Source organism: Coloeus monedula (assembly GCF_965178545.1).
Source record: "Coloeus monedula genome assembly, chromosome: 37".
Classification (NCBI taxonomy): domain Eukaryota; kingdom Metazoa; phylum Chordata; class Aves; order Passeriformes; family Corvidae; genus Coloeus; species Coloeus monedula.
The window spans coordinates 1,744,026-1,804,973 of NC_138817.1; the positions used below are offsets into that span (position 1 = coordinate 1,744,026).

The 60,948-nt window shown below is 60.4% G+C and overlaps 2 protein-coding genes across 2 annotated transcripts; one reads left to right on the plus strand and one right to left on the minus strand.

Annotated features, from left to right (window-relative positions):
- Positions 1-14,178: 14,178 nt before the first annotated feature.
- Positions 14,179-45,130, minus strand: SPNS1 (SPNS lysolipid transporter 1, lysophospholipid). Its single transcript, XM_082300149.1, has 13 exons — positions 45,035-45,130; positions 43,023-43,234; positions 41,414-41,479; positions 38,161-38,297; positions 36,844-36,995; positions 36,220-36,286; positions 35,981-36,126; positions 32,884-33,039; positions 27,949-28,138; positions 26,517-26,582; positions 26,333-26,431; positions 18,904-19,078; positions 14,179-15,449 (listed from the first exon to the last, which is right to left on the minus strand). The coding sequence occupies exons 2-13, from the start codon at positions 43,213-43,215 to the stop codon at positions 15,331-15,333; spliced, it is 1,566 nt and encodes a 521-aa protein (XP_082156275.1). The 5' UTR covers positions 43,216-43,234; positions 45,035-45,130; the 3' UTR covers positions 14,179-15,330.
- Positions 45,131-49,341: 4,211 nt separating this feature from the next.
- On the plus strand, positions 49,342-60,499 carry LOC309584209 (myosin regulatory light chain 11). The gene is made up of 7 exons (XM_082300163.1): positions 49,342-49,409; positions 52,746-52,835; positions 53,992-54,067; positions 54,947-55,051; positions 56,062-56,140; positions 56,795-56,843; positions 60,253-60,499. The coding sequence occupies exons 1-7, from the start codon at positions 49,407-49,409 to the stop codon at positions 60,355-60,357; spliced, it is 507 nt and encodes a 168-aa protein (XP_082156289.1). The 5' UTR covers positions 49,342-49,406; the 3' UTR covers positions 60,358-60,499.
- Positions 60,500-60,948: the final 449 nt, after the last annotated feature.

Sequence of the window (60,948 nt, forward strand, 5' to 3'; positions counted from 1 at the left end):
ACCCACTGACCCCTCCCCCACCCCGCTGACCCCACTGACCCCTCCCCCACCCCGCTGACCCCTCCCCCACCCCACTGACCCCTCCCCCACCCCGCTGACCCCTCCCCCACCCCATTGACCCCTCCCCACCCCGCTGACCCCTCCCCCACCCACTGACCCCTCCCCCACCCCGCTGACCCCTCCCCCACCCCACTGACCCCTCCCCCCACCCCGCTGACCCCTCCCCCACCCACTGACCCCTCCCCCACCCCACTGACCCCACTGACCCCTCCCCCACCCCATTGACCCCTCCCCCACCCCGCTGACCCCACTGACCCCTCCCCCACCCACTGACCCCTCCCCCCACCCCACTGACCCCTCCCCCACCCCACTGACCCCTCCCCCACCCACTGACCCCTCCCCCACCCCACTGACCCCTCCCCCACCCACTGACCCCTCCCCCACCCCACTGACCCCTCCCCCACCCACTGACCCCTCCCCCACCCCGCTGACCCCTCCCCCACCCACTGACCCCTCCCCCACCCCATTGACCCCTCCCCCACCCCGCTGACCCCTCCCCCACCCCACTGACCCCTCCCCCACCCACTGACCCCTCCCCCACCCCGCTGACCCCTCCCCCACCCCACTGACCCCTCCCCCACCCCAATAAACCCCTCCCCCACAGGAGTGACCCCAGAGCGGCTTTATTGGGGTGGGGGAGGGGCAGGTTTGGGGTCACTTTGGGGTCACTTCGGGGTCACTTTGGGGTCACTCTTGGCTTTGGGGTCAGTTTGGGGTCGCTTCAGGGTCAGTTTGGGGTCACTTTTGGGGTCACTCTCGGGTTTGGGGTCACTTTTGGGGTTCCGGGGTCACTTCGGGGTCACTTTGGGGTTCCAGGGTCACTTCAGGGTCACTTCGGGGTCACTTTTGGGGTCACTTTGGGGTTCCAGGGTCACTTCAGGGTCACTTCGGGGTCACTTTGGGGTCACTCTCGGCTTTGGGGTCAGTTCGGGGTCCCAGGGTCACTTCGGGGTCACTTTGGGGTCACTTTTGGGGTCACTTTGGGGTCCTGGGGTCACTTTGGGGCCCTGGGGTCACTTTGGGGTTCCAGGGTCACTTTGGGGTCACTTTGGGGTCACTTTTGGGGTCACTCTCGGTTTTGGGGTCAGTTTGGGGTCAGTTTTGGGGTCACTTTGGGGCCCTGGGGTCACTTTGGGGTTCCAGGGTCACTTCGGGGTCACTTTGGGGTCACTCCGGGGTCACTTTGGGGTCACTTGGTGGCCCCAGGGTCAGTTTTGGGGTCATTTCTGGGGTCCCAGGGTCACTTTGGGGTCACTTTGGGGTCATTTTTGGGGTCACTTTGGGGTCATTTTTGGGGTCCTGGGGTCACTTTGGGGTCCCAGGGTCAGTTTTGGGTGTCCCGGGGTCACTTTGGGGTCACTCTCAGGGGTTTCGGGGTCACTTTGGGGCCCTGGGGTCACTTTGGGGTCAGTTCAGGGTTTAGGGTCACTCTCGGGGGTCACTTTGGGGTCACTGTGGTGGCTTTTGGGGTCACTTTGGGGTCATTTTTCAGGTCCTGGGGTCACTTTAGGGTCATTCTTGGGGATCCTGGGGTCACTTTGGGGTCACTCTCAGGGCTTTTGGGGTCAGTTTTGGGGTCACTCTGGGGTCAGTTTTGGGGTCACTTTGGGGTCAGTTTCAGGTCAGTTTCGGGGTCACTTTGGGGTCACTCTCAGGGCTTTCGGGGTCAGTTTTGGGGTCACTTCGGGGTCACTCTCAGGGCTTTTGGGGTCACTCTGGGGTCAGTTTTGGGGTCACTTTGGGGTCACTCTGGGGTCAGTTTCGGGGTCACTTTGGGGTCACCCTCAGGGCTTTCGGGGTCAGTTTTGGGGTCACTTCGGGGTCAGTTTTGGGGTCACTTCGGGGTCACTCTCAGGGCTTTTGGGGTCACTCTGGGGTCAGTTTTGGGGTCACTTTGGGGTCAGTTTCAGGTCAGTTTCGGGGTCACTTTGGGGTCACTTTGGGGTCACTCTCAGGGCTTTCGGGGTCAGTTTTGGGGTCAGTTTTGGGGTCAGTTTTGGGGTCACTTCGGGGTCACTCTCAGGGCTTTTGGGGTCACTCTGGGGTCAGTTTCGGGGTCACTTTGGGGTCACTCTCAGGGCTTTCGGGGTCAGTTTTGGGGTCACTTTGGGGTCAGTTTTGGGGTCAGTTTGGGGTCACTTCGGGGTCACTCTCAGGGCTTTTGGGGTCACCTTGGGGTCACTCTGGGGTCAATTTCAGGTCATTTTGGGGTCACTTCGGGGTCACTTTTGGGGTCACTTTGGAGTCAGTTTTGGGGTCAGTTTTTGGGGTCACTTCGGGGTCAGTTTGGGGTCAGTTTCAGGGTCACTTTGGGGTCACTTTGGGGTCAGTTTTGGGGTCACTTCAGGGTCACTCTCAGGGCTTTTGGGGTCACTTTGGGGTCAGTTTTGGGGTCAGTTTTTGGGTCAGTTTGGGGTCAGTTTCGGGGTCACTTCGGGGTCACTCTCAGGGCTTTTGGGGTCATTTAGGGTCAGTTTTGGGGTCAGTTTTTGGGGTCAGTTTCAGGTCAGTTTTGGGGTCAGTTTGGGGTCAGTTTGGGGTCAGTTTAGGGTCAGCTTTGGGGTCACTTCGGGGTCATCTCAGGGGTTCCGGGGCTTTCTCAGGCTCGTGGGGGGGGAGGGGCGGCTCCCGGGGGCTCCGGCCGGGTGGGGGAGGGGAATTCTCAGGAATTCTCAGGAATTCTCAGGCTCCAAATAAATACGGGGGGAGGGGCTGGAAGAGAAAGCGGAATTTGGGGTGAAAAACGGGGATTTGGGGGGTGAAAAACGGGGATTTGGGGAGTGAAAAATGGGGATTTTGGGGTGAATTTGGGGGATTTTGGGGTGGATTTGGGGATTTTGGGGTGAAAAAGGGGGATTTGGGGGTGAATTTGGGGGATTTGGGGGTGAATTTGGGGATTTTGGGGTGGATTTGGGGGATTTGGGGGGATTTTGTGGTGAAAAATGGGGAGTTTGGGGCAAAAAATGGGGATTTGGGGATTTTGGGGTCCAAAATGGGGATTTGGGGGGATTTTGGGGTGAATTTATGGGATTTCTGGACAAATTTGGGGATTTGGGGTGGATTTGGGGATTTTGGGGTGAATTTGGGGGATTTGGGGGTGAATTTGGGGGGGTTGGGGTGAATTTGGGGGATTTGGGGGTGAATTTGGGGATTTTGGGGTGGATTTGGGGGATTTGGGGGGATTTTGTGGTGAAAAATGGGGAGTTTGAGGCAAAAAAATGGGGATTTTGGGGTCCAAAATGGGGATTTGGGGGGATTTTGGGGTGAATTTATGGGATTTCTGGACAAATTTGGGCATTTGGGGTGGATTTGGGGATTTTGGGGTGAATTTGGGGGATTTTGGGGTCCAACATGGGGATTTGGGGGGATTTTGGGGTGTATTTGGGGATTTTGGGAGTGAATTTGGGGATTTTGGGGTGAAAAAGGCGGATTTGGGGTGAATTTGGGGGGTTTGGGGTGGATTTGGGGGGATTTTGTGGTGAAAAATGGGGAGTTTGGGGCGAAAAACGGGGAATTGGGGAGTTTGGGGTCCAAAATGGGGATTTGGGGGGATTTTGGGGCGAATTTGGGGATTTTTGGGGTGGATTTGGGGATTTTGGGGTGAATTTGGGGGATTTTGGGGGGTCCAACATGGGGATTTGGGGGCAAATTTGGGGATTTTGGGGTGAATTGGGGGGGATTTTGGGCTGAATTTGGGGATTTTGGGGTGGATTTGGGGGATTTTGGGGTGGAGTGGGGGGATTTTGGGGTCCAAAATGGGGATTTGGGGGGATTTGGGAACAAATTTGGGGATTTTGGGGTGAATTTGGGGGCAAATTTGGGGATTTGGGGGTGAATTTGGGGATTTTGGGGTGGATTTGGTGATTTTGGAGCAAATTGGGGATTTTTGGGGTGGATTTGGGGATTTTGGGGTGAATTTGGGGGATTTGGGGGGGTCCAACATGGGGATTTGGGGGCAAATTTGGGGATTTTGGGGTGAATTGGGGGGGATTTTGGGCTAAATTTGGGGATTTTGGGGTGGATTTGGGGGATTTTGGGGTGGAGTGGGGGGATTTTGGGGTCCAAAATGGGGATTTGGGGGGATTTGGGGGCGAATTTGGGGATTTTGGGGTGAATTTGGGGGATTTTGGGGTCCAACATGGGGATTTGGGGGGATTTTGGGGTGTATTTGGGGATTTTTGGAGGAATTTGGGGATTTTGGGGGGTCCAACATGGGGATTTGGGGGCAAATTTGGGGATTTTGGGAGTGAATTTGGGGATTTTGGGGTGAAAAAGGCGGATTTGGGGTGAATTTGGGGGGTTTGGGGTGGATTTGGGGGGATTTTGTGGTGAAAAATGGGGAGTTTGGGGCGAAAAACGGGGAATTGGGGATTTTGGGGTCCAAAATGGGGATTTGGGGGGATTTTGGGGCGAATTTGGGGATTTTGGGGTGAATTTGGGGGATTTTGGGGGGTCCAACATGGGGATTTGGGGGCAAATTTGGGGATTCTGGGAGTGAATTTGGGGATTTTGGGGTGAAAAAGGCAGATTTGGGGTGAACTGGGGGGGGTTGGGGTGGATTTGGGGGGATTTTGTGGTGAAAAATGGGGAGTTTGGGGCGAAAAACGGGGAATTGGGGATTTTGGGGTCCAAAATGGGGATTTGGGGGGATTTTGGGGCGAATTTGGGGATTTTGGGGTGAATTTGGGGGATTTTGGGGGGTCCAACATGGGGATTTGGGGGCAAATTTGGGATTTTGGGGTGGATTTGGGGATTTTGGGGTGGAGTGGGGGGATTTTGGGGTCCAAAATGGGGATTTGGGGGGATTTGGGAACAAATTTGGGGATTTTGGGGTGAATTTGGGGGCAAATTTGGGGATTTGGGGGTGAATTTGGGGATTTTGGGGTGGATTTGGTGATTTTGGAGCAAATTGGGGATTTTTGGGGTGGATTTGGGGATTTTGGGGTGAATTGGGGGGGATTTTGGGCTGAATTTGGGGATTTTGGGGTGGATTTGGGGGATTTCGGGGGGTCCAACATGGGGATTTGGGAACAAATTTGGGGATTTTGGGGTGAATTTGGGGGCAAATTTGGGGATTTGGGGGGATTTTGGGCTGAATTTGGGGATTTTGGGGTGGATTTGGGGATTTTGGAGCAAATATGGGATTTGGGGGGTGGATTTGGGGGGATTTTGGGGATTTTGGGGTGAATTTGGGGGGATTTGGGGGTGAATTTGGGGATTTTGGGGTGGATTTGGGGATTTTGGAGCAAATTTGGGATTTGGGGGGTGGATTTGAGGGGATTTTGGGCTGAATTTGGGGATTTTGGGGTGGATTTGGGGATTTTGGAGCAAATTTGGGATTTGGGGGGTGGATTTGGGGGGATTTTGGGGATTTTGGGGTGAATTTGGGGGGATTTGGGGGTGAATTTGGGGATTTTGGGGTGGATTTGGGGATTTTGGAGCAAATTTGGGATTTGGGGGGTGGATTTGAGGGGATTTTGGGCTGAATTTGGGGATTTTGGGGTGGATTTGGGGATTTTGGAGCAAATTTGGGATTTGGGGGGTGGATTTGGGGGGATTTTGGGGATTTTGGGGTGAATTTGGGGGGATTTGGGGGTGAATTTGGGGATTTTGGGGTGGATTTGGGGATTTTGGAGCAAATTTGGGATTTGGGGGGTGGATTTGGGGGGATTTTGGGGATTTTGGGGGTGGATTTGGGGGGATTTTGGGGGTGGATTTGGGGGGATTTTGGGCTGAATTTGGGGATTTTTGGGGGGGATTTTGGGCTGAATTTGGGCGTTTTCGGGTCCCACCTCAGAGGTTCTCGTAATCGGCGCCTTCGTCGCTCTCGCTCGCTGTGGGGGAGGGGCGGGGGGAGGGGTCAGGGGGGTCCCGGGGGGGGCTCGGGCTCGCCCCTCCCCCCCCGCCCCTCCCCCACTCACCGTCGGGGCCCGCGGGGACGTTGATGTACTCCAGGCTGGGCGCTGGGGGAGGGGCGCCGTCAGTTTGGGGCATTTTGGGGCATTTTGGGGCATTTTGGGACATTTTGGGTCAGGTTTGGGGTCAGTTTGGGGTCAGTTTGGGGGATTTTGGGTTGGGTTTGGGGGATTTTGGGGAGATTTTGGGGGATTTTGGGGTCAGTTTGGGATCAGTTTGGGGGATTTTGGGTTGGGTTTGGGGGAATTTGGGGGGATTTTGGGGATTTTGGGGCATTTCGGGGCATTTTGGGGTGAGTTTGGGGTCAGTTTGGGTTGGGTTTGGGGGATTTTGGGGAGATTTGGGTCGGGTTTGGGGGAATTTGGGGGATTTTGGGATCAGTTTGGGGGATTTTGGGGGGATTTTGGGGGATTTTGGGGTCAGTTTGGGATCCGTTTGGGGGATTTTGGGGGGATTTTGGGGAAATTTGGGGTAAATTTGGGGCATTTTGGGTTGGGTTTGGGGCATTTTGGGGGATTTTGGGGTGTTTTGGGTTGGGTTTGGGGCATTTTGGGTCGGGTTTGGGGGAATTTGGGGGATTTTGGGGCATTTTGGGGCATTTTGGGGTCAGTTTGGGATCAGTTTGGGGGATTTTGGGGAGCTTTGGGTCGGGTTTGGGGGAATTTGGGGGATTTTGGGATCAGTTTGGGGGATTTTGGGGCATTTTGGGTCGGGTTTGGGGGAATTTGGGGCATTTGGGGGGATTTTGGGGTCAATTTGGGGCATTTTGGGTCGGGTTTGGGGGATTTTGGGTTGGGTTTGGGGGATTTTGGGGGGATTTTGGGGAAATTTGGGTCGGGTTTGGGGGAATTTGGGGGATTTTGGGTCAGGTTTGGGTCAGGTTTGGGGGAGTTTGGGGGATTTTGGGGGATTTTGGAGCCAATTTGGGGGGATTTTGGGGGATTTTGGGGCAGTTTGGGGCAGATTTGGGGATTTTGGGCCAGGTTTGGGGCATTTGGGGGCATTTTGGGTCAGGTTTGGGTTGGGTTTGGGGCAGATTTGGGGATTTTGGGGGATTTTGGGGAGGATTTTGGGGGATTTTGGGGAGATTCTGGGGGAGATTTTGGGGAGATTTTGGGGGATTTTGGGGAAGATTTTGGGGGAGATTTGGGAGAGATTTTGGGGAGATTTTGGGGGATTTTGCGGCGATTTTGGGGTGATTCTGGGGGAATTTGGGGTCTCACCCCGGGAGCTGCCGTCGCCCTCGGGGACGTTCTCGTACGGCTCCTCCCCCTCCCCCTCCTCCGGCCCCTCCCCCTCCCCGCTGACGTCACCGGGGTCGCCGATGACATCACCGATGACGTCACCGGGAGGCTCCTGGGGGGTCGCGGGCGGGGTCGGGTCCGGCAGCACCGTCCTGGGGGGGGAGGGGCGGGGTCAGAGGTCACAGAGGGGTCACAGAGGGGTCACCCAGGGGTCACTCAGAGGTCACTCAGGGGTCACCCAGGGGTCACTCAGGGGTCACTCACACGTAGCCACTGGCAAAGGGCTCGTTGGAGTAATCGCCGTCCTCAGGGGGGTCTGGGGGGGGGGGGGTCAGAGGTCACCCAGGGGTCACTCGGGGGGGCGGTCAGAGGTCACCCAGGGGTCAAAGGTCACTCACCGGGCTCAGGCACGGCCGAGACGCGGCGGCTCGAGGGGGCCTGGGGGGGGCTGGGGGGGGGGAGGGGAGGGCTGGGGGAGGGGCCCTGGAGCCCCGCCCCCCCCTTGGGAAGCCCCTCCCCCACCCCACAGAGCCCCTCCCCCACCTCCCAGAGCCCCTCCCCCCACTTTTAGAAGCCCCTCCCCCATTAAGCCCCTCCCCCACCCTCTGAAGCCCCTCCCCCACCTCCCAGAGCCCCCCCCCCACTTTTAGAGGCCCCTTCCCCCACGGAGCCCCTCCCCCACCCTCTGAAGCCCCTCCCCCCCACGGAGCCCCTCCCCCACTTTTAGAGGCCCCTCCCCCACCCCACGGAGCCCCTCCCCCACCCTCTAAAGCCCCTCCCCCACCTCCCTGAGCCCCTCCCCACCCTCTAAAGCCCCTCCCCCACCCCACAGAGCCCCCTCCCCCCACTTTTAGAAGCCCCTCCCCCATTGAGCCCCTCCACCACCTCCCAGAGCCCCTCCCCCACCCACGGAGCCCCTCCCACAATTTTAGAAGCCCCTCCCCCACCTCCCTGAGCCCCTCCCCCACCCTCTAAAGCCCCTCCCCCACCCCACAGAGGCCCCCCCACAGAGCCCCTCCCCCCACCCCACAGAGCCCCTCCCCCCACGGAGCCCCTCCCCCAATTTTAGAAGCCCCTCCCCCATCCCATGGAGCCCCTCCCCCTCTCTGCCCCTCCCCCACCCACAGAGCGCCCCCCATTTTGGAAGCCCCTCCCCCCACAGAGCCCCTCCCCCCACTTTTAGAAGCCCCTCCCCCACCCCACAGAGCCCCTCCCCCCCATTTTCACTCCCCTCCCCCCTCCCCCCACCCCGCCCCTCCCCCACACCCACCCGAGGCTCCGAGGCTCCGCCGGGGCCCCCCAGGGCGGCTGCAGGGGGTGTGGGGGAGGGGCGCCTGTGGAGGGGGGGGGGAGGGGTCATCGGGGGGGTCCTGAGGGGGGGGGAGGGGCAAAAAGGGGGATTGGGGGGGAGGGGCCGGGGTGGGGTCAGTGGGGGAGGGGTCGGGGTCACAGAGGGGTCAGGGGTCAGTGGGGGAGGGGTCAGTGGGGTGGGGGAGGGGCCGGGGTAGGGGAGGGGTCCCAGGGGTCAGTGGGGGAGGGGTCAAGGGTCACAGAAGGGTCAGGGGTCCCTCAGGGGTCAGGGGTCAGTGGTGGGGGAGGGGTTGGGGGTCACTCAGGGGTCCCGGGGTCAGTGGGGGAGGGGTCAAGGGTCACTCAGGGGTCAGGGGTCACTCAGGGGTCACTCAGGGCTCAGTGGTCACTCAGGGGTCACTCAGGGGTCACTCAGCGGTCACTCAGGGGTCACTCAGGGGTCAGGGGTCACTCAGGGCTCAGTGGTCACTCAGGGGTCACTTAGGGGTCACTCAGGGGTCACTCAGGGGTCACTCAGTGGTCACTCAGCGGTCACTCAGGGGTCACTCAGGGGTCACTCAGGGGTCACCCAGCGGTCACTCAGGGTCACTCAGGGGTCACTCAGGGGTCACAGGGGAGGGGTCACAGGGGTCAGTGGGGGAGGGGTCAGGGGTCACTCAGGGGTCAGTGGGGGAGGGGTCAAGGGTCACTCAGGGGTCAGGGGTCACTCAGGGGGTCACTCGGGTCACTCAGGGGTCACTTAGCGGTCACTCAGGGGTCACCCAGCGGTCACTCAGGGGTCACTCAGGGGTCACTCAGGGGTCACTCAGGAGTCACTCAGGGGTCACTCAGGGGTCACTCAGGGGTCACTCAGGGGTCACTCAGCGGTCACTCGGGGTCACTCGGGTCACTCAGGGGTCACCCAGGGGTCACTCAGGGGTCACTCAGGGGTCACTCAGTGGTCACTCACGGGTCACCCAGGGGTCACTCAGGGGTCACTCAGGGGTCACTCGGGGTCACTCGGGTCACTCAGGGGTCACTCAGGGGTCACTCAGGGGTCACCCAGGGGTCACTTAGGGGTCACTCAGGGGTCACTCAGGGCTCAGTGGTCACTCAGGGGTCACTCAGGGGTCACTCAGGAGTCACTCGGGGTCACTCGGGTCACTCAGGGGTCACTCAGGGGTCACTCAGGGGTCACTCAGTGGTCACTCAGGGGTCACTCAGGGGTCACTCAGGGGTCACTCAGGGGTCACCCAGGGGTCACTCAGGGGTCACTCAGGGGGTCACTCGGGTCACTCAGGGGTCACTCCGGGGTCACTCAGGAGTCACTCACGGGTCACCCAGCGGTCACTCAGGGGTCACTCAGGGTTCACCCAGGGGTCACCCAGGGGTCACTCAGGAGTCACTCAGGGGGTCACTCGGTCACTCAGGGGTCACTCAGGGGTCACTCAGGGGTCACTCAGGGGTCACCCAGGGGTCACCCAGGGGTCACTCAGGGGTCACTCAGGGGTCACTCACAGCGCGGCGTCACCACCATGAACCGGGCTGGGGGAGGGGCGCTGAGGGGCGGCCTGGAGGGGGAGGGGGAGGGGCGAGGTCAAACCCCGCCCCCTTCGGCCCCTCCCCCACCCCTCCCCCCGCCCCTCCCCCACTCACTTGTAGTCGTAGTTGTCCTGCAGGGGGCGCTGCAGAGCTGGGGGGGGGGGGGGGGGAGGGGCTGAGTGACCCCTGAGTGACCCCTGAGTGACCCCTGAGTGACCCCAGTACCCCCCAAATCCCCCCCAAAATCCCCCAAATTCCCCCCAAATCCCCTCCAGGACCCCCCCCCCAAACCCCCCAAATTCCCTCCAGGATCCCCAAAATTCCCCCAAATCCCCCTAAAACCCCCCAAAATTCCCTCCGGGACCCCCCGAATTCAGCTCCGAAGAGGCCCCAGACCCTCAAGTTCCCTCCAGGATTCCCAAATCCCCCCCAAAATCCCCCAAATCCCCTCCGGGAACCCCCAAATCCTCCCCAAATCCTCCCCAAATCCCCCCAAATCCCCCCAAAATCCCCCCAAATCCCCCCAAAATCCCCCCAAATCCCCCCAAATTCAGCTCCCAAGAGCCTCTAGACCCCCCAAATCCCCCCCAAAATGCCCCAAATCCCCTCCAGGACGCCCCAAAATCCCCCCAAATCCCCCCAAATCCCCAAAATCCCCCCAAATCCCCCCAAATTCAGCTCCCAAGAGCCCCCAGACCCCCCAAATTCCCCCAAATCCCCCCCAAAATGCCCCAAATCCCCTCCAGGATCCCCCAGATCCCCCAAAATCCCCGAAATCCTCTCCAAATCCCCCAAAATCCCCCCAAATCCCCCCCAAAATCCCCCTCAAAATCCCCCAAATCCCCTCAAATTCAGCTCCCAAGAGCCTCCAGACCCCCCAAATCCCCCCCAAAATGCCCCAAATCCCCTCCAGGACCCCCCAGATCCCCCCAAAATCCCCGAAATCCTCTCCAAATCCCCCAAAATCCCCCCAAAATCCCCCCCAAAATCCCCCCAAATCCCCTCCAGGACCCCCAAAATCCCCCAAATCCCCCCCAGATCCCCCCAAATCCCCGAAATCCCCCCCAAATTCCCCCCAAATCCCCTCCAGGACCCCCAAAATCCCCCCCAAATCCCCCAAATCCCCCCCAAAATCCCCCCAAATCCCTCAAAATCCCCCAAATCCCCTCCAGGACCCCCCAGATCCCCCAAAATCCCCGAAATCCTCTCCAAATCCCCCAAAATCCCCCCAAATCCCCCCCAAAATCCCCCAAATCCCCTCCAGGATCCACCAAATCCCCCAAAATCCCCCCAAAATCCCCCCAAAAATCCCCCAAATCCCCTCCAGGACCCCCAAAATTCCTCCCAAATCCCCCCAAAATCCCCCAAAATCCCCTCCAGGACCCCCAAAATCCCCCCAAAATCCCCCCCAAAATCCCCCCCAAATCCCCCAAATCCCCTCCAGGACCCCCCAAATCCCCCCAAATTCAGCTCCCAAGAGCCTCCAGACCCCCCAAATCCCCCTCAAAATGCCCCAAATCCCCTCCAAGACCCCCAAAATTCCCCCCAAATCCCCCAAAATCCCCCCCAAATCCCCCAAAATTCCCCCCAAAATCCCCCCCAAATCCCCTCCGGGACCCCCCCCCCCAAAATCCCTCTCCAACGCCTCCCCCTCCCCCCCTCCCCCCAGCCCCCCGCCCCTCCCCCACTCACGGCGGGGGCGGCGGCAGCGCGCGCACAGCGAGGCCAGCAGGGGGGGGAGGGGCAGCAGCAGCAGCGCCCAGAGCGGCGCCTCCATGGGGGGGGCTGGGGGGGGGACCCCGACACTGGGAGAGGGGGGAGGGGCGGAGACCCCAAAACCCCCCCGAAACCTCCCCAAAATCCCCCCCCAAATCTCTTCAAAATCCCCCCCCCAAAATCTCCAAATCTCCTCCAAATCCCCCCAAAATTCCCCCAAAACCTCCCCCAAAATTCCCCCAAAACCTCCCCCAAAATTCCCTCAGAATCCCCCAAAATTCCCCCCCCCCAAAAATCCCAACCCCCCCCAAAACCTCCCCAAAAACCTCCCCGAAATCCTCCCAAAACCCTCCCCAAGCCCACCCCCAAAATCCTCCGAAATTCCCCCAAAACCTCCCTAAATTCCCCCAAAACCTCCCCCAAAACCCCCAAAATCTTCCCCAAACCCCCCAAAATCCACCAAAACCTCCCCAAAATCCCCCAAAATGCCCCCCAAAACCTCCCCAGAATCAGCCCCAAAACCTCCCCAACCCCCCCCAAAATCCCCCCAAAACCCCCCCCAAAATCTCCCCAAAATTCCCCCAAAACCCCCCAAAAAAACCCCAACCCCCCCAAATTCCTCCAAAACCTCCCCCAAACCCCCCAAAATCTTCCCAAAACCCCCCCAAAATCCCAACCTCCCCCAAAATCCCCCAAACCCCCCCCAAAATCTTCCCAAAACCCCCCCAAAATCCCCCAACCCCCCCCAAAACCCCCCCAAAATCCCCCAACCCCCCCCAAATCCCCCAAACGCCCCCAAAACCTCCCCAACCACCCCAAAATCCCCCAACCCCCCCTAAAATCCCCAAAAACCTCCCAAAATCCCCCCAAAACCTCCCCCAACCCCCCCCCCCCCAAAAAACCCCCGGAATTTGGGGTCCCCGGGGGGCGCAAAAATTGGGGGAGACCCCAAAGTTTGGGGAGGGGGCTCAGGGGTCTGGGGGGGCTCTGAAGGGGTCGGACCCATAAATTTGGGGGGTCCCACCCCAAAAATTTGGGGGCTCCACCCCAAAATTGGGGCTCCCAGACCCTCCTGACCCATAAATTTGGGGGGGTCCCGTCCCCAAAACCGAATTGGGGGAGGGGTTTCGGGGCTCCCCCCCCCCCCCCAAATTTGGGGGTCCCAGAGGGTCCTGCCCCTCCCCCCCAGGGTTGCGTCCATCACCGGTGTTCCCCCCCCTCCCCCACCCCCCAAAAAAGCCCCAAATCGCCCCAAAAATTAAAAAAATCCCCAAACCTGCGTCCGCCGCCGCCTCGGGCACCCCAAAATCCGGCGGGGCCCCTCCCCCACCCCCCCAGGAAGCTGCGGCCGCTGTGGGGCAGGAAATGGGGGGGGGGAGGGGCTGAGAGAGAGGCGGAGGCGAAAATTTGGGGGGTTCAGAGTTTATTTGGGGGGGGGTTGGGAGCCAAAATTTGGGGCTGGGAGCCAAAATTTGGGATTGGGAGCCCAAAATGGGGGGTTGGGAGCCCAAATGTGGGGCTGGGAGCCCAAAATTTGGGGCTGGGACTCAAAATTCGGGGCTCGGACCCCAAAATGGGGGGTTGGGAGCCCAAAATTTGGGGCTGGGACTCAAAATTCGGGGCTCGGACCTCAAAATGGGGGGTTGGGAGCCCAAAATTTGGGGCTGGGAGCCCAAAATTTGGGGCTGGGACTCAAAATTCGGGGCTCAGACCCCAAAATGGGGGGTTGGGACTCCAAAGTGGGGGGTTGGGACCCAAAATGTGGGGCTGGGAGCCCAAAATGTGGGGTTGGGACCCAAAATGTGGGGCTGGGACCCCAAAATGTGGGGCTGGGAGCCCAAAATTTGGGGCTGGGAGCCCAAAATGGGGGGTTGGGAGCCCAAAATTTGGGACTGGGACCCAAAATTTGGGGCTCAGACCCCAAAATGGGGGGTTGGGACCCAAAATGTGGGGCTGGGAGCCCAAAATGTGGGGTTGGGACCCAAAATGTGGGGCTGGGACCCCAAAATGTGGGGCTGGGAGCCCAAAATTTGGGGCTGGGAGCCCAAAATGTGGGGCTGGGAGCCCAAAATGGGGGGTTGGGACCCAAAATTTGGGGCTGGGACCCCAAAATGTGGGGCTGGGACCCAAATGTGGGGCTGGGACCCAAAATTTGGGGCTGGGAGCCCAAAATGGGGGGTTGGGACCCAAAATTCGGGGCTGGGACCCCAAAATGGGGGGTTGGGACCCAAAATGTGGGGCTGGGAGCCCAAATGTGGGGCTGGGAGCCCAAAATTTGGGGCTGGGACTCAAAATTCGGGGCTCAGACCCCAAAATGTGGGGCTGGGAGGCCAAAATGTGGGGTTGGGACCCAAAATGTGGGGCTGGGACCCCAAAATGTGGGGCTGGGAGCCCAAAATTTGGGGCTGGGACTCAAAATTCGGGGCTCGGACCCCAAAATGTGGGGCTGGGAGCCAAAATTTGGGGCTGGGAGCCCAAAATGTGGGGTTGGGACCCCAAATGTGGGGCTGGGAGCCAAAATTTGGGGCTGGGACTCAAAATTCGGGGTTGGGAGCCCAAAATGGGGGGTTGGGAGCCCAAAATGTGGGGCTGGGAGCCCAAAATGGGGGGTTGGGAGCCCAAAATTTGGGGCTGGGAGCCCAAAATGGGGGGTTGAGAGCCCAAAATTTGGGGCTGGGACCCCAAAATGTGGGGCTGGGAGCCCAAAATGTGGGGCTGGGACCCCAAAATGGGGGGTTGGGAGCCCAAAATTTGGGGCTGGGACTCAAAATTCGGGGCTCGGACCCCAAAATGGGGGGTTGGGAGCCCAAAATTTGGGGCTGGGAGCCCAAAATGTGGGGCTGGGACCCAAAATTTGGGGCTGGGAGCCCAAAATGTGGGGCTGGGACTCAAAATTCGGGGCTGGGACCCCAAAATGGGGGGTTGGGAGCCCAAAATTCGGGGCTGGGACCCCAAAATGGGGGGCTGGGAGCCCAAAATGTGGGGCTGGGAGCCCAAAATGGGGGATTGGGACCCAAAATGGGGGGCTGGGACCCCAAAATTTGGGGCTGGGACTCAAAATTCGGGGCTCGGACCCCAAAATGGGGGATTGGGACCCAAAATGTGGAGCCAGGAACCGTTAATGTGGGGCTGGGACCCCCAAATTGGGTCGGGACCCCCCAAATGTGGGGCTGGGAGCCCCTGGTGTAGTGGTCAGCGGCTCCTGGTGTGGTCAGTGACCACAGCTGTGGTCAGCGGCTCCGGCCAGCCCAGGCCAGTGTGGTCAGCAGTCAATGTGGTCAGCGCTGCGGCCAGCCCAGGTGTGGTCACTGGCTCCGGCCAGCCCGGGTGCGGTCAGCAGTCAGTGTGGTCAGCGTGGTCAGCGGCTCCGGCCAGCCCGTGTGGGTCAGTGACCACAGCTGTGGTCAGCAGCTCCGGGTGTGGTCAGTGACCCCTGCTGCACTCAGCAGCTCCGGCCAGCCCGGGTGCGGTCAGCGCGGTCAGTGGTCAGCGGCTCCGGCCAGCCCGGGTGTGGTCGGCGCTCCGGCCGGCCCAGGTGCGGTCAGTGGTCAGCGGTCAGCGCTCAGGCCAGCACGTGGCCCACGGGCACCTTGCGGGGCCGGCCGCCGGCCGCAGGGGGCACCACGATGGCCGCAGGGGCGGCGCCGTCGTCGTCGTCGCTGTCGCCGTCGGGGGGCAGCCCTGGGGGGGGGGAGGGCGGTTCTGGAACCTTCCGGGGAGCCCTAAGGGGTTCCAGAAGCTTCCGCGGGGTTCCAGAAGCTTCTACGGGGTTCTGTGGGGCTCTATGGGGTTCCAGAAGGTTCTATGGGGTCCCATTGGGTTCTATGGGGCTCTGTGGGGTTCCAGAAGGTTCTATGGGGTTCCATTGAGTTCTATGGGGCTCTGTGGGGTTCTAGAAGGTTCTACGGGGTCCCATTGGGTTCTATGGGGTTCCAGAAGGTTCTATGGGGTTCCAGAATGTTCTACAGGGTCCCATCGGGTTCTATGGGGTTCCAGAAGGTTCTATGGGGTCCCACTGGGTTCTATGGGGTTCTAGAAGGTTCTACGGGGTCCCATTGGGTTCTATGGGGTTCTAGAAGGTTCTATGGGCTCCCATTGGGTTCTATGGGGCTCTGTGGGGTTCCAGAAGGTTCTATGGGGCTCCATTGGGTTCTATGGGGTTCTAGAAGGTTCTGTGGAGCTCTATGGGGTTCTATGGAATTCCATTGGGTTCTATGGGGTTCCAGAAGGTTCTGTGGGGTCCCATTGGGTTCTATGGGGTTCCAGAAGGTTCTACAGGGTTCCATTGGGTTCTATGGGGCTCTGTGGGGTTCCAGAAGGTTCTGTGGAGCTCTACGGGGTTCTATGGAATTCCATTGGGTTCTATGAGTTTCCAGAAGGTTCTGTGGGGTCCCATTGGGTTCTATGGGTTTCCAGAAGGTTCTATGGGGTCCCATTGGGTTCTATGGGGTTCTAGAAGGTTCTATGGTGTCCCATTGGGTTCTATGGGGTTCCAGAAGGTTCTATGGGGTCCAATCGGGTTCTATGGGGTTCCAGAAGGTTCTATGGGGTCCCATTGGGTTCTAGAAGGTTCTACGGGGTCCCATTGGGTTCTATGGGGCTCTATGGGGTTCCAGAAGGTTCTATGGGGCTCCATTGGGTTCTGTGGGGCTCTGTGGGGTTCCAGAAGGTTCTGTGGAGTTCCATTGGGTTCTGTGGGGCTCTATAGGGTTCTAGAAGGTTCTACGGGGTCCCATTGGGTTCTATGGGGTTCCAGAAGGTTCTATGGGGTTCCATTGGGTTCTATGGGGCTCTATAGGGTTCTAGAATGCTCTATGGGGTTCCATTGGGTTCTGTGGGGCTCTGTGGGGTTCCAGAAGGTTCTACGGGGTCCCATTGGGTTCTATGGGGTTCCAGAAGGTTCTATGGGGTTCCATTGGGTTCTATGGGGCTCTGTGGGGTTCCAGAAGGTTCTGTGGGGTCCCATTGGGTCCTATGGGGTTCCAGAAGGTTCTACGGGGTTCCATTGGGTTCTATGGGGCTCTGTGGGGTTCCAGAAGGTTCTGTGGGGTCCCATTGGGTTCTATGGGGTTCCAGAAGGTTCTATGGGGTCCCATTGGGTTCTATGGGGCTCTATGGAGCTCTATGGGGTTCTATGGAATTCCATTGGGTTCTATGGGGTTCCAGAAGGTTCTGTGGGGTCCCATTGGGTTCTATGGGGCTCTATAGGGTTCTAGAACGTTCTACGGGGTCCCATTGGGTTCTATGGGGTTCCAGAAGGTTCTATGGGGTTCCATTGGGTTCTATGGGGCTCTGTGGGGTTCCAGAAGGTTCTACGGGGTTCCATTGGGTTCTATGGGGCTCTGTGGGGTTCTAGAAGGTTCTGCGGGGCTTCAGAAGGTTCTGTGGAGCTCTGTGGGGTTCTATGGGGTTCCATTGGGTTCTACGGGGTTCCAGAAGGTTCTGTGGGGTCCCACTGGGTTCTATGGGGCTCTATGGGGTTCCAGAAGGTTCTGTGGGGTCCCATTGGGTTCTATGGGGTTCCAGAAGGTTCTACAGGGTCCCATTGGGTTCTATGGGGCTCTATAGGGTTCTAGAAGGTTCTATGGGGTTCCATTGAGTTCTATGGGGTTCCATTGGGTTCTATGGGGTTCCATTGAGTTCTATGGGGTTCCATTGGGTTCTATGGGGTTCTATGGAGTTCCAGAAGGTTCTATGGGGTCCCACTGGGTTCTATGGGGCTCTGTGGGGTTCCAGAAGGTTCTATGGGGTTCCAGAAGGTTCTATGGGGTCCCATTGGGTTCTATGGGGTTCCAGAAGGTTCTACGGGGTCCCACTGGGTTCTATGGGGCTCTGTGGGGTTCCAGAAGGTTCTATGGGGTCCCATTGGGTTCTATGGGGCTCTAGAAGGTTCTATGGGGTTCCATTGGGTTCTATGGGGCTCTGTGGGGTTCCAGAAGGTTCTACGGGGTTCCATTGGGTTCTATGGGGCTCTATGGAGCTCTATGGGGTTCTATGGAATTCCATTGGGTTCTATGGGGTTCCAGAAGGTTCTGTGGGGTCCCATTGGGTTCTATGGGGTTCCAGAAGGTTCTGTGGGGTCCCATTGGGTTCTATGGGGCTCTATGGGGTTCCAGAAGGTTCTATGGGGCTCTATAGGGTTCTAGAACGTTCTACGGGGTCCCATTGGGTTCTATGGGGTTCCAGAAGGTTCTGTGGGGTTCCATTGGGTTCTATGGGGCTCTATGGGGTTCCAGAAGGTTCTATGGGGTTCCAGAAGGTTCTACGGGGTCCCATTGGGTTCTATGGGGTTGCAGAAGGTTCTATGGGGTTCCATTGGGTTCTATGGGGCTCTATGGGGTTCTAGAAGGTTCTGTGGGGTTCCAGAAGGTTCTGTGGGGTCCCACTGGGTTCTATGGGGTTCTAGAAGGTTCTACGGGGTCCCATTGGGTTCTATGGGGCTCTGTGGGGTTCTAGAAGGTTCTGCGGGGCTTCAGAAGGTTCTGTGGAGCTCTGTGGGGTTCTATGGAATTCCATTGGGTTCTACGGGGTTCTAGAAGGTTCTATGGGGTTCCACTGGGTTCTATGGGGCTCTGTGGGGTTCCAGAAGATTCTATGGGGTCCCATTGGGTTCTGTGGGGCTCTGTGGGGTTCCAGAAGGTTCTATGGGTTTCCAGAAGGTTCTACGGGGTCCCATCGGGTTCTATGGGGTTCCAGAAGGTTCTATGGGGTTTCATTGGTTTCTATGGGGCTCTATGGGGTTCTAGAAGGTTCTGTGGAGTCCCATTGGGTTCTGTGAGGCTCTAGAAGGTTCTATGGGGCACTGTGGGGCTCTAGAAGGTTCTCTGGGGTTCCATGGGATCCCATTGGGTTCCATGGGGCTCCAGAAGGTTCTGTGGGGCGCTGCGGGTTTTCTGTGGGGTCCCATTGGGTTCTACGGCGCTCCACAAAGTTTTACGAGGCTCTGTGGGGTGCCACGGGGCTCCGTGGGGGTTCTAGAAGGTTCTGCGGGGCTTCTAGAAGCTCCTACAGCGTTCTCTAGGGACACCCCCTCATCCCTCCTTGGCGGTCCTCCCATCCAGCAGGGGTCTCCCTCTCCCCTTCCCCCCCCTCCCCCGTGGTGGGTCCTCCAGGCCGCCAGGGGGCGCGCTCTCACCGCGGGCCTCCCGCCGGGCCCTGCGCCGGTCCCTGGGGAGGGCGTTGCCGGCGGCCAGGAAAGCAGCACCCCCGAGAGCGGCGGCGAACGGGAGCAGCAGCAACGCCCGGAGCAGGGCCCCGGCCCCACGCTGGAACGAGACGGCGGCGGCGCCGCCCCCCAGAGCATCGCTCAGCTGCGGGGAGAGGTCGGAGGGTCAGCGGAGAGTGGGGGCACGGTGATCCCCCAGGATGGGCTCCAGTGCCCTCCCAGTGCTCCCAGTATGGCCCCAGTGCTCCCAGTATGGCCCCAGTGCCCTCCCAGTGCTCCCAGTAAGGCCCCAGTGCTCCCCTCAGAGCAGCCATGGAGGCCCCGCCCCCCGCTCCCCTCAGGCGCTGAAGGGGCGGAGCCAAAGAAAAAGGCGGGAACGGCCTGAGGGGAGCGGGCCCAACCCCCCCCAGTGCTCCCAGTATGGCCCCAGTGCACTCCCAGTGCTCCCAGTATGACCCCAGTGCACTCCCAGTGCTCCCAGTAAGGCCCCAGTGCCCTCCCAGTGCTCCCAGTATGGCCCCAGTTCTCCCAGTATGGCCCAAGTGCCTTCCCAGTGCTCCCAGTATGGCCCCAGTGCTCCCCTCAGAGCAGCCATGGAGGCCCCGCCTCGGGCGCGTGAGGGGGCGGAGCCAAAGGAAAAGGCGGGAACTGCCTGAGGGGAATGGGCCCGACCCCCCCCAGTGCTCCCAGTATGGCCCCAGTGCCCTCCCAGTGCTCCCAGTAAGGTCCCAGTGCTCCCAGTATGGCCCAAGCGCCTCCCAGTGCTCCCAGTATGGCCCCAGTGCTCCCCTCAGAGCAGCCATGGAGGCCCCGCCCCCCGCTCCCCTCAGGCGCTGAAGGGGCGGAGCCAAAGAAAAAGGCGGGAACGGCCTGAGGGGAGCGGGCCCGACCCCCCCAGTGCTCCCAGTATGGCCCCAGTGCACTCCCAGTGCTCCCAGTATGGCCCCAGTGCACTCCCAGTGCTCCCAGTAAGGTCCCAGTGCCCTCCCAGTGCTCCCAGTAAGGTCCCAGTGCTCCCAGTAAGGCCCCAGTGCCCTCCCAGTGCTCCCAGTATGGCCCCAGTTCTCCCAGTATGGCCCAAGTGCCTTCCCAGTGCTCCCAGTATGGCCCCAGTGCTCCCCTCAGAGCAGCCATGGAGGCCCTGCCTCGGGCGCGTGAGGGGGCGGAGCCAAAGGAAAAGGCGGGAACGGCCTGAGGGGAGCGGGCCCGACCCCCCCCAGTGCTCCCAGTATGGCCCCAGTGCCCTCCCAGTGCTCCCAGTATGGCCCAAGTGCCTTCCCAGTGCTCCCAGTATGGCCCCAGTGCCCTCCCAGTGCTCCCAGTATGGCCCCAGTGCTCCCAGTATGGCCCCAGTGCCCTCCCAGTGCTCCCAGTATGGCCCCAGTTCTCCCAGTATGGCCCCAGTGCACTCCCAGTGCTCCCAGTATGGCCCCAGTGCCCTCCCAGTGCTCCCAGTATGGCCCCAGTGCCTTCCCAGTAAGGTCCCAGTGCCCTCCCAGTTCTCCCAGTAAGGCCCCAGTGCCCTCCCAGTGCTCCCAGTAAGACCCCAGTGCCCTCCCAGTGCTCCCAGTATGGCCCCAGTGCCCTCCCAGTGCTCCCAGTAAGGCCCCAGTGCCTTCCCAGTAAGGTCCCAGTGCCCTCCCAGTTCTCCCAGTAAGGCCCCAGTGCCCTCCCAGTGCTCCCAGTATGGCCCCAGTGCCCTCCCAGTGCTCCCAGTATGGCCCCAGTGCCCTCCCAGTGCTCCCAGTATGACCCCAGTGCCCTCCCAGTGCTCCCAGTATGGCCCCAGTGCCCTCCCAGTGCTCCCAGTATGGCCCCAGTGGCCTCCCAGTGCTCCCAGTATGGCCCCAGTTCTCCCAGTATGGCCCAAGTGCCTTCCCAGTGCTCCCAGTAAGGCCCCAGTGCTCCCCTCAGAGCAGCCATGGAGGCCCCGCCCCCCGCTCCCCTCAGGTGCTGAAGGGGCGGAGCCAAAGGAAAAGGCGGGAACGGCCTGAGGGGAGCGGGCCCGACCCCCCCCAGTGCTCCCAGTATGGCCCCAGTGCACTCCCAGTGCTCCCAGTATGGCCCCAGTGCCCTCCCAGTGCTCCCAGTAAGGTCCCAGTGCTCCCAGTATGGCCCAAGCGCCTCCCAGTGCTCCCAGTATGGCCCCAGTGCTCCCCTCAGAGCAGCCATGGAGGCCCCGCCCCCCGCTCCCCTCAGGCGCTGAAGGGGCGGCGCCAAAGGAAAAGGCGGGAACGGCCTGAGGGGAGCGGGCCCAACCCCCCCCAGTGCTCCCAGTATGGCCCCAGTGCACTCCCAGTGCTCCCAGTATGACCCCAGTGCACTCCCAGTGCTCCCAGTAAGGCCCCAGTGCCCTCCCAGTGCTCCCAGTATGGCCCCAGTTCTCCCAGTATGGCCCAAGTGCCTTCCCAGTGCTCCCAGTATGGCCCCAGTGCTCCCCTCAGAGCAGCCATGGAGGCCCCGCCTCGGGCGCGTGAGGGGGCGGAGCCAAAGGAAAAGGCGGGAACTGCCTGAGGGGAATGGGCCCGACCCCCCCCAGTGCTCCCAGTATGGCCCCAGTGCCCTCCCAGTGCTCCCAGTAAGGTCCCAGTGCTCCCAGTATGGCCCAAGCGCCTCCCAGTGCTCCCAGTATGGCCCCAGTGCTCCCCTCAGAGCAGCCATGGAGGCCCCGCCCCCCGCTCCCCTCAGGCGCTGAAGGGGCGGAGCCAAAGAAAAAGGCGGGAACGGCCTGAGGGGAGCGGGCCCGACCCCCCCAGTGCTCCCAGTATGGCCCCAGTGCACTCCCAGTGCTCCCAGTATGGCCCCAGTGCACTCCCAGTGCTCCCAGTAAGGTCCCAGTGCCCTCCCAGTGCTCCCAGTAAGGTCCCAGTGCTCCCAGTAAGGCCCCAGTGCCCTCCCAGTGCTCCCAGTATGGCCCCAGTTCTCCCAGTATGGCCCAAGTGCCTTCCCAGTGCTCCCAGTATGGCCCCAGTGCTCCCCTCAGAGCAGCCATGGAGGCCCTGCCTCGGGCGCGTGAGGGGGCGGAGCCAAAGGAAAAGGCGGGAACGGCCTGAGGGGAGCGGGCCCGACCCCCCCCAGTGCTCCCAGTATGGCCCCAGTGCCCTCCCAGTGCTCCCAGTATGGCCCAAGTGCCTTCCCAGTGCTCCCAGTATGGCCCCAGTGCCCTCCCAGTGCTCCCAGTATGGCCCCAGTGCTCCCAGTATGGCCCCAGTGCCCTCCCAGTGCTCCCAGTATGGCCCCAGTTCTCCCAGTATGGCCCCAGTGCACTCCCAGTGCTCCCAGTATGGCCCCAGTGCCCTCCCAGTGCTCCCAGTATGGCCCCAGTGCCTTCCCAGTAAGGTCCCAGTGCCCTCCCAGTTCTCCCAGTAAGGCCCCAGTGCCCTCCCAGTGCTCCCAGTAAGACCCCAGTGCCCTCCCAGTGCTCCCAGTATGGCCCCAGTGCCCTCCCAGTGCTCCCAGTAAGGCCCCAGTGCCTTCCCAGTAAGGTCCCAGTGCCCTCCCAGTTCTCCCAGTAAGGCCCCAGTGCCCTCCCAGTGCTCCCAGTATGGCCCCAGTGCCCTCCCAGTGCTCCCAGTATGGCCCCAGTGCCCTCCCAGTGCTCCCAGTATGACCCCAGTGCCCTCCCAGTGCTCCCAGTATGGCCCCAGTGCCCTCCCAGTGCTCCCAGTATGGCCCCAGTGGCCTCCCAGTGCTCCCAGTATGGCCCCAGTTCTCCCAGTATGGCCCAAGTGCCTTCCCAGTGCTCCCAGTAAGGCCCCAGTGCTCCCCTCAGAGCAGCCATGGAGGCCCCGCCCCCCGCTCCCCTCAGGTGCTGAAGGGGCGGAGCCAAAGGAAAAGGCGGGAACGGCCTGAGGGGAGCGGGCCCGACCCCCCCCAGTGCTCCCAGTATGGCCCCAGTGCACTCCCAGTGCTCCCAGTATGGCCCCAGTGCCCTCCCAGTGCTCCCAGTAAGGTCCCAGTGCTCCCAGTATGGCCCAAGCGCCTCCCAGTGCTCCCAGTATGGCCCCAGTGCTCCCCTCAGAGCAGCCATGGAGGCCCCGCCCCCCGCTCCCCTCAGGCGCTGAAGGGGCGGAGCCAAAGGAAAAGGCGGGAACGGCCTGAGGGGAGCGGGCCCGACCCCCCCCAGTGCTCCCAGTATGACCCCAGTGCCCTCCCAGTGCTCCCAGTATGGCCCAAGTGCACTCCCAGTGCTCCCAGTATGGCCCCAGTGCCCTCCCAGTGCTCCCAGTATGGCCCCAGTTCTCCCAGTATGGCCCCAGTGCCCTCCCAGTGCTCCCAGTATGACCCCAGTTCCCTCCCAGTGCTCCCAGTATGGCCCCAGTGCCCTCCCAGTGCTCCCAGTATGGCCCCAGTGCCCTCCCAGTGCTCCCAGTACGGCCCCAGTGCCCTCCCAGTGCTCCCAATATGGCCCCAGTGCTCCCAGTATGGCCCCAGTGCCCTCCCAGTATGGCCCCAGTGCACTCCCAGTGCTCCCAGTATGGCCCCAGTGCTCCCCCAGTGCCCTCCCAGTAAGGCCCCAGTGCCCTCCCAGTGCTCCCAGTATGGCCCCAGTGCTCCCCTCAGAGCAGCCATGGAGGCCCCGCCCCCCGCTCCCCTCAGGCGCTGAAGGGGCGGAGCCAAAGAAAAAGGCGGGAACGGCCTGAGGGGAGCGGGCCCGACCCCCCCCAGTGCTCCCAGTATGGCCCCAGTGCACTCCCAGTGCTCCCAGTATGGCCCAAGTGCCTTCCCAGTGCTCCCAGTATGGCCCCAGTGCCCTCCCAGTGCTCCCAGTATGGCCCCAGTGCCCTCCCAGTGCTCCCAGTATGGCCCAAGTGCCCTCCCAGTGCTCCCAGTATGACCCCAGTGCCCTCCCAGTGCTCCCAGTATGGCCCCAGTGCTCCCCTCAGAGCAGCCATGGAGGCCCCGCCTCGGGCGCGTGAGGGGGCGGAGCCAAAGGAAAAGGCGGGAACGGCCTGAGGGGAGTGGGCCCGACCCCCCCCAGTGCTCCCAGTATGGCCCCAGTGCCCTCCCAGTGCTCCCAGTATGACCCCAGTGCCCTCCCAGTGCTCCCAGTAAGGCCCCAGTGCCCTCCCAGTGCTCCCAGTATGGCCCCAGTGCCCTCCCAGTGCTCCCAGTATGACCCCAGTGCCCTCCCAGTGCTCCCAGTAAGGCCCCAGTGCCCTCCCAGTGCTCCCAGTATGGCCCCAGTGCCCTCCCAGTGCTCCCAGTATGGCCCCAGTTCTCCCAGTATGGCCCAATTGCCTTCCCAGTGCTCCCAGTATGGCCCCAGTGCCCTCCCAGTGCTCCCAGTATGGCCCCAGTGCCTTCCCAGTGCTCCCAGTATGGCCCCAGTGCTCCCCTCAGAGCAGCCATGGAGGCCCCGCCCCCCGCTCCCCTCAGGCGCTGAAGGGGCGGAGCCAAAGAAAAAGGCGGGAACGGCCTGAGGGGAGCGGGCCCGACCCCCCCCAGTGCTCCCAGTATGGCCCCAGTGCACTCCCAGTGCTCCCAGTATGACCCCAGTGCACTCCCAGTGCTCCCAGTAAGGCCCCAGTTCTCCCAGTATGGCCCAAGCGCCTCCCAGTGCTCCCAGTATGGCCCCAGTGCTCCCCTCAGAGCAGCCATGGAGGCCCCGCCCCCCGCTCCCCTCAGGCGCTGAAGGGGCGGAGCCAAAGAAAAAGGCGGGAACGGCCTGAGGGGAGTGGGCCCAACCCCCCCCAGTGCTCCCAGTATGGCCCCAGTGCCCTCCCAGTGCTCCCAGTATGGCCCCAGTGCCCTCCCAGTGCTCCCAGTATGGCCCCAGTGCCCTCCCAGTGCTCCCAGTATGGCCCCAGTTCTCCCAGTATGGCCCCAGTGCCCTCCCAGTGCTCCCAGTAAGGCCCCAGTGCCCTCCCAGTGCTCCCAGTATGGCCCCAGTGCTCTCCCAGTGCTCCCAGTATGACCCCAGTTCCCTCCCAGTGCTCCCAGTATGGCCCCAGTGCCCTCCCAGTGCTCCCAGTATGGCCCCAGTGCCCTCCCAGTGCTCCCAGTACGGCCCCAGTGCCCTCCCAGTGCTCCCAATATGGCCCCAGTGCTCCCAGTATGGCCCCAGTGCCCTCCCAGTATGGCCCCAGTGCCCTCCCAGTGCTCCCAGTATGGCCCCAGTGCTCCCCCAGTGCCCTCCCAGTAAGGCCCCAGTGCCCTCCCAGTGCTCCCAGTATGGCCCCAGTGCTCCCCTCAGAGCAGCCATGGAGGCCCCGCCCCCCGCTCCCCTCAGGCGCTGAAGGGGCGGAGCCAAAGAAAAAGGCGGGAACGGCCTGAGGGGAGTGGGCCCGACCCCCCCAGTGCTCCCAGTATGGCCCAAGTGCCTTCCCAGTGCTCCCAGTATGGCCCCAGTGCCCTCCCAGTGCTCCCAGTATGACCCCAGTGCCCTCCCAGTGCTCCCAGTATGGCCCAAGCGCCTCCCAGTGCTCCCAGTATGGCCCCAGTGCTCCCCTCAGAGCAGCCATGGAGGCCCCGCCCCCCGCTCCCCTCAGGCGCTGAAGGGGCGGCGCCAAAGGAAAAGGCGGGAACGGCCTGAGGGGAGCGGGCCCGACCCCCCCCAGTGCTCCCAGTATGGCCCCAGTGCACTCCCAGTGCTCCCAGTATGGCCCCAGTGCTCCCAGTATGGCCCCAGTGCCCTCCCAGTGCTCCCAGTAAGGTCCCAGTGCTCCCAGTATGGCCCCAGTGCCCTCCCAGTGCTCCCAGTATGGCCCCAGTGCCCTCCCAGTGCTCCCAGTATGGCCCCAGTGCTCCCAGTATGGCCCCAGTGCCCTCCCAGTGTTCCCAGTATGGCCCCAGTGCCCTCCCAGTGCTCCCAGTATGGCCCCAGTGCTCCCAGTATGGCCCCAGTGCCCTCCCAGTGCTCCCAGTAAGGCCCCAGTGCCCTCCCAGTGCTCCCAGTATGGCCCCAGTGCTCCCAGTATGGCCCCAGTGCCCTCCCAGTGCTCCCAGTAAGGCCCCAGTGCCCTCCCAGTGCTCCCAGTATGGCCCCAGTTCTCCCAGTATGGCCCCAGTGCCCTCCCAGTGCTCCCAGTATGGCCCCAGTGCCCTCCCAGTGCTCCCAGGATGGCCCCAGTGCTCCCAGTATGGCCCCAGTGCCCTCCCAGTGCTCCCAGTATGGCCCAAGTGCCCTCCCAGTTCTCCCAGTATGGCCCAAGTGCCTTCCCAGTGCTCCCAGTAAGGCCCCGGCGCTCCCAGTACGGGCCTAGAGCCCCTCCCAGTGCTCCCAGTATGGGCCCAGTGCCCTCCCAGTCCCTCCCAGCTCATCCCAGTGACCCCCAGTCCCCTCCCAGTCCCCTCCCAGTCCCTCCCAATCCCCTCCCAGTCCATTCCCAGTCCCTCCCAGTGCCCCTAATCCCCTCCCAGTGCCTCCCAGTCCCTCCCAGTCCCCTCCCAGTCTCACCAGTCCCACCAGGTAGGGGCTCCCAGCGTCTCCCAGTAGGTGCGAGGCCACGATCTGCAGCGCCTCGGCCGTGGAGCGCCGGGGGGGGGGCACCACGTACTGGGAGGGGGCACTGGCGTTACTGGGAGCAACTGGGACGGGCCCGGCGCCCCCCCCAGCGGCTCCCAGTTGCTCCCAGTCTCACCAGTAAGATGTCGGCCACGATGGCCCAGTTCAGGGACAGGAGGGTCTCACCCACGAAGATGAAAACCTGGGGGGGGGGGGGAGGGGCTCCCAGTTCATCCCAGTTCATCCCAGTGATCCCCCCCAGTTCGTTCCAGTTCGTCCCAGTGACCATCCCAGTGCCTTCCCAGTTCGTCCCAGTGACCATCCCAGTGCCTTCCCAGTTCGTCCCAGTCCCTCCCAGTTCATCCCAGTCCATCCCAGTCCCCCACAACTCCCCCCAATCCCCTCCCACTCCATTCCAATCCCCTCCCAGTCCCTCCCAGTCCCTCCCAGTCCCTCCCAGTTCCCCCCCAGTCCATCCCAGTTGCCCCCAATCCCCTCCCAGTCCCCCCCCAGTCCCTCCCAGTCCCCCTCAATCCCCTCCCAGTCCCTCCCAGTCCCCCCCAATCCCCTCCCAGTCCCTCCCAATCCCCTCCCAGTTCCCCCCCAGTCCCTCCCAGTCCCCCCAAATCCCCCCCCAGTCCCCCCCAACTCCCCCCCAGTCCCTCCCAGTCCCCCCCAATCCCCTCCCAGTCCCTTCCAGTTCCCCCCAAATCCCCTCCCAGTCCCTCCCAGTCCCTCCCAGTCTCCCCCAATCCCCTCCCAGTCCCCTCCAACTCCCCCCAATCCCCTCCCAGTCCCTCCCAGTCCCCCCCAATCCCCTCCCAGTCCATCCCAGTCCCTCCCAGTCTCCCCCAGTCCCTCCCAGTCCCTCCCAATCCCTTCCCAGTCCCCCCCAGTCCCTCCCAATCCCCTCCCAGTCCCCCCCAGTCCCCCCAAATCCCCTCCCAGTCCCCTCCAACTCCCCCAAATCCCCTCCCAGTCCATCCCAGTCCCCCCAATCCCCTCCCAGTCCATCCCAGTTCCCCCCAATCCCCTCCCAGTCCCTCCCAGTTCCCCCAAATCCCCTCCCAGTCCCTCCCAGTCCCCCCCAATCCCCTCCCAGTCCCCCCAAATCCCCCCCCAGTCCCTCCCAGTCCATCCCAGTCCCCCCCAATCCCCTCCCAGTCCCTCCCAGTCCCCCCCAATCCCCTCCCAGTCCCTCCCAGTCCCTCCCCCCAATCCCTTCCCAGTCCCCCCCAGTCTCCCCCAATCCCCTCCCAGTCCCCCCCACTCCCCCCCAGTCCCTCCCAGTCCCCTCCCAGTCCCCCCCAATCCCCTCCCAGTCCATCCCAGTTCCCCCCAGTCCACTCCCAGTCCATCCCAGTTCCCCCCAATCCCCTCCCAGTCCCCCCCAACTCCCCCCAATCCCCTCCCAGTCCCTCCCAATCCCCTCCCAGTCCCCCCCAATCCCCTCCCAGTCCCTCCCAGTCCCCCCAAATCCCCTCCCACTCCCTCCCAGTCCCCCTCAATCCCCTCCCAGTCGCTCCCAGTCCCTCCCAGTGGCTCCCAGTGCCCCCAGCAGCGCTCACGTAGGCGGCGGGGGGGCAGGGCCGGGCGCAGAGCAGCGCCAGCAGCAGGAAGGGCGCCCCCCCCAGGAGCCCCCCCGCGCACAGCAATGGATCCGCCCGGGGGTGCCGGGGGCGGAGCCTCCGCGAAAGCTCCGCCCCCAACCCCACCCCCAGCACCCCCGAGCCGCAGGTCAGCGCCCCGAACAGCAGGCTGGGGGTCAAAGGTCAGCCAGGGGTCAGCCGGGGGTCAGCCGGGGGTCAGCCCCACCCCAAAATGTCCCCAAAATAGTCCCGAAAACGACCCCAAAATTGTCCCAAAAACGCCCCCAAAATGTCCTAAAAATGGCCCAAAATTGTCCCAGAAATGCACCCAAAATAATCCCCAAAATGACCCCAAAATTGTCCCGAGAATGTCCTCAAAATGTCCCCAAAATGACCCCAAAATTGTCCCAAAATAATCCCCAAAAGTGTCCCCAAATTGTCCCAAAAACACACCCAAAATGTCCCAAAATGTCCCAAGAATGTCCCCAAATTGCCCCCAAATTGTCCCAGGTTTTCCCAAATCTCCCCAAATTGCCCCCAAATCATCCCCAAATGTCCCCAAATCCCCCCAAATGTCCCCCAAAATGTCCCCAAATCCCAATTGCCCCCAAATCATCCCAAAATGTCCCCAAATTGCCCCCAAATCCCCTCCAAATGTCCCCAAATTGACCCTAAATGTCCCCAAACTGCCCCCAAAATGTTCCCAAATCCCCCCAATTGCCCCCAAATCCCCTCCAAATGTCCCCAAATTGACCCTAAATGTCCCAAATTGTCCCCAAATCTCCCCCAAATGTCCCCAAATTGACCCCAAATCCCCCAAATTGCCCCCAAATGTCCCCAAATTGACCCCAAATGTCCCAAACTGACCCCAAAATGTTCCCAAATCCCCCCAATTGCCCCCAAATGTCCCCAAATCCACCCCAAATTGCCCCCAAATCCACCCCAAATGTCCCCAAATTGACCCTAAATGTCCCAAAATGCCCCCAAAATGTTCCGAAATCCCCCCAATTGCCCCTAAATCATCCCAAAATGTCCCCAAATCCCCCCAAATGTCCCCAAATCCCCCCAAATGTCCCCAAATCTGCCAAATTGCCCCCAAATTGACCCAAATATCCCCAAATTGACCCTAAATGTCCCAAACTGCCCCCAAATCCCCTCCAAATGTCCCCAAACTGATCCCAAATGTCCCCAAATTGCCCCCAAATGTCCCCAAATCCACCCCAAATATCCCCAAATTGACCCTAAATGTCCCAAATTGCCCCCAAATCCCCTCCAAATGTCCCCAAATTGACCCCAAATTGTCCCAAATCATCCCAAATTGCCCCCAAATCCACCCCAAATGTCCCCAAATCCACCCCAAATGTCCCCAAATCCACCCCAAATGTCCCAAATTGCCCCCAAAATGTTCCCAAATCCCCCAATTGCCCCCAAATGTCCCCCAAGTGTCCCCAAATCCACCCCAAATTGCCGCCAAATCCACCCCAAATGTCCCCAAATTGACCCTAAATGTCCCAAATGTCCCCAAATCCCCCCAATTGCCCCCAAATCATCCCAAAATGTCCCCAAATCCCCCCAATTGCCCCCAAATCATCCCAAAATGTCCCCAAATCCCCCCAAATGTCCCCAAATCCACCCCAAATGTCCCCAAATTGACCCTAAATGTCCCCAAATCCACCCCAAATGTCCCCAAATTGACCCCAAATGTCCCAAATTGCCCCCAAAATGTTCCCAAATCCCCCAATTGCCCCCAAATGTCCCCCAAGTGTCCCCAAATCCACCCCAAATTGCCGCCAAATCCACCCCAAATGTCCCCAAATTGACCCTAAATGTCCCAAATGTCCCCAAATCCCCCCAATTGCCCCCAAATCACCCCTAAATGTCCCCAAATCCCCCCAAATGTCCCCAAATCCCCTCCAAATGTCCCCAAATTGACCCTAAATGTCCCCAAATTGCCCCCAAATGTCCCCAAATCCACCCCAAATGTCCCAAACTGCCCCCAAAATGTCCCCAAATCCCCCCAAATTGCCCCCAAATCCCCTCCAAATGTCCCCAAACTGATCCCAAATGTCCCCAAACTGATCCAAAATTATCCCAAATCATCCCAAATTGTCCCAAATCATCCCAAATTGTCCCAAATCCACTCCAAATATCCCCAAATTGACCCCAAATGTCCCAAACTGCCCCCAAAATGTCCCCAAATCCCCCCAAATTGCCCCCAAATCCCCTCCAAATGTCCCCAAACTGATCCCAGATGTCCCCAAACTGATCCAAAATTATCCCAAATCATCCCAAATTGCCCCCAAATTGTCCCAAATCCACTCCAAATGTCCCCAAATTGACCCCAAATGTCCCAAACTGCCCCCAAAATGTCCCCAAATGTCCCCAAACTGCCCCCAAATCCCCCAAATCCACCCCAAATGTCCCCAAATCCACCCCAAATGTCCCCAAATTGACCCCAAATGTCCCAAATTGCCCCCAAAATGTTCCCAAATCCCCCAATTGCCCCCAAATGTCCCCCAAGTGTCCCCAAATCCACCCCAAATTGCCGCCAAATCCACCCCAAATGTCCCCAAATTGACCCTAAATGTCCCAAATGTCCCCAAATCCCCCCAATTGTCCCCAAATCATCCCAAAATGTCCCCAAATCCCCCCAATTGCCCCCAAATCATCCCAAAATGTCCCCAAATCCCCCCAAATGTCCCCAAATCCACCCCAAATGTCCCCAAATTGACCCTAAATGTCCCCAAATCCACCCCAAATGTCCCCAAACTGATCCCAAATTATCCCAAATCATCCCAAATCGTCCCAAATCATCCCAAATTGCCCCCAAATCCCCTCCAAATGTCCCCAAACTGATCCCAAATGTCCCCAAATTGACCCCAAATGTCCCAAACTGCCCCCAAAATGTCCCCAAATGTCCCCAAACTGCCCCCAAATCCCCCAAATCCACCCCAAATGTCCCCAAATTGACCCTAAATATCCCCAAATCCACCCCAAATGTCCCCAAATTGACCCTAAATGTCCCAAACTGCCCCCAAAATGTTCCCAAATCCCCCCAAATTGCCCCCAAATCCCCTCCAAATGTCCCCAAACTGATCCCAAACGTCCCCAAAGTGACCCCAAATTATCCCAAATCATCCCAAATCATCCCAAATCATCCCAAATTGCCCCCAAATCCACCCCAAATGTCCCCAAACTGATCCCAAATCATCCCAAATCATCCCAAATTATCCCAAATCCCTCCAAATTGCCCCCAAATCCCCTCCAAATGTCCCCAAACTGATCCCAAATGTCCCCAAACTGATCCCAAATGTCCCCAAACTGATCCCAAACGTCCCCAAAGTGACCCCAAATTATCCCAAATCATCCCAAATCGTCCCAAATCATCCCAAATTGCCCCCAAATCCACCCCAAATGTCCCCAAACTGATCCCAAATCATCCCAAATCGTCCCAAATCATCCCAAATTATCCCAAATTGCCCCCAAATCCACCCCAAATGTCCCCAAACTGATCCCAAATTATCCCAAATCATCCCAAATCGTCCCAAATTGTCCCAAATCATCCCAAATTGCCCCCAAATCCACCCCAAACTGACCCCAAATCGTCCCAAATCATCCCAAATCGTCCCAAATTGTCCCAAATCCACCCCAAATGTCCCCAAACTGATCCCAAATTGTCCCAAATCATCCCAAATTGCCCCCAAATCCACCCCAAATGTCCCCAAACTGATCCCAAATCATCCCAAATCGTCCCAAATCATCCCAAATCATCCCAAATTGCCCCCAAATCCACCCCAAATGTCCCCAAATCCACCCCAAATGTCCCCAAATTGACCCTAAATGTCCCAAATTGCCCCCAAAATGTCCCCAAATCCCCCCAAATGTCCCCAAATTACCCCAAATTGCCCCCAATTCCCCTCCAAATGTCCCCAAACTGATCCCAAATGCCCCCAAATCCACCCCTAAATGTCCCCAAATTGACCCCAAATGTCCCAAACTGCCCCCAAATCCCCTCCAAATGTCCCCAAACTGACCCCAAATGTCCCAAACTGCCCCCAAAATGTCCCCAAATCCCCCCAAATGTCCCCAAATTACCCCAAATTGCCCCCAAATCCCCTCCAAATGTCCCCAAACTGATCCCAAACGTCCCCAAAGTGACCCCAAATTATCCCAAATCATCCCAAATCGTCCCAAATTGCCCCCAAATCCACCCCAAATGTCCCCAAACTGATCCCAAATTATCCCAAATCATCCCAAATCATCCCAAATTATCCCAAATTATCCCAAATCATCCCAAATCATCCCAAATTGTCCCAAATCGTCCCAAATTGCCCCCAAATCCCCTCCAAATGTCCCCAAACTGATCCCAAATTATCTCAAATCATCCCAAATCGTCCCAAATTGTCCCAAATCATCCCAAATTGCCCCCAAATCCACCCCAAACTGACCCCAAATCGTCCCAAATCATCCCAAATCGTCCCAAATTGTCCCAAATCATCCCAAATTGCCCCCAAATCCACCCCAAATGTCCCCAAACTGATCCCAAATTATCCCAAATCGTCCCAAATTATCCCAAATCGTCCCAAATTGCCCCCAAATCCACCCCAAATGTCCCCAAATCCACCCCAAATGTCCCCAAATTGACCCCAAATGTCCCAAATTGCCCCCAAAATGTTCCCAAATCCCCCAATTGCCCCCAAATGTCCCCCAAGTGTCCCCAAATCCACCCCAAATTGCCGCCAAATCCACCCCAAATGTCCCCAAATTGACCCTAAATGTCCCCAAATCCCCTCCAAATGTCCCCAAACTGATCCCAAATGTCCCCAAAGTGACCCCAAATTATCCCAAATCATCCCAAATTATCCCAAATCATCCCAAATCGCCCCCAAATCCCCCCCCGGGGGTGGCACCCACCTCTCGTCGCCCTGGCAGCGCCGCCCCCCCCGGCACGGGGCCCCCTCCCCCCGCGCCAGCCGGACACGGAACAGGAACGCCGGAGCCCAGAGCGCCAAAGCGCCGGTGACAAAGGCCACGGCCGTGAACCCCAGCGTGGACAGCAGCAGCGTCCGGCTGCGGGCACACGGACGGGCTCAGCGCCCCAAAGCCCGGGGAAACGGCCCCAAATGGCCCCAAATGACCCAAATCCCAGAGAAACGGCCCCAAATCCCGGGGAAATGGGGGTAAAATGGCCCAAAACGGCCCCAAATTCCAGGGAAATGGGGGGAAAATGGCCCAAAACGGCCCCAAATCCCGGGGAAATGGGGGTAAAATGGCCCAAAACGGCCCCAAATCCCAGAGAAACGGCCCCAAATCCCGCGGAAATGGGGGGAAAATGGCCCAAAACGGCCCCAAATCCCGGGGAAATGGGGAAAAAATGGCCCAAAACGGCCCCAAATCCCAGAGAAACGGCCCCAAATCCCGGGAAATGGGGGGAAAATGGCCCAAAATGGCCCAAAACAGCCCCAAATCCCAGAGAAAGAGCCCCAAATCCCACGGAAACGGCCCCAAATCCTGGGGAAATGGGGGGGAAATGGCCCAAAATGGCCCAAAACAGCCCCAAATCCTGGGGAAATGGGGGGAAAATGGCCCAAAATGGCCCAAAACAGCCCCAAATCCCGGGGAAATGGGGGGAAAATGGCCCAAAACGGCCCCAAATCCCAGAGAAACGGCCCCAAATCCTGGGAAATGGGGGTAAAATGGCCCAAAATGACCCAAACCAGCCCCAAATCCCGCGGAAACAGCCCCAAATCCTGGGGAAATGGGGGGAAAATGGCCCAAAACTGCCCCAAATCCTGGGGAAATGGGGGGAAAATGGCCCAAAACGACCCAAAACAGCCCCAAATCCCGCGGAAATGGGGGGAAAACGGCCCAAAATGACCCAAAACAGCCCCAAATCCCAGAGAAACGGCCCCAAATCCCGCGGAAATGGGGGGAAAATGGCCCAAAACGGCCGCAAATCCCAGAGAAACGGCCCCAAATCCCAGGGAAATGGGGGGAAATGGCCCCAAATTGCCCAGAACAGCCCCAAATTCCAGGGAAATGGGAAGAAAATGGCCCAAAATGACCCAAACCAGCCCCAAATCCCAGAGAAACGGCCCCAAATGGCCCCAAATCCCGGGGAAATGGGGGGAAAATGGCCCAAAACAGCCCCAAATCCCAGAGAAACGGCCCCAAATCCCGGGGAAATGGGGGTAAAATGGCCCAAAACGGCCCCAAATCCCAGAGAAACGGCCCCAAATCCCGGGAAATGGGGGGGAAATGGCCCAAAACGGCCCAAAACAGCCCCAAATCCCAGAGAAACGGCCCCAAATCCCAGGGAAATGGGGGGAAAATGGCCCAAAATGACCCCAAACAGCCCCAAATCCCGGGGAAACGGCCCCAAATCCCGGGAAATGGGGGTAAAATGGGGGGAAAATTGCCCAAAATGGCCCAAAACAGCCCCAAATCCCAGGGAAATGGGGGGGAAATGGCCCAAAATGACCCAAAACAGCCCCAAATCCCAGAGAAATGGGGGGAAAATGGCCCCAAATTGCCCAGAACAGCCCCAAATTCCAGGGAAATGGGAAGAAAATGGCCCAAAATGACCCAAACCAGCCCCAAATCCCAGAGAAACAGCCTCAAATCCCGGGGAAATGGGGGAAAAATGGCCCAAAACGGCCCCAAATCCCAGAGAAACGGCCCCAAATCCCGGGAAATGGGGAGAAAATGGCCCAAAATGACACCAAAATGACCCGAAATGGCCCAAACCAGCCCCAAATCCCAGAGAAACAGCCCCAAGTCCCAGAGAAACGGCCCCAAATCCCGGGAAATGGGGAGAAAATGGCCCAAAACGACCCAAAACAGCCCCAAATCCCGGGGAAATGGGGGGAAATGGCCCCAAATTGCCCAGAACAGCCCCAAATTCCAGGGAAATGGGAAGAAAATGGCCCAAAATGACCCAAACCAGCCCCAAATCCCAGAGAAACGGCCCCAAATCCCGCAGAAATGGGGGTAAAATGGCCCAAAACAGCCCCAAATCCCAGAGAAACGGCCCCAAATCCCAGGGAAATGGGGGGAAAATGGCCCAAAATGACACCAAAATGACCCGAAATGGCCCAAAACGGCCCCAAATCCTGGGGAAATGGGGGGGAAATGGCCCAAAACGGCCCAAAACAGCCCCAAATCCTGGGAAAACGGCCCCAAATCCCGGGAAATTGGGGTAGAATGGCCCAAAACGGCCCCAAATCCCAGAGAAACGGCCCCAAATCCCGGGGAAATGGGGGGAAAATGGCCCAAAATGACACCAAAATGACCCGAAATGGCCCAAAACGGCCCCAAATCCCGGGGAAATGGGGGGAAAATGGCCCAAAAAGATCAAATCAGCCCCAAATCCAGCCCCAAAAGAAGCCCCAGAAGCAGCAACCCAGGGGTCACTCAGGGGTCACTCAGGGGTCACTCAAGGGTCACTCAAGGGTCACCCAGTGGTCACCCAGCGGTCACTCAGGGGTCACCCAGTGGTCACTCAGGGGTCACTCAGGGGTCACCCAGCGGTCACTCAGCGGTCACTCAGCGGTCACCCAGGGGTCACCCAGCGGTCACTCAGGGGTCACCCAGTGGTCACTCAGGGGTCACCCAGTGGTCACTCAGGAGTCACTCAGCGGTCACCCAGTGGTCACTCAGGGGTCACCCAGCAGTCACTCAGGGGTCACCCACTGGTCACTCAGCGGTCACTCAGCGGTCACTCAGGGGTCACTCAGGGGTCACTCAGGGGTCACCCAGCGGTCACTCAGGGGTCACTCAGGGGTCACTCAGCGGTCACCCAGGGGTCACTCAGCGGTCACTCAGGGGTCACCCAGCGGTCACTCAGCGGTCACCCAGCGGTCACCCAGGGGTCACCCAGCGGTCACCCAGCGGTCACTCAGGGGTCACCCAGCGGTCACTCAAGGGTCACTCAGCGGTCACTCAGCGGTCACCCAGGGGTCACCCAGCGGTCACTCAGGGGTCACCCAGGGGTCACCCAGCGGTCACTCACTTCCGGCCCAGCGCCCGCAGGTCGTGTCCCCAGGAGCGGGGGAGGGGCGGTGCCGTGGCCGGAGGCCCCTCCAGGCCACCCCGGGGGGGGTCGCTGACCACGGCCAGCAGCAGCACCAGGGCCACCAGCCCCAACACCGGGGTCACCTGCGGGGTCAGAGGTCACCCAGGGGTCACCCAGAGGTCACCCAGGGGTCACCGGGGGGGGTGTGGTTGGGGTCCCGCCCCTCCCCCACTCACCCGCAGCGCCCAGCGCCAATCGGCCGCCAGGTCCTTGACCTTTGACCCCGCGATGTAGCCGAGCCCGCTGGGGGGGGGGGGAGGGGAGGGGAGAGGTCACGGCGGGGTCAGGGCAGCGCCGGACCCCTCCCCCACCCCAACAGCCCCTCCCCCACCCCAACAACCCCTCCCCCACCCCCATAAACCCCTCCCCCACCCCCATATGCCCTCTCTCCCCATTTCCCCTCCCCCACCCCAACACCCCATCTGCCATCGCCCCTCCCCCACCCCAATAACCCCTCCCCCACCCCCTCTGCCCCTCCCCCCTCTCAACAACCCCTCCCCCACCCCCATTTCCCCTCTCTCCCCCCCATTTCCCCTCCCCCAACCCCCATCGCCCCTCCCCCCTCTCAACAGCCCCTCCCCCACCCCAACACCCCATCTGCCATTGCCCCTCCCCCACCCCATAACCCCTCCCCCACCCTATAAACCCCTCCCCCCTCCCCATCACCCCCTCCCCCACCCCCATTTCCCCTCCCCCACCCCCATCACCCCTCCCCCACCCCCCTGCCCCTCCCCCACCCCCATAAACCCCTCCCCCACCCCCATAAACCCCTCCCCCACCCCGCTGCCCCTCCCCCTCACCTGCCCAGGGGCACGGCCAGGTAGAACCCGCCCAGGGCCCGGCTGCGGGCGGGGCCCCGGAACAGATCGGCCACGAGCGTCGGGGCCAGCGTGGAATAGGCGGCCTCGCCCACCCCCACCAGCGCCCGGCCGGCCAGGAGCGCCCCGAAATGCTGGGGGGGGAGGGGCAGGGATCAGCGACCCCCCCACTGCCCATCCCCCACCCTCAGGGACCCCCCCCACTGCCCCTCCCCCACCCTCACTGCCCCTCCCCCACCCTCAAGGACCCCCCCACTGCCCCTCCCCCACCCTCAGGGACCCCCCCCACTGCGCATCCCCCACCCTCAGGGACCCCCCCAGACCCTCAGGGACCCCCCCACTGCCCCTCCCCCACCCTCACTGCCCCTCCCCCACCCTCAAGGACCCCCCCACTGCCCCTCCCCCACCCTCAGGGACCCCCCCACTGCCCCTCCCCCACCCTCAGGGACCCCCCCACTGCCCCTCCCCCACCCCCAGGACCTTCAGGTGACCCCCAGGGTGTCCCCACCCCCCCACCCCCCCCCCCGTGCCAGCTGACCCTCAGGTGACCCCAGGGGTGACCCTTGGGTGCCCCCAGGTGACCCCAGGGGTGACGCCAAGTGACCCTTGGGTGACCCTTGGGTGCCCCCGGGTGACCCTTGGGTGTCCCCAGGTGTGTCCAGGTGACCCTTGGGTGACCCCAGCTGTGTCCAGGTAACCCCAGCTGACCCTCAGGTGACCCCACGGGTGCCCAGGTGACCCTTGGGTGACCCTTGGGTGACCCCAGATGACCCTTGGGTGTCCCCAGGGTTGCCCAAGTCACCCTTAGGTGACCCTCGAGTGTCTCAGGTAACCCTTGGGTGACCCCAGCTCTGTCCAGGTGACCCTTGGGTGACCCCAGGGGTGCTCAGCTGACCCTCAGGTGACCCCCCAGGTGTCCCAGCTGTCCCCAGGGTGACCCCAGCTGTGTCCAGGGTGACCCCAGGGGTGCCCAAGTCACCCTCAGGTAACCCTCAAGTGTCCCCAGGTGACCCTTGGGTGTCCCCAGCTGACCCTCGGGTGACCCCAGGTGACCCTCGGGTGACCCTTGGGTGTCCCCAGGTGACCCTCGGGTGCCCCCAGGTGCCCCCAAGTGACCCTTGGGTGACCCTTGGGTGTCCCCAGGTGACCCCAGATGCCCTCAGGTGCCCCCAGGGTGTCCCCAGGTGACCCTTGGGTGCCCCCAGGTGACTCCAGGTGACCCTTGGGTGTCCCCAGGTGACCCCAGATGACCCCAGATGACCCTTGGGTGTCCCCAGGTGTCCCTTGGGTGCCCCTCACCTGCGGGGGCACGAAGCTGGTGGCCAGCGTGACCCCTGACCACAGGGCCAGCCCCAGGGCCAGGAGCCGCTTGCGGCTGTGCCGATCGCCCAGGAAGCCAAAGAGCGGCGCCAGCACCAGGTAACTGCTGATGAACACTGGGGGAGGGGATTGGGGGGGTCAGAAACACCCCAAAATAACCCAAAATAACCCAAACTACAAAAAAAAAAACAAAAAAAATCCCCTCAAAAGAACCTAAAAAAAACCCCGAAAAATACCCCAAAATAACCCCAAAAAACCCACCCCAAAAATGGGCAAAACCAGCCCAGAATTGCTGATGAACACCGGGGGAGGGGATAGGAGGTTAAAAACACCCCAAAACCACCCCAAAATAACCCCAAAAAACCCCCCCAAAATAACCCAAAACTACAAAAAAAACCCCAAAAAATCCCTCCAAAAGAACCCAAAAAATACCCCCGAAAAATACCCCAATATAACCCCAAAAAAACCCCCCAAAATAACCCAAAACTACAAAAAAAAAAACCAAAAAATTCCTCCAAAAGAACCCAAAAAATACCCCAGAAAAATACCCCAAAATAACCCCAAACCCCCCCCCCCCCAAAAATGGGCAAAACCAGCCCAGAATTGCTGATGGACACTGGGGGAGGGGATGGGAGATCAAAAACACCCCAAAACCACCCCAAAATAACCCCAAAAAACCCCCCAAAATAACCCCAAAAAATACCCCCGAAACACCCTAAAATCCCCCCCAAAAAAACCCAAAAAATCCCCCCAAAACCCCCCCAAAAAAACCCCCAAACCCCCCAAATAAAAACCAAAAAAGCCCCAAAAGATACCCCCAAAAAAACCCAAAAACACCCCCAAAAAATACCCCCCAAAAAACCCCCCTAAACCCCAAAAACTACGCCCAAAGCTACCCCCCAAAAAACCCGAAAATACCCCCAAAAAACCCCCAACCCTCTGAAAATAATCCCCAAAACCCCCCAAAAATAACCCCCCAAAAAATCCAAAAATATCCCCAAAAAAACCCCAAAACCCCCCAAAAATAGCTCCAAATAAAAACCAAAAAAAAAACCCAAAAAAAACCCCAAAAACCCCATAACACCCCCAAAAATCAAAAAAAACTCCCCCCAAAAATACCCCCAAAGTAACCAAAAATACCCCCTAAAAAAAACCCCAAAGAAACCCCCCAAAAACCCCAACCCCCCAACCCAAAAAAACCCCAAAACCCCCCCAAAAAAACCCAAAAATCACCCAAAAAACCACCCCAAAAATGGGCAAAACCCTCCCAAAATGGCGGACGGACACTGAGGGAGGCGCCGAGGAGGGACCGGGTGACAAAAAAAACCCCAAAATCCCTAAAAACACCCCAAAAAAATCCCTCAAGAAACCCCCCAACATAACCCCAAAAAATATCCCCAAAATAACCCAAAAGACCCCAAAATAACCCCAAGATAACCCAAAAAACCACCCAAAAAATGGGCAAAACCCACCCAAAATGGCGGACGGACACTGAGGGAGGGGCCGGGAGACAAAAAACCGCCAAAAAAACCGCCAAAAAAACCCAAGAAACCACCCAAAAAAAACCCCCCCAAAAAACCCCCAAGAAATCCCCCAAAATAACCCCAAAAAGTACCCCAAAAAACCACCCAAAAAAAAACCCCAAAAACCACCCCAAAACCGGGCAAAACCAGCCCAAAATGGCGGACGGACACTGAGGGAGGCGCCGAGAAGGGACCGGGTGACAAAAAAAAACCCAAAAATAACCAAAAAAACACCCCAAAAAAATCCCTCAAGAAACCCCCCAAGATAACCACAGAAAAACCCCAAAATAACCCAAAAAACCACCCCAAAAATGGGCAAAACCAGCCCAAAATGGCGGACGGACACTAAGGGAGGGGCCGGGAGACAAAAAACCGCCAAAACCCCCCCCCCAAAAAAACACCAAAAAAAAACCCCCAAAAAAACCCCCCAAAATAACCTCAAAAAATACCCCCAAAAAAACCCCAAAACCACCCAAAAAAAACCCCAAAAACCACCCCAAAACCGGGCAAAACCAGCCCAAAATGGCGGACGGACACTGAGGGAGGCGCCGAGGAGGGACCGGGTGACAAAAAACCCCCCAAAAATAACCTAAAAAAAAACCCAAAGAAACTGCCCAAAATAACCCCAAAAAATATCTCCAAAATAACCCAAAAGACCCCAAAAAAACCCCAAAATAACCCAAAAAACCACCCCAAAAATGGGCAAAACCAGCCCAAAATGGCGGACGGACACTGAGGGAGGGGCCGGGAGACAAAAAACCGCCAAAAAAAACCCCCAAAAAACCACCAAAAAAAAACCCCCAAAAAAACCCCAAGAAACCGCCCAAAATAACCTCAAAAATACACCAAAAACCACCCAAAACCACCCAAAAAAACCCCCAAAACCGCTCCAAAACCGGGCAAAACCAGCCCAAAATGGCGGACGGACACTGAGGGAGGCGCCGAGGAGGGACCGGGTGACAAAAAACCCCCCAAAAATCCCTAAAACCCCCCAAAAAAATCCCTCAAGAAACCCCCCAACATAACCCCAAAAAATATCCCCAAAATAACCCCAAAGACCTCAAAAAAATATCCCCAAAATACCCCAAAAAACCACCCCAAAAATGGGCAAAACCCTCCCAAAATGGCGGACGGACACTGAGGGAGGGGCCGGGAGACAACCGCCAAAAAAACCCCCCAAAAAACCCCAAAAAACCACCAAAAAACCCCCCCAAAAAAAAACCCCAAGAAACCCCCCAAAATAACCCCCAAAAATACACCAAAAAACCACCCAAAACCACCCAAAAAACCCTAAAAAAAAACACCCCAAAACCGGGCAAAACCAGCCCAAAATGGCGGACGGACACTGAGGGAGGCGCCGAGGAGGGACCGGGTGACAAAAAAAACCCCAAAAATACCCTAAAAACACCCCCAAAAAATCCCCAAAAAATCCCCCCCCAAAAAAACCCAAGAAACCCCCCAAAATAACCCCGAAAATAACCCAAAAACAACCCCAAAAAAACCCCCCAAAATGGGCAAAACCCTCCCAAAATGGCGGACGGACACTGAGGCAGGGGCCGGGTGACAAAAAACCCCAATAAACTCCAAAAACACCCCTAAAATAACCTCAAAAAATACCCAAAAAAAACCCCAAAAAAGCCCCAACACCCCCAAACCCCCAAAATCCCCCCAAATAACCCCAAAATCGCCGGCGGGGGGCGGGACCTCACCTGTCTGCAGCAGCCCCGAGCTGCTGTCGCCGATGCCGAAATAATCCTCGACCTCAGGGAGCACCCCTGGGGGCGGGGCCAGCGCTGGGCCACGCCCACAGCGCCCCAAGCCCCGCCCACTCTGTACCTAAGCCCCGCCCACTCTGTACCTAAGCCCCGCCCACACCGGTCTAACCCGTGCATGTGCATCCATCTGGCCACGCCCACCCAGCCTAAGCCCCGCCCACACGCCCCAGACAGCACAAAACCACGCCCACCCGCTGCTAAGCCACGCCCAGCCCTCTACTAGACACACCCAAGCATCTCTAAGCCACGGCCACCCCTCCACAAGCCCCGCCCATCCCCTTTTAGCCCCGCCCCTTCCCCTTTAGCCCCGCCCCTTTATCCCCACCCCTCCTGCTTTAACCCCCCCTCCCCTTTTAGCCCCGCCCATTCCCCCTTTAGCCCCGCCCCTCTCCCTTTTAGCCCCACCCCTTCCCCTTAGCTCCACCTATCCCTCCTTTAGCCCCGCCCCTTCCCACATAGCCACGCCCATTCCCCTTAGCTCCACCTATCCCTCCTTTAGCCCCGCCCCTTCCCACATAGCCACGCCCATTCCCCTTAGCTCCACCTATCCCTCCTTTAGCCCCGCCCCTTCCCACATAGCCACGCCCATTCCCCTTAGCTCCACCTATCCCTCCTTTAGCCACGCCCCCTTTAGTCTCGCCCACCTCTATTTACACTCCCTTTAGCCCCGCCCCTCCCCATTTAGCCCCGCCCCTCTCCCATTTAGCCCCACCCCTCCCCCTTAGCTCCACCTATCCCTCCTTTAGCCACGCCCCTTCCCACATAGCCACGCCCATTCCCCTTAGCCCCACCTATCCCTCCTTTAGCCCCGCCCCCTTTAGTCTCGCCCACCCCATTTACACCCCCTTTAACCACGCCCCCTCCCCTTTAGCCCCGCCCCCTCCCCTTTAGCCCCACCCATTCCCTTTAGCCCCGCCCCTCTCCTTTAGCCACGCCCACCCCGAGGCCCTGCCCCTTCCCCCTTTAGCCCCGCCCCTCCCCTTTAGCCCCGCCCACCCCCTTTAGCCACGCCCATCCCCTTTTAGCCCCGCCCCTCGCCTTTTAGCCCCGCCCCTTTAGCCCCACCCCTTCCCCTTTAGCCCCGCCCCCTCCCCTTTAGCCCTACCCCTTCCCCTTTAGCCCCGCCCCTCCCCTTTAGCCCCACCCCTTCCCCTTTAGCCCCGCCCCTCTCCTTTAGCCCCGCCCATCCCCCAGGCCGTGCCCCTTCCCCCTTTAGCCCCGCCCCTCCCTTAGCCCCGCCCCTCCCCGGTTAGCCCCTCCTGTTTAGCCACGCCCACCCAGGCCCCGCCCCTCCCCTTTTAGCCCCTCCCCTTTAGCCCCGCCCACTCCCCCTTTAGCCCCACCCCTTCCCCTTTAGCCCCGCCCCTCTCCTTTAGCCCCACCCACCCCCTAGGCCCTGCCCCTTCCCCCTTTAGCCCCGCCCCCTCCCTTAGCCCTGCCCATTCCCCTTTTAGTCCCGCCCCTCCCCTTTACCACGCCCACCCCCAGGCCCCGCCCCTTCCCCCTTTAGCCCCGCCTCCTCCCCCTTTAGCCCCGCCCCCACCTGCCACGGTGAAGCGGTCCATGTAATTAAGGAGGTTAATTAAGCACAGCACGGCCACGCTGAGGTGGGGGCGGGGCGGGGGGGGCGGGGCCTTCCCCGAAGGGGGCGGGGCCACTTCCGGCTGCGGCCGCCCCGCCCCCTCCGTGACGTCATCGGGGCGAGCCAAGGTGGGGGAGGGGCAGGGGGAGGCCATGGGGGGAGGGGGGAGGGGCCTGGAGAAAGGGAGGGGGGAGGGGAGCGCTGAGAGAGGGGGAGGGGCGGCCCCAAAATACACCCAAAAAACCCCCAAAAACTCCAAAAAATCCAAAAAATCCCCCAAACCCCAAAATCACCCCAAAGACCCCCAAAATTCCCCAAAATACCCAAAAAAAACCCCCAAACCCCCCCCCAAATCGCCCCAAAGACGCCCAAAATTCCCTAAAATCACCCCAAAATTCCCCCAAAAAAACCCCAAAACCCCAAAATCGCCCCAGAGACCCCAAAATTCCCAAAAAAACCCCCCAAATTCCCAAAAAAAAAAAAAAACCAAAAATCCAAAAAACCCCAAAACCCCAAAATCGCCCCCAAATCCCCTCAGGACCCCCCCAAATCCCCAAAATCCCCAAAAAACCAAACAAAAAAACCCAGAAAAAAACCATAAAACCCCAAAAAACAACAAAAAAACCCCCAAAATCCCCCCTAAAACCCCAAAAAGCCCCAAAATCCCCTCAGGGGCCCCCAAAAAAACCCCAAAAACCCCAAAATCCAAAAAAATCCTTCCAAATCCCCCCAAATTCTCCCCAAATCCCAAAAAATTCCCCCAAAATTCCCCAAATTGCCGAAATTTCCCCAAAATTCCCCAGAATCCCCAAAAAACCCCCAAAAATCGCCCCAAAGACCCCAAAATTCCCAAAAAAACCCCGAAAAACCCCCAATATTCCCCAAAACCCCCCCAAAAGCTGAAAAATCCCCCCAAAAAACAAAAAGAAACCCCAAAAATTCCCCCCAAAATCCCCCAAATCCCCTCAGGGCCCCCCCAAAAAAACCAAAATCCCAAAAAACCCCGAATTCTCCCCAAATCCCCTCAGGACCCCCCAAAACACCAAAATCCCCCAAAATTCCACAAAAAAACCCCCCAAAAACTCAAAAAAACCCCCCAAATTCCCGAAAAAAAACCCCAAAATCCCCTCAGACCCCCCCAAATTACCCCAAAAGCCCCCAAAATTCCCCCAAAAAAAACCCCAGAACCCAAAATCCCCTCTGGACCCTCCAAAAACCCCCAAAAAGCCCCAAAATTCCCCCAAATTCCCTTCGGGACTCTCCCCAAACCCCCCAAAAAACCCCAAAATCCCCTCAGGGCCCCCAAAAAACCCAAAAATCCCCCAACCCCCAAAAAAATCCACCAAAAACTCCCCCAAAAACCCAAAATCTCCTCAGGACCCAAAATAAAAACCCCAAAAAGCCCCAAATTCCCCCAAAATTCCCCCCAAAAACTCCAATAAACCCCAAATCCCCCCAGGACTCCCCCAAAAATCCCCCAAATCCCCCCAAAATCCCCCAAATTTCCCCATAATCCCCCCAAAAACCCCAAAAATCCCCAAAATCCCCTCCGGACCCCCCAAAAAATCCCGAAAAAGCCGCAAAATTCCCCCAAAACCCCCCCAAAAAATCCCCCCAACCCCCCCAAAACTCCGAATTCCCAATAAATTCCCCCAAATTCCCCAAATTCCCCCCAAAATCCCCTCAAAATTCCCCAGAATCCCCCCAAAAAAACCCCTAAAAACCGAAAATCCCCTCAGGACCCCAAAAAACCCCCAAAAAGCCCCAAAATTCCCCCAAATTTCCCCCCCCGCTTCCTCCTCGTTCCCCTCCCCCACCCCCCCAAACCCCTCCAGGACCCTTCGAGCGCCCCCAAAAATCCCCAAAATCTCCCCAAAATGCCCCCCAAACCCCCCAAAATCCTCAAAATCCCCAAAATCCCCAAATTTCCCCCAAATTTCCCCAAATTCCCCCAATTTTCCCCCCCCCGGTACCTCCGCTCCCCGCGCCTCCCACGTGACCGCCGGGCCTCTCACGTGACCGCGCACGTGACCGCGCCTCCCACGTGACCCCCCGCCAGGACCCCGCCTTCTCTGCGCTGATTGGCGGAAGCGCCTCGGCCCCGCCCCTTCAGCGCCGCTCTGGCTTCCCATTGGTTAAAACGCGGCCGGCCCCGCGTTCTCGGCGCTGATTGGTTGAGGGGCGGGATTTGGGCAGGGGGCGGGGCCTGGGAGCGGCTCCGCCCACGGCGCGGCTGCGGCGCTCCCAGTACGGACCAGTACGGACCAGTTTGAGGCCAGTTCGGGCCTTTTCGGACCAGTTTGGGGCCAGTTCGGACCAGTACGGACCAGTTTGGGGCCAGTTCGGGCCCGTTTGGGGCCAGTTCGCGCCATTTCGGACCAGTTTGGGTCCATTTCGGACCAGTACAGACCATTTTCGGACCAGTTTGTTCCAGTTCGGACCAGTACTGACCAGTTTGGGAATAGTTTGGGACCAGTATGGGGCCAGTTCGGACCAGTTCAGATCAGTTTGGGCCAGTTTGGGGCCAGTTTGGGGCCATTTCGGACCAGTTTGGGCCTTTTCAATCCAGTTTGGGGCCAGTTCGGCTGCACTGGGAGCACTGGGAGCACTGGGAGCCCCAGTTTGGCTGTACTGGGAGCACTGGGAGCCCCAGCTTGGCCGTACTGGGAGCACTGGGAGCCCCAGTCTGGCCGTACTGGGAGCACTGGGAGCACTGGGAGCCCCAGTCTGGCCATACTGGGAGCACTGGGAGCACTGGGAGCCCCAGTTTGGCCGCACTGGGAGCCCCAGTTTGGCCGTACTGGGAGCACTGGGAGCACTGGGAGCCCCAGTTTGGCCGTACTGGGAGCACTGGGAGCCCCAGTCTGGCCGTACTGGGAGCACTGGGAGCACTGGGATCCCCAGTTTGGCCGTACTGGGAGCACTGGGAGCCCCAGTTTGGCCGTACTGGGAGCACTGGGAGCACTGGGAGCCCCAGTTTGGCTGTACTGGGAGCACTGGGAGCACTGGGAGCCCCAGTTTGGCCGTACTGGGAGCACTGGGAGCACTGGGAGCACTGGGAGCCCCAGTTTGGCCGTACTGGGAGCACTGGGAGCACTGGGAGCCCCAGTTTGGCCGTACTGGGAGCACTGGGAGCCCCAGTCTGGCCGTACTGGGAGCACTGGGAGCACTGGGATCCCCAGTTTGGCCGTACTGGGAGCACTGGGAGCCCCAGTTTGGCCGTACTGGGAGCACTGGGAGCACTGGGAGCCCCAGTTTGGCTGTACTGGGAGCACTGGGAGCACTGGGAGCCCCAGTTTGGCCGTACTGGGAGCACTGGGAGCACTGGGAGCACTGGGAGCCCCAGTTTGGCCGTACTGGGAGCACTGGGAGCCCCAGTTTGGCCGTACTGGGAGCACTGGGAGCACTGGGAGCCCCAGTTTGGCCATACTGGGAGCACTGGGAGCACTGGGAGCCCCAGTTTGGCCGTACTGGGAGCACTGGGAGCCCCAGTTTGGCCGTACTGGGAGCACTGGGAGCCCCAGTTTGGCCGTACTGGGAGCACTGGGAGCACTGGGAGCCCCAGTTTGGCCGTACTGGGAGCACTGGGAGCACTGGGAGCCCCAGTTTGGCAGCACTGGGAGCACTGGGAGCACTGGGAGCCCCAGTCTGGCTGTACTGGGAGGACTGGGAGCACTGGGAGCCCCAGTTTGGGAGCACTGGGAGCACTGGGAGCACTGGGAGCCCCAGTTTGGCCGTACTGGGAGCACTGGGAGCACTGGGAGCCCCAGTTTGGCTGTACTGGGAGCACTGGGAGCACTGGGAGCCCCAGTTTGGCCGTACTGGGAGCACTGGGAGCACTGGGAGCCCCAGTCTGGCCGTACTGGGAGCACTGGGAGCCCCAGTTTGGCCGTACTGGGAGCACTGGGAGCACTGGGAGCCCCAGTTTGGCCGTACTGGGAGCACTGGGAGCCCCAGTTTGGCCGCACTGGGAGCACTGGGAGCCCCAGTTTGGCCGTACTGGGAGCACTGGGAGCACTGGGAGCCCCAGTTTGGCCGTACTGGGAGCACTGGGAGCACTGGGAGCCCCAGTTTGGCCGTACTGGGAGCACTGGGAGCCCCAGTTTGGCCGTACTGGGAGCACTGGGAGCCCCAGTTTGGCCGTACTGGGAGCACTGGGAGCACTGGGATCCCCAGTTTGGCCGTACTGGGAGCACTGGGAGCCCCAGTTTGGCCGTACTGGGAGCACTGGGAGCACTGGGAGCCCCAGTTTGGCCGTACTGGGAGCACTGGGAGCACTGGGATCCCCAGTTTGGCCGTACTGGGAGCACTGGGAGCACTGGGAGCCCCAGTTTGGCCATACTGGGAGCACTGGGAGCACTGGGAGCCCCAGTTTGGCCATACTGGGAGCACTGGGAGCACTGGGATCCCCAGTTTGGCTGTACTGGGAGCACTGGGAGCACTGGGAGCCCCAGTCTGGCCGTACTGGGAGCACTGGGAGCACTGGGAGCCCCAGTTTGGCCATAGTGGGAGCACTGGGAGCACTGGGAGCCCCAGTTTGGCCGTACTGGGAGCACTGGGAGCACTGGGAGCACTGGGAGCCCCAGTTTGGCCGTACTGGGAGCACTGGGAGCCCCAGTTTGGCCGTACTGGGAGCACTGGGAGCCCCAGTTTGGCCGTACTGGGAGCACTGGGATCCCCAGTTTGGCCGTACTGGGAGCACTGGGAGCCCCAGTTTGGCCGTACTGGGAGCACTGGGAGCCCCAGTTTGGCCGTACTGGGAGCACTGGGAGCCCCAGTTTGGCCGTACTGGGAGCACTGGGAGCACTGGGAGCCCCAGTTTGGCCGTACTGGGAGCACTGGGAGCCCTGGGAGCCCCAGTTTGGCCATACTGGGAGCACTGGGAGCCCCAGTTTGGCCGTACTGGGAGCACTGGGAGCACTGGGAGCCCCAGTTTGGCCGTACTGGGAGCACTGGGAGCCCCAGTTTGGCCGTACTGGGAGCACTGGGAGCACTGGGAGCCCCAGTCTGGCCGTACTGGGAGCACTGGGAGCACTGGGAGCCCCAGTCTGGCCGTACTGGGAGTACTGGGAGCACTGGGAGCCCCAGTTTGGCCGTACTGGGAGCACTGGGAGCCCCAGTTTGGCCATACTGGGAGCACTGGGAGCACTGGGAGCCCCAGTTTGGCCGTACTGGGAGCACTGGGAGCACTGGGAGCCCCAGTTTGGCCGTACTGGGAGCACTGGGAGCCCCAGTTTGGCCGTACTGGGAGCACTGGGAGCACTGGGAGCCCCAGTTTGGCCGTACTGGGAGCACTGGGAGCACTGGGAGCCCCAGTTTGGCCGTACTGGGAGCACTGGGAGCACTGGGAGCCCCAGTTTGGCCGTACTGGGAGCACTGGGAGCACTGGGAGCCCCAGTTTGGCCGTACTGGGAGCACTGGGAGCACTGGGAGCCCCAGTTTGGCCGTACTGGGAGCACTGGGAGCACTGGGAGCCCCAGTTTGGCCGTACTGGGAGCACTGGGAGCACTGGGAGCACTGGGAGCCCCAGTTCGGCCGTACTGGGAGCACTGGGAGCACTGGGAGCACTGGGAGCCCCAGTTTGGCCGTACTGGGAGCACTGGGAGCACTGGGAGCCCCAGTTTGGCCGTACTGGGAGCACTGGGAGCACTGGGAGCACTGGGAGCCCCAGTTTGGCCGTACTGGGAGCACTGGGAGCCCCAGTTTGGCCGTACTGGGAGCACTGGGAGCACTGGGATCCCCAGTTTGGCTGTACTGGGAGCACTGGGAGCCCCAGTCTGGCCGTACTGGGAGCACTGGGAGCACTGGGAGCCCCAGTTTGGCTGTACTGGGAGCACTGGGAGCCCCAGTCTGGCCGTACTGGGAGCACTGGGAGCCCCAGTTTGGCTGTACTGGGAGCACTGGGAGCACTGGGATCCCCAGTCTGGCCATACTGGGAGCACTGGGAGCACTGGGAGCCCCAGTTTGGCCGTACTGGGAACACTGGGAGCACTGGGAGCCCCAGTTTGGCCGTACTGGGAGCACTGGGAGCACTGGGAGCCCCAGTTTGGCCGTACTGGGAGCACTGGGAGCACTGGGCGTTCCCCTCCCCCCTCGGCTCCCCCCGCGCTGGGGGAGGGGCGGCAGCAGGTGCGGGTGGGGGAGGGGCGGGGGTCGCTATTTTTAGTCTCTGCCCCTTTAAGGGAACCCCGGGACCCTTTTGGGGGGTGGGGGAGGGGCGGGAGGGGGGGGATGGGGGGGGAGGGGTGGGGTGGGGGGAGGGGCGCCCCTCCCCCACCCCCCCGAGGCTTTAAAATCCCGCGGGGGCCCCGAAGGGCCCGAGAGAGCCGAGGGAGAGCGAGAGCCATGGTGAGAGAGGCCCCAAAATCCCCCAAATCCACCCCAAAATCCACCCCTGGGACCCCCAAAATACCCCAAAATCCCCCCCCAAATCCCCCAAATCCACCCCTGGGACCCCAAAATCCACCCCTGGGACCCCAAAATCCACCCCAAAATCCCCCAAATCCACCCCAAAATCCCCCAAATCCACCCCAAAATCCACCCCTGGGACCCCAAAATCCACCCCTGGGACCCCCAAAATACCCCAAAATCCCCCCCCAAATCCCCCAAATCCACCCCTGGGACCCCAAAATCCACCCCTGGGACCCCAAAATCCACCCCAAAATCCCCCAAATCCACCCCAAAATCCCCCAAATCCACCCCAAAATCCACCCCTGGGACCCCAAAATCCACCCCTGGGACCCCCAAAATACCCCAAAATCCCCCCCCAAATCCCCCAAATCCACCCCTGGGACCCCAAAATCCACCCTGGGACCCCCAAAATCCACCCCAAAATCCCCCAAATCCACCCCAAAATCCACCCTGGGACCCCAAATGCCCCAAAATCCACCCCAAAATCCCCCAAATCTACCCCAAATTCCACCTTGGGACCCCAAAATCCCCCCAAAATCCCCCAAATTCCACCCCTGGGACCCCAAAACCCCCCCCCGGGACCCCCAAAATACCCCAAGACCCCCCCAAAACCCCCCAAATTCCACCCCTGGGACCCCCAAAACCCCCCTAAAACCCCCCAAAATCCCCCCAAAACCACCCCGGGGCCCCAAAATCCCCCCAAATCCCCCAAAACCCCCGAAATTCCACCCCTGGGACCCCAAAATCCATCCCGGGACCCCAAAATCACCCCGGGACCCCAAAACCCCCCCAAAATCCGCCCAACCCCCCCCGGGACCCCAAAATCCGCCCTAAAATCCACCCCGGGACCCCCAAGACCCCCCCGGGACCCCGAAATCGCCAAATCTGCCCCAAAATCCCCCCTGGGACCCCCAACACCCCCCCCCCGAGCCCCCCCAAATCTCCCCCAGTGACCCCAAAATCCCTCCTGGGACCCCCGAAATCCCCCCCAAATCCCCCCTGAGCCCCCCAAAATCACCCCCAGTGACCCCCAAATCCCTCCTGTGACCCCCAAACCCGCCCCAAAATCCCCCCTGGGACCCCCCAAAATCCCCCCTGGGACCCCCAAATCCCCCCTGGGACCCCCAAATCCCTCCTGGGACCCCCAAATCCCCCCTGGGACCCCCGAAATCCCCCCCAAATCCCCCCCAGTGACCCCCAAATCCCCCCTGGGACCCCCCAAATCCCCCCAAATCCCCGCCGTGACCCCCAAATCCCCCCTGGGACCCCCAAATCCCCCCCAAATCCCCCCCAGTGACCCCCAAATCCCCCCTGGGACCCCCAAATCCCCCCCAAAATCCCCCCTGGGACCCCAAATCCCCCCCAAATCCCCCCTGGGACCCCCAAACTCCACCCCAAATCCCCCTTGGGACCCCCAAATCCTCCTCAAATCCCTCCTGGGACCCCCAAATCCCCCCCAAATCCCCCCTGGGACCCCCAAACTCCACCCCAAATCCCTCCTGGGACCCCCCAAATCCCTCCTGGGACCCCCCAAATCCCCCCCAAATCCCCCCCAGTGACCCCCAAATCCCTCCTCGGACCCCCAAATCCCCCCCAAAATCCCCCCTTGCACCCCCAAATCCCCCCTGGGACCCCCCAAATCCCTCCTGGGACCCCCAAATCCCCCCGAGCCCCCCAAAATCCCCCCTGGGACCCCCCAAACTCCACCCCAAATCCCTCCTGGGATCCCCAAATCCCCCCCAAATCCCCCCCAGTGACCCCCAAATCCCCCCTGGGACCCCCAAATCCCCCCTGGGACCCCCAAATCCCTCCTGGGACCCCCAAATCCCCCCTGGGACCCCCGAAATCCCCCCCAAATCCCCCCCAGTGACCCCCAAATCCCCCCTGGGACCCCCCAAATCCCCCCCAAATCCCCGCCGTGACCCCCAAATCCCCCCTGGGACCCCCAAATCCCCCCCAAATCCCCCCCAGTGACCCCCAAATCCCCCCTGGGACCCCCAAATCCCCCCCAAAATCCCCCCTGGGACCCCCAAATCCCCCCCAAATCCCCCCTGGGACCCCCAAACTCCACCCCAAATCCCCCTTGGGACCCCCAAATCCTCCTCAAATCCCTCCTGGGACCCCCAAATCCCCCCCAAATCCCCCCTGGGACCCCCAAACTCCACCCCAAATCCCTCCTGGGACCCCCCAAATCCCTCCTGGGACCCCCCAAATCCCCCCCAAATCCCCCCCAGTGACCCCCAAATCCCTCCTCGGACCCCCAAATCCCCCCCAAAATCCCCCCTTGCACCCCCAAATCCCCCCTGGGACCCCCCAAATCCCTCCTGGGACCCCCAAATCCCCCCGAGCCCCCCAAAATCCCCCCTGGGACCCCCCAAACTCCACCCCAAATCCCTCCTGGGATCCCCAAATCCCCCCCAAATCCCCCCCAGTGACCCCCAAATCCCCCCTGGGACCCCCAAATCCCCCCCAAATCCCCCCTGGGACCCCCAAATCCCCCCCAAATCCCCGCCGTGACCCCCTAATCCCCCCCAGTGGCCCCCAAATCCCCCCAAGCCCCCCAAAATCCCCCCTGGGACCCCCAAACTCCACCCCAAATCCCCGCTCGGGACCCCCAAATCCCCCCCAAATCCCCCCCCAGTGACCCCCAAATCCCCGCTCGGGACCCCCAAATCCCCCCCAAAATCTCCCCTGAGCTCCCCCAAATCCCCCCTGGAACCCCAAATCCCCCCCAAGCCCCCGCCGTGACCCCCAAATCCCCCCCAGTGACCCCCAAATCCCCCCCAGTGACCCCCAAATCCCCCCCAGTGACCCCCAAATCCCTCCTGGGACCCCCAAATCCCCCCCCAAATCCCTCCTGGGACCCCCAAATCCCCCCCAAATCCCCCCTGGGACCCCCCAAAATCACCCCCAGTGACCCCCAAATCCCTCCTGTGACCCCCAAACCCGCCCCAAAATCCCCCCTGGGACCCCCCAAATCCCCCCTGGGACCCCCCAAATCCCCCCTGGGACTCCCAAATCCCTCCTGGGACCCCCAAATCCCCCCCAAAATCCCCCTGGGACCCCCAAATCCCCCCCGTGACCCCCAAATCCCTCCTGGGACCCCCAAATCCCCCCTGAGCTCCCCCAAATCCCCCCTGGAACCCCAAATCCCCCCCAAGCCCCCGCCGTGACCCCCAAATCCCTCCTGGGACCCCCCAAATCCCCCCTGGGACCCCCAAATCCCCCCTGGGACCCCCCCAAATCCCCGCCGTGACCCCCAAATCCCCGCAGGCCCCGAAGCGGGCGAAGCGCCGCGCGGCCGAGGGCAGCTCCAACGTGTTCTCCATGTTCGACCAGACCCAGATCCAGGAGTTCAAGGAGGTGGGGGAGGGGCGGGGAGGGGCTCCGAGGGTGGGGGAGGGGCTCCGAGGGTGGGGGAGGGGCCCAAGAGGTGGGGGAGGGGCTCTCAGAGGTGGGGGAGGGGCCAAAAGTTTTGGCCCCTCCCCCGAAAAAAAAATGGGGTGGGGGAGGGGCTGGAGAGCGGGGGAGGGGCTCAGAGAGGTGGGGGAGGGGTGAGGAGAGGTGGGGGAGGGGTGAGGAGTGGGGGAGGGGCTCAGGGAGGTGGGGGAGGGGTGCAAAGGTGGGGGAGGGGTGAGGAGTGGGGGAGGGGCTCAGAGAGGTGGGGGAGGGGCTCAGAGTGGGGGAGGGGCTCTCAAAAAGGTGGGGGAGGGGCTCTCAGAGAGGTGGGGGAGGGGCTCAGGGTGGGGGAGGGGCTCAGAGAGGTGGGGGAGGGGCTCTCAAAAAGATGGGGGAGGGGCTCAGAGAGGTGGGGGAGGGGTGCAAAGGTGGGGGAGGGGCTCTCAGAGAGGTGGGGGAGGGGCTCAGGGAGGTGGGGGAGGGGCTCAGAGTGGGGGAGGGGCTCAGGGAGGTGGGGGAGGGGCTCTCAGAGAGGTGGGGGAGGGGCTCAGAGAGGTGGGGGAGGGGTGCAAAGGTGGGGGAGGGGCTCAGAGTGGGGGAGGGGCTCTCAGAGAGGTGGGGGAGGGGCTCTCAGAGAGGTGGGGGAGGGGCTCAGAGAGGTGGGGGAGGGGCTCTCAAAAAGATGGGGGAGGGGCTCAGAGAGGTGGGGGAGGGGTGCAAAGGTGGGGGAGGGGCTCTCAGAGAGGTGGGGGAGGGGCTCAGGGAGGTGGGGGAGGGGCTCAGAGTGGGGGAGGGGCTCAGGGAGGTGGGGGAGGGGCTCAGGGAGGTGGGGGAGGGGCTCAGAGAGGTGGGGGAGGGGCTCAGGGAGGTGGGGGAGGGGCTCTCAAAAAGATGGGGGAGGGGCTCTCCGAGAAGTGGGGGAGGGGTGCAAAGGTGGGGGAGGGGCTCAGGGTGGGGGAGGGGCTCAGGGAGGTGGGGGAGGGGCGGGAAAACCCCTCCCCGATTTTTTTTTTCTCCCCCCCCCCCGAACTTTTGGGGAATTTCCCCGGGAATTTTGAGGAGGGGGCGGGGCCCTGACGCCCCTCCCCCCACCCCCCGCCCCTCCCCCCACCCCCCGCAGGCCTTCACGGTGATCGATCAGAACCGGGACGGGATCATTGATAAGGATGATCTGCGAGAGACCTTCGCTGCCATGGGTGGGGCCCAGTTTGGGGGTACTGGGAGCACTGGGAGCACTGGGAGCCCCAGTTTGGCCGTACTGGGAGCACTGGGAGCACTGGGAGCCCCAGTTTGGCCGTACTGGGAGCACTGGGAGCCCCAGTTTGGGGGTACTGGGAGCATTGGGAGCACTGGGAGCCCCAGTTTGGCCGTACTGGGAGCACTGGGAGCACTGGGAGCCCCAGTTTGGCCGTACTGGGAGCACTGGGAGCACTGGGAGCCCCAGTTTGGGGGTACTGGGAGCATTGGGAGCACTGGGAGCCCCAGTTTGGCCGCACTGGGAGCACTGGGAGCCCCAGTTTGGCCGTACTGGGAGCACTGGGAGCCCCAGTTTGGCCGTACTGGGAGCACTGGGAGCACTGGGAGCCCCAGTTTGGCTATACTGGGAGCACTGGGAGCACTGGGAGCCCCAGTTTGGCCGTACTGGGAGCACTGGGAGCACTGGGATCCCCAGTCTGGCTGTACTGGGAGCACTGGGAGCACTGGGATCCCCAGTTTGGCCGTACTGGGAGCACTGGGCCAGAGGGGGAGGGGCCAAAAGGGGGAGGGGTCTTTGGAGGAGGGGGAGGGGCTCGGAATTGATTGAAAGGGGAGGGGTTTGGGGGAGGGGCTTCGAGGGGGTGCAGAAGTTAGCATAAAATTAGCATAAAGTTAGCATAAAATTAGCATCAAATTCGCATCAAATTCGCATCAACCCACAGATTTCAGACGAAGGGCTGTGGCCTCGGCATGGAGACGAGCGGGGGCGGGGCTTAGAGAAGGGCGTGGTGGGTGGGGGCGGGGTTTGGGTGGGGTGGGCGTGGCCCGAGGTGGGCGTGGCCGAGGTGGGCGTGTCCCGATCCGGCCCCTCCCCCCAGGGCGGCTGAACGTGAAGAACGAGGAGTTGGACGCGATGATCAAAGAGGCCTCGGGGCCCATCAACTTCACCGTGTTCCTCACCATGTTCGGCGAGAAGCTCAAGGGTGGGGCCCTGCCCCTCCCCCACCCCCATCGCCCCTCCCCCACCCGCCCCTGCCCCTCCCCCACCCGCCCCTGCCCCTCCCCCACCCCCATCGCCCCTCCCCCACCCGCCCCTGCCCCTCCCCCACTCGAGGCTTTCATTAGAAACCGGCCCTGCCCCTCCCCCCACCCCCCGGTGACCCCTCCCGCCCCTCCCCCACCCCCGATGACCCCTCCCGCCCCTCCCCCACCCCAAATCCGCCCCCAGCCCCTCCCCCACCCCTGAGTGACCCCTCCCGCCCCTCCCCCACCCCGGACTCACCTTCCCGCCCCTCCCCCACCCCCGGCTGACCCCTCCCGCCCCCTCCCCCCACCCCAAATCCGCCCCCAGCCCCTCCCCCACCCCCGATGACCCCTCCCGCCCCTCCCCCACCCCCGATGACCCCTCCCGCCCCTCCCCCACCCCAAATCCGCCCCCCAGCCCCTCCCCCACCCCGGACTCACCCTCCAGCCCCTCCCCCACCCCTGAGTGACCCTCCCGCCCCTCCCCCACCCCCGGCTGACCCCTCCCGCCCCTCCCCCACCCCAAATCCGCCCCCAGCCCCTCCCCCACCCCCGGCTGACCCCTCCCGCCCCTCCCCCACCCCAAATCCGCCCCCAGCCCCTCCCCCACCCCCGATGACCCCTCCCGCCCCTCCCCCACCCCAATCCGCCCCCCAGCCCCTCCCCCACCCCTGAGTGACCCTCCCGCCCCTCCCCCACCCCGGACTCACCCTCCAGCCCCTCCCCCACCCCTGAGTGACCCTCCAGCCCCTCCCTCACCCCTGAGTGACCCTCCCGCCCCTCCCCCACCCCGGACTCACCCTCCAGCCCCTCCCCCACCCCTGAGTGACCCTCCCGCCCCTCCCCCACCCCTGAGTGACCCTCCCGCCCCTCCCCCACCCCGGGCTGACCCTCCCGCCCCTCCCCCACCCCTGAGTGACCCTCCCGCCCCTCCCCCACCCCGGGCTGACCCTCCCGCCCCTCCCCCCAGGCGCGGACCCCGAGGACGTCATCATGGGCGCGTTCAAGGTGCTGGACCCGGACGGGAAAGGCTCCATCAAGAAGAGCTTGTGAGTGGGGGAGGGGCGGGGGGAGGGGCGAGCCCGAATTGGGGGAGGGGGAGGGGCGGAATTTGGGGCTGGTGGGGGAGGGGAACCTCGATTTGGGGGGGGTTGGGGGAGGGGAGACCCCAAAAATTTGGGGGGAAATGGGGGAGGGGAGACTTCAAAATCTGGGGGAGAGGGGCGGAATTTGGGGTTCGTTGGGGGAGGGGAGACCCCCAAAATTTGGGGGGGGGAGGGGCGGAATTTGGGGCTGGTGGGGGAGGGGAACCTCGATTTTGGGGGGGTTGGGGGAGGGGAGACCCCAAAAATTTGGGGGGTTGGGGGAGGGGAGACCCCGAATTTGGGGGGCTTGGGGGAGGGGAGACCCCGAATTTGGGGGGTTGGGGGAGACCCCGAATTTGGAGGGAAATGGGGGAGGGGAGACCCCGAATTTGGGGGAGGGGGAGGGGCAGGATTTTGGGGCTGGTGGGGGAGGGGAACCTCGATTTGGGGGGGGGTTGGGGGAGGGGAGACCCCGAATTTGAGGGGGGGAGGGGCGGAATTTGGGGCTGACCCCGAATTTGGGGGGGTTTGGGGCGGAATTTGGGGGTCGTTGGGGGAGGGGTCTCGGGGACATTTTGGAGTGACCCCTCCCCCCCCTCCCGCCCGCCCCTCCCCCAGCCTGGAGGAGCTGCTGACCACGCAGTGCGACCGCTTCACCCCCGAGGAGGTCAGCGAGCCCCAAAATCACCCGAAATCACCCCAAAATCACCCCAAATCACCCGAAATCACCCCAAAATCACCCCAAAATCACCCCAAATCACCCCCAAAATCGCCGAAATCACCCCAAAATCACCCGAAATCACCCCAAATCACCCCAAATCACCCCAAAATCACCCGAAATCATCCCAAATCACCCAAAATTACCCCTAAATCACCCCAAAATCACCCGAAATCACCCCAAAATCACCCAAAATCACCCCCAAAATCGCCGAAATCACCCCAAAATCACCCGAAATCACCCAAAATTACCCCAAAATCACCCCCAAATCACCCAAAATTACCCCAAAATCACCCGAAATCACCAAAAATCACCCCAAATCGCCCCAAAAATCACCCCAAAACCACCCCAAATCACCCCCAAATCCCCCGAAATCGCCCAAAATCACCCCAGAATTACCCAAAATCGCCCCAAATCACCCCAAATTACCCCAAAATCACCCCCAAATCACCCTAAAATTACCCCAAAATCGCCCGAAATCGCCCCGAAATCACCCCAAAATCACCCGAAATCACCCCAAAATCACCCGAAATCATCCCAAATCACCCAAAATTACCCCAAAATTACCCCAAAATCACCCCAAAATCACCCGAAATCACCCCAAATCACCCAAAATTACCCCAAATCACCCGAAATCACCCCAAAATCACCCGAAATCACCCCAAAATCACCCGAAATCATCCCAAATCACCCAAAATTACCCCAAAATCACCCCAAATCACCCGAAATCACCCCAAATCACCCGAAATCACCCCCAAAATCGCCGAAATCACCCCAAATCACCCGAAATCACCCCAAATCACCCAAAAATACCCCAAAATCACCCCCAAATCACCCAAAATTACCCCAAAATCACCCGAAATCACCCCAAATTCACCCTGGGAACCCCTGGGATCCCCAAATCCCCAAAATCCCCCCAAAATCCTTCCCAAATCCCCCCTGGAGCCGCTGGGATCTCAAAACTCCCCAAATGTCCCCAAAATTCCCCCAAATTTGCCCCAAAATCCCCCAAATCCCCCTCAAACCCCCAAATTTTGGGGTGCCCCGCAGATCCGGAACCCCTGGGACCCCAAATCCTCCCCAAATCCTCCCCAAAATTCCCCTTTGAGACCCTTCTAACCCCATTAACCCCCCCAAAACCACCTCAAATCCCCCAAATTTCGCCCCAAATCCCCCAAATTTCGCCCAAAATCCCCCAAAATCCCGAATTTTGGAGTCCCCCACAGATCAGGACCACCTAGGACCCCAAATCCTCCCCAAATCCTCCCCAAAATTCCCCTTTGAGACCCTTCTAACCCCATTGAACCCCCACAGAACCTCCCAATACCACCTCAAACCCTCCTCAAATCCCCCAAATTTCGCCCAAAATCCCCCAAAATCCCCCAAATTTCGCCCAAAATCCCGAATTTTGGGATCCCCCGCAGATCCGGAACCCCAAAATTCTCCCCAAAACTCCTCTTTGAGACCCTTCTAACCCCATTAAAACCCCCCAAAACGCCTCAAAACCTTCCCCAAATCCTCGCCAAATCCCCCAAATTTGCCCCAAAATCCCCCAAATTTCGCCCAAAATCCCCCAAAATCCCGAATTTTGGGGTGCCCCGCAGATCCGGAACCCCTGGGACCCCAAAATCCTCCCCAAAACTCCTCTTTGAGACCCTTCTAACCCCATTAAACCCCCCCAAAACCACCTCAAACCCTCCCCAAAACCACCTCAAATCCCCCAAATTTGCCCCAAAATCCCCCAAATTTCGCCCAAAATCCCCCAAAATCCCGAATTTTGGGGTTCCCCACAGATCAGGACCACCTGGGACCCCAAATCCTCCCCAAATCCTCCCCAAAATTCCCCTTTGAGACCCTTCTAACCCCATTAAACCTCCCCAAAACCACCTCAAACCCTCCCCAAAACCACCTCAAATCCCCCAAATTTCGCCCAAAATCCCCCAAATTTCGCCCAAAATCCCAAATTTTGGGATCCCCCGCAGATCCGGAACCCCAAAATCTTCCCCAAAACTCCTCTTTGAGACCCTTCTAACCCCGTTAACCCCCCCAAAACCACCTCAAACCCTCCCCAAAACCACCTCAAATCCCCCAAATTTCGCCCCAAATCCCCCAAATTTCGCCCAAAATCCCCCAAAATCCCGAATTTTGGGGTGCCCCGCAGATCCGGAACCCCAAAATCCTCCCCAAAACTCCTCTTTGAGACCCTTCTAACCCCGTTAACCCCCCCAAAACCACCTCAAACCCTCCCCAAAACCACCTCAAATCCCCCAAATTTCCTCTCAAATCCCCCAAATTTCGCCCAAAATCCCCCAAATTTCGCCCAAAATCCCAAATTTTGGGGTGCCCCACAGATCGGGAACACCTGGGACCCCAAATCCTCCCCAAATCCTCCCCAAAATTCCCCTTTGAGACCCTTCTAACCCCATTAAACCCCCCCAAAACCACCTCAAACCCTCCCCAAAACCACCTCAAATCCCCCAAATTTCGCCCCAAATCCCCCAAATTTCGCCCAAAATCCCCCAAATTTGCCCCAAAATCCCGAATTTTGGGGTGCCCCGCAGATCAGGAACACCTGGGACCCCAAATCCTCCCCAAATCCTCCCCAAAACTCCTCTTTGAGACCCTTCTAACCCCATTAAAACCCCCCAAAACGCCTCAAACCCTCCCCAAAACCACCTCAAATCCCCCAAATTCGCCCCAAAATCCCCCAAATTTCGCCCAAAATCCCCCAAAATCCCGAATTTTGGGGTCCCCCACAGATCAGGAACCCCTGGGACCCCAAATCCTCCCCAAATCCTCCCCAAAACTCCTCTTTGAGACCCTTCTAACCCCATTAAACCCCCCCCAAACCACCTCAAACCCTCCCCAAAACCACCTCAAATCCCCCAAATTTCCCCTCAAATCCCCCAAATTTTGCCCCAAAATCCCTCAAATTTCGCCCAAAATCCCCCAAAATCCCGAATTTTGGGGTCCCCCGCAGATCCGGAACCCCTGGGACCCCAAATCCTCCCCAAATCCTCCCCAAAACTCCCCTTTGAGATCCTTCAAACCCCATTAAAACCCCCCAAAACCACCTCAAACCCTCCCCAAATCCCCCAAATTTCCCCCAAATCCCCCAAATTTCGCCCAAAATCCCAAATTTTGGGGTGCCCCGCAGATCCGGAACCCCAAAATCCTCCACAAAACTCCTCTTTGAGACCCTTCTAACCCCATTAAACCCCCTCAGAACCTCTCAAACCCTCCCCAAATTTCCCCTCAAATCCCCCAAATTTCGCCCCAAATCCCCCAAATTTCGCCTCAAATCCCCCAAATTTCGCCCAAAATCCCCCAAAATCCCGAATTTTGGGGTGCCCCGCAGATCCGGAACATGTGGGCCGCCTTCCCGCCGGACGTGGCCGGCAACGTGGACTACAAGAACATTTGTTACGTCATCACCCACGGCGAGGACAAGGAGGGGGAGTAGGGACCCCCAAAATTGGGGGAACCCCCCCAAAAAAGCACCGGGGAACCCCCAAAATCCCCTCCCCCCTCCCCCGGCCCCTGGGACCCCCCGAATTTTGGGGTCCCCCGCGGCGGTTTCGGGTATAAAAGTGGCGGCTTTTGCACTCGCTGGTGGTTTTTGGGGGATTTGGGGGGGATTTGGGGCTCTCGGGGTGGATTTTGGGGTGCCGAGATGAATTTTGGGGTGCCGGGATGGATTTAGGACATTCCAGGGTGGATTTTGGGGTCCTGGGGTGGATTTTTGGGGCGCCAAGATGAATTTTGGGGTCCCGGGGTGGATTTTGGGATCTTGGGGTGGATTTTGGGGTGTCCCCGAGGTGAATTTTGGGAGTTCTTGGATGAATTTTTGGGGTCCCAGGATGGATTTGGGACATTCCGGGGTGGATTTTGGGGTCCTGGGATGCATTTTGGGGTGCCGGGATGGATTTAGGACATTCCAGGGTGGATTTTTGGGGTGCCGAGATGAATTTTGGGGTGCCGGGATGGATTTAGGACATTCCAGGGTGGATTTTGGGGTCCTGGGATGCATTTTGGGTCCCAGGGTGAATTTTGG

Coding starts and splice junctions, on each gene's coding strand:
- LOC309584209 (XM_082300163.1), top strand. Junction 54,068..54,946: donor AGAGACCTTCGCTGCCATGG/GTGGGGCCCAGT, acceptor CCCTCCCCCCAG/GGCGGCTGAACGTGAAGAAC. Junction 56,844..60,252: donor ACCGCTTCACCCCCGAGGAG/GTCAGCGAGCCC, acceptor GGTGCCCCGCAG/ATCCGGAACATGTGGGCCGC.
- SPNS1 (XM_082300149.1), bottom strand. CDS start 43,215: ATGGCCTCCCCCTGCCCCTCCCCCACCTTGGCTCGCCCCGATGACGTC. Junction 41,480..43,022: donor GGACCGCTTCACCGTGGCAG/GTGGGGGCGGGG, acceptor CCCCGCCCCCAG/GGGTGCTCCCTGAGGTCGAG. Junction 28,139..32,883: donor CGCTGCCAGGGCGACGAGAG/GTGGGTGCCACC, acceptor TTTGACCCCCAG/CCTGCTGTTCGGGGCGCTGA.